We start from the raw sequence: 63,111 nt of genomic DNA, 5'->3' as shown, positions 1-63,111 counted from the left end.
AATCAACAAACGACTTTTTTGTTTGCCAATAACTGATATACTTTGACATGAAAATCCTTCCTGCATCCAGATCTTTACTTTTGAGGAAAACCTACAACAATGTCCTACTATAATCAACCGAATCAAACCAAATCAAGAACGATAACTCTGGCGAAGCGCAAATTTCATATAAAATCTGTATGATTTTTATCTCGAAAGTGGAAGAGTAATCAAGGGAACTAAGGCTATAGCAGTAATCAAAAGAATGTATTCCAGGGACAAAGACCAAACATGGAAAACAGACATACACAACAGAGAACATAAAGTAACTAAAATCATACATACAAAGTAACAAAAGTAAATGAGCAACTCGGACTCCACTAAAACTAGGAGCATGGACCAGGTACACCGGTAGGGTAAGTGTCCTCTGCTTTTCTAGAAATACCCGCCGAGTCGCTCATAAAAAGTCACGTCAACACGAATGACAAACTAACATTAATTATGTGATATGCTACTCTTTTAGAATACTGTGAAATTTCCGGAAAAATATCGTGATAACAATACAGAGAAGGCATGATAGATGAAAAGACTATTTTGACAGGTTTGAAAAGAAATTAATGTAAGGAAAAAAGGTGCAATACATGTTACCGCCATTTCGGTTACCATGCGACTTGCATGACTTTTACTTTGTGTTGTCCCGTAAATGACGTCTTCTCACATTATATAAAACAAAATTCACAAAAGTTTAAAAAATTTACTAATAAATTCTATAAACGTATTAATATTTACGCGTGCTAATTTTCGCGAGTTCTATCAAGTGAGTATATTTACAGGTATAATTTTTCGCGGATTCAAGAAAATGTTATGCGATATAGAGTGTTAAAATCAATTTCGCTTGTACTATTTTTCGCCGTTTTCTGTCCACCCCGAAAGTAGCGAAATTATTACGTTTACAGTACCTTAATTTTTTTAGGTATGTTCATCACAATTTACTGTTTGATTGATTGATTGTTGGGGTTTAACGGCCGAGCAGCAATATATCAGCTATATTCAGATGAACATGAAATGGACGATAAAATGAACATGAAATGATAATGATGCTGAAATTAAAAAAGAAATGAACAAGGATAATAGGGTCGACAAATGTTGATTGCCACTAAAAAAGGCAGGGATTGGTAGGGTCGGGCAATTTAGGCTCCTGTGGCGGAGCGGAAAGGTTCCTACTCCTGTCGAATACCACAGCAGGGTTCTTTAACGTGCGAGGAACGTGGCATCTTTCCACACACGGTGCACTACTATGGTTTGCGGACAGGTTTTCTGTATTATAGCCTGACAACCCCAGCATGTAACACGCCACGGGAACCCAATTCAACTACCTGGGGCACACAACCCAGTTGCTCTGTGGGCAGAGCGCCCTAGCCACCGGCCAGGGATCTGAGCACTATTTAGTCACCTTTTACGACAAGCTTAGCACTGCTGCGAGCCTATTCTTTTGACACCTGGACCCGCACGGGGCATAGTACGGTCCAATTTACACAATGTTGTTCTGCGAAATTTAAGAACCCAAGAACCAAACCGCTGACAAGGGGTTCTTTTAATACTGAAAAAAAAATCTAAAGGACTCAAAACACCAGATTTTACACGTTATCAAGCACTTAAAAATCTTAACAAGATAACCGGTAATAACGATATAAAAGGCATAACTTGTAGTATTCAAAACTTTGAATACTACTACCGATGACGTTTTTATGAGCAACTCGGTGGGTATTTCTATGCTATCAGTTTTTTATTGGAGTCCGAGTGTTTCTCATTTACTTTTGTATGTATTAATTTAATTACTTTATGTTCTTTGTTGTCTTTGTCTGTTTTCCATGTCTGGTCTTTGTCCCTTGATATAATTCTTTTGATTTCCTCTAGAATCTTGGTTCCCTTGATTACTCTTAGAGACAAAGTTTCGCGTTGACAAGAAAACAAATTTTGTATATGATAAATGTGTTACATTTGGCTTGTGTTTATGAGACGGACTGAGCAATGCAGAGGTGCGTTTCGATGCACATTTAATATATGTTTTGTTAATTAAAACAATCTGTAATTAAAAAAGGTTTATTTAAAAACCAGTATTTTCAAGATAGATTATCACCGATTAAGAAATATGTGACGAGAATAGATTTGCCATATTATTAATGTGTACAAAATACCAATATATACCCTTTACAGTATGTTTGGCATTAATTCAGTAATGTTCAGCCTTTCCATTGAATAAAATTGCCACCTAATTCCAATTTCTAGTGTTCCATTCTCTATTCAAATTCAACCTCGGCCGAATAACATTGGATTTTGCATGCAAAAAAAGTATTTATTTATGTTTATTCATATATCGTTACGATGTATGATGTATCCATCTGCGCTATGAAAACTGATTTGTTCAACATGTCATAATTTTTCTTTCGACGACCCCGGACTTGACTTTTTATAAGCAACTCTGCTGGTGTTTCTAGAAAAACCCTAATGGTGTACTTAGTTCATGCTCCCAGTTTTTAGTTGAGTCCGATTTGCTCATTTGCTTTTGTTACTTTGTATGTATGATTTTAGTTACTTTATGTTCTGTGTTGAGTATGTCTGTTTTCCTGTCTATTTTTTGTCCCTGGATTACATTCTTTTGATTACCGCTATAACCTTGGTTCCCATGATTACTCGTTAATACAACATTTTACATTTTTAGTTAGATTTATTTTTCATCACATTGTACCTTATAAACACCGATTCACCGTCTCTCGTGGTCCATTTCTATTCTCAACTGCCCCCATAAATCATTAAATGTGAACTTCATTCAATCTAGGTAAAAAGGCACATTTTCTGTAGGATACCGATCCCTTAAATATCATTTTCTTTTTGTACATGGTAAATCAATTGATATAAGAAATTCGGTTAAAAATTTTGTCAATGTACTAACATAACATGCAGGAAAATCAAAATACATTTATTGATGTAAACTATTTTAAAATCTAAGAAATTTAAAATTATAGTTCTATGCGTTTCTAAGCTACGAATTTGGATAATGAAATAAAATTATTGCTTCCGTAACATAACCCAGAAAATAATTTTCTTTCTTGAAGTTAGTAATATGTTTCATGATATTATATTACGTAAATACCAACATCAATACTATCTTTTGAACTCCTTTGATCTACAAACAAATATCTTTATAGCTACCCCTACTAAGTGCGCCCGTATCATGCAATTGTATAAATACGTTTTGGTGCATATTTAAGTATTATATAGGTGACATAGTGCTTAAAGGTGAATAATAAAGGATGAAACAACGTTGGCAAATGTGGTGTTACATTGTAAGTTAAAGAGAATAAAACATTGTATTATTTTGTTACTTTTATTCCAGAGTATTATTGTAATCTAAACAGCATGTATCATATATGTAATCTGATATTACATATCTGATGTCACACATATATATTATCTGATGGCACATATTCATGTTATCTTATGTATGCATGGTATCTGAGAATCATGCATATCATACATATCTTATCTGATGATATCTTTACATATCTTTACTTTTATTACTTTGTATGTATTATTTTAATTACTGTATGTTCTTTGTTCTGTTTCCCATATCTGAACTCTTTGATATGCCCTTTTCCGTAAATATTAGACGAATGTCTTTGCTTTTGATTAATATAACTTTATTGATATGAATTACATTTAATTTGTTGTGTTAACTCTTTGATATAATTTGACATTCTCAAAACATGCTAGTGATCAAAGGAGAGGGGGAGTGTAAAAAGTTAAAAAAAAAAAAAAACACTAAAAGCGTCTTAGTGATCAAAGGTTTAGTTGATGAATCTGCTATATGTTGCCTGAATTTATTCTTATGAAAGAGTAATGAATGGAAACAAGATTCAAAAGTACGTAATAAAGGGAAAATACCATACAAGGAAAACAGACACATACAACGAAGAACATAAAAAACCCTAAATAATACGTATGAAGCAACAAAAATAAAGGAGCAACTCGGACTCCAATAAAAAGTTGAAGCATAGACCAGGTGCGACGGTAGTGTACGCGTCCGCTGCTTCTTTTAGAAATACCCGATCACCTGCTAATAAAAAGTCAAGTCTGTGGTAGCTGAAAGAGAAAATGACAGGTAGGTGGAACAAATCGGTTCTCATGCTGCAGATGGATACACCATAACGAATTCATGATGACGACCATATGTAAATATGTGTTTAAAATTCCTTTAAATGTACATATGTCCCATTTTCATTCTTGATATAAACGTTTCATGAATGACTTGGTTTAACCAAACAAAACATAAGAACTACTTTATATAAAGAACAAAACAGTTTTAAATCTCCCCATTTCGACTTCTAACGCAAAGTTTCGCGTTATTACGCAAAAAAAAACATTCTTTAGTCTACGAAAATGTGCCCAATTAGCTTTCGTGAAGTATAAATCGAATACAATTAACGCCAAATAAATTTTAAAAAAGATGTTAGGCATCCCCCTTAAACAATCACTTCTTGTATGATATAAACATCCCATTTTTAACTCTCCGTTCCTGTCAATCTAGAAAGATTACACATGCTCCATACGTTATTTACCTTCCAATTTATCCAGTTTTTAATATATGATATCGACCAGTAAGAGCACATTTTATCAAACCCAATTTGTTACTGTGATGTTGTTAACGTCAAATAGTCCACTGTCCACAATTCTGTTACATGCACGTCTCTGCGAGAATAAGAGATAAATTTATTAAAAAAACAAATATTTTTTTCTTATTCATACAGGTTGTTCGTGGTTACATTAAAAGATCAATAACTATGTAAGGTTTTTGTTATCCATTAGTTGCATATTATGTTTATTTGAATTTTTCTGAGACATGTTCTGGAATAACGTGCTGCTCTTTCCTCAATTTCCGAAATTACACGCAATATTGGTTCAGCAATACTATCCTTTGAAATTTATATGCTTTACGTTAATGATCAGAAAAATACGATGATCGGGAAAATCCGCGAACATATTGCTTCATTACGTGACCTAAATACATAGGTAGCTCGGAGAAATTAATTTTTAAAGTAACTCATTTATTAATCAGGAAGCAAAAAGAAATAATAGATTGTTTCAGTGTGCAAGTTTAAAATTTACAAAAATCAATTTCAAATCAGGTGCAGCTTTAACTCAAATTAAGAGCTTTACAGTGCGAATAAAGATACGATAGCAGCTAGTGAAACTAGTAAAAAAAAAACATATAAAAAGAATTTCAGAAAAAAACGCATTGAGAATGTTGAAATTAAAATGATCAGAATCTATCAGTTCTCTTTATTTTTGCTGCTAATCATCAAGATTATGAGATGTGGAAAAAATCTCCAAAAACTATATGGCCCTCTGTTAAATTCCTAGAAACAATGTGTTAAAATATTAAAAAAAGATAAGTTATATGTTGTACTTAAGTTATCGTAAATTAATGAAGGAGACGTGGTACAAAAATTATCATATTGTAAACATTTATGCTTTTTAACCTATAATATATTTAATTCGAGAGTAGCAAGCGTTTTGTTGTCAGAAAAGCGGTAGATAAAGTTAAAATAATTTCCTTGTGTTTTCACCACGAACCTAATTAATATGCAAAAATGAAAATCAGAAGTAACGCTCAAATACCATATCAAGAAATGTTACAGCATTGGTTTTTAATTTCCTTTTTGGTACATTGAAAATGTATACACGTGCTCGAAAAAATTAATACATCTTTGAAAATAGCTTGTGTATATGATGAGTGTAGAGTGATCCACTAATTTGTTTATCGTGTTTATTTGAGTTAGATGACTAACGTTGTTTCTTGTTTTTTTTTTGGTCAGATTTTCGCTTTCGTTTGGTAAACCTTCCCGTGAGGAATCTATTTTCCTCACTATTTTTGGACTTGAATAGGATGGTACAATCAAATTTTGTATCTGAGTATCGTCATTGTTTTACCGCTGGGTTATTTAATAAGCATCTTTATGAAAATGAGCACGTTTGTATGTGTCATTACAGCTAGGGTTCTGAGCACTATTTAGTCGCCTTTTAGACAAGCTAAGCGCTGCTGCTGGCCAACCCTTTTGACACTCGGACGCGAACGGGGCCACTCGACGAAGGAGGTGTCGACCCTTTTTAATGAAATATACATTGTCCAACATTATATCTGATGTGACAAAATTCCGACTTAACCTGTTTAATCTGAGTCGGAATTTAAATCATTTTCCGTTTTCCAACAAGGGAATACTGTAAACGTATCAATTTTCGCGGTTGCCATTTTTCGCGGATTTCGTCAACTGAACATATTCGCGGGTATCAATTTTCAGGGTTTCAAAAAACTGATTAGCGCTATATGATGTTAAAAAACAATTTTGCGGGTACAATTTTTCGCGATTTTCTGTCAACAGCGAAGACAGCAAAAATTAGTACATTTACAGTAGATGCTATCAACACGAGCAATATTCTTTGTCGTAAAGAAGTAGCTCCAAAATTCCACCATATTTCGAAAATCAATCTGTACCTATTGTCTACTACAGCTACACTAAGACAATAAGTAATAAAATTTTCAACCCAAAAATACATTGCAGAATCTAAATATTGAGGAATACTTAAAGTCCCCTCTGACATATGGATGTGCTTTTTTCTTCAAATATGTCTTGGTCATGTTATCAAAGATTATTTTAATAACATTGAGAATGTAGCTTCCCGTGGTCCAAAATTCAGAAAACACAGCGCGTAAATTGGAAACTTAATTTCAAAACCATAATGGATGCTGTTGAAGATTATGCCAGATCATAATTAAGGAGAGAAAAGGACCAAGGACCAGAAATCGAGTCCTTGGAATTTGGCATTGATAGTTACCCAAAAGGTTTCCTCTGTGCAGCAAACGGGTGAAAGATTCCATATTAAGCAGGAAAACAGAAAACTTGGGATTCCACCAAATAAGATTGCATATGACTCCTGATAAAAAGGTGGTACTGCTTATATTCAGCAGCTTTATGCATTCTCTTATAAATCCTACGCTTAACAGCACGTTTACTCATATGATATCGCTTACGATATCTCCTGGCACGTCCAACCACCTTACGATATCTCTTGTACCGAAAATTAGTCCTACCTCGACGCCTGATCAATCTCCTGCCTCTCCTACGAAAAACACGTCTTCTCTTAAGAAAAGCCATATCGAAAGGGAAAATAGACGCTAATGACTTCATAAGTGACGTCACGTTCTAAAAATAGCTTATGATGCAATGAAAAAGGGAATTGCTACTATTAATAAATGAAAGTAAAAGTAAACATCTACTATTAATAATTATGGGAATTACTACTATTAATATTAACTTCCGTTACGGAGTGTGTAAACCGGAAGTAACAGCCACGCGCAAAGCATGATGGGATGAAAAACTAAACTATGGAGGTCAGTAAATCAATCAGGAAAGGGAAAGGGGCGTGTCCGTGTGTGAAGGTCAAAAGAAATAAGGGCCACAGCTATAAAATAGGCCCAAACCGCATATAGGGTAATACTATACCTATATGCGTTGAAGTGTTAATATGACAATGGGAAATCATGGAAGCAGGGCCCGTAACTGATGTTTTACGTTAAACAACTGTAATGAGGAGGAAAGAACCGCCATTTTGAAGGATGAAAGGTTCCAGTATGTGAAGGTTGGAAGGGAAGAAGGAGAGCAGGGAACCAGACACCTGCAGGGATTCTACCAAAATGAAGAGCAAGCGCTACTTAACAGGAATGAAGAAAATTATACCTAGGGCGCATTTCCAGATAATGCGTGGGACAGTAGAGCAAGCTGATAAGTATTGTGAGAAGGAAGGTGACTTTGCTCATAAATGGACCATCTCAAAGCAGGGAAAGAAGAAGATGAATATGGAAGATGCAGTACAAGAGTAGAAGGCATGACAACTGAAGATATGATAACACAGCATGGCAGTGGCTATATTGTAAACAAGAGAAAGATTGATAATGTTGCCAAGGAGATTAAAAAATAAGATAAAAAGGCAGAAGCTGGAAATGGAGAATAAAGAGCTAAGAGAGTGGCAAGTTATCTGCCTTAAAATGATTGAGGCTCAAGATGATCGCATGATCTTGTTTGTTGTGGATACTGAGGGAAATATTGGCAAGACTTTCTTGTCTAAGTATATGGTACGGATGCAGTGCTGTGAGGTTTGAAAATGGAAAGAGTGGTGATATCAAGCACGGATATAATGGTGAACAGATGGTGGTGTTTCATGTGCCCCAGGTGGTGGAATGGGGTACCCCTGGCGTTTTACATGCAGAGATTTTCAGGCTATAATTTGGAAAACCTGACCACAAACCATAGTGGTGCACCGAGTTTGGAAAGAAGCCTAAAGGTTGTATTAAACTAGACCAAAGGTGATTGTATCTGCTTGAAAGTGAATATGCTGAAATAGGATGGTGCATCTTTTTTCCCTATGTTTCTGTCGTGTTTAGCCATGGCTACGTTTATTTCTGGGATAGGTGTTAAACGTCATTACATTGATTTTACAGTTACCCAATACCTTATTGTTACGACCGCAAGGCATTGCAGTACTTTATTTTTTAATCCAAAACAACTCCCATTCGGTGCGGAACGGTCTATTGAGTTTATGGCTGCTAGTATGAAACTGAGATCAAAGGATCTGGCTAAACGATTATTATTGTTTTGGATAAGAACCACTATAAAGTCAGCCTCACAATAAAGAAGAAAAGGTCATGCAGTAGCGGCGAACAATATGTTCCTATTTGAAAGCGGACCCTTTGTTGAGATACTCGTCAATTACATTGGGAAATATATCTTTACATAACACTAACATTTTTCTAGCAAAGCATGTATAAATCGACAAGCAGTTATATTAAAAGTCTGTTCCGTCTGCAAACATGTTTCTTTCTAATTCCAAATACAAATTTGCAAATAAACAATTGCAGAGCCACGGTTATCCTTTCCTAAATTTGTTTTTGGGAAACTGCTTTTTTGAAAAATCTATTTCCGATTAGAACGTTTTTACTTCTTAACAAGTTGTTAGTTGATATATTGAATTTATCTTTCTGTCTATGAAGTAAATGTAATCAAGGAGGTTGCGTCCGTTCAAAAATACGAAAAAAACGAGTCATGTTGGAATTAACAAAAACCAAAATCATGAAAACCCCATTTAATCATTGTTTTACCACCGGCTGGTCATTTATATCTCTTGCTATTTAATACCTTCGTATGATAAAATGGAGTTTCCGTGATTTATTTCTTAACTATGACATTGATTGATCTGAGTAATATTTATTCTTATTCAGTATTGATCTCGTATTGGTAGATTTACATTTCATATCAGGCAAGTAATTTGTTTGCTTCTTTAAAGAAATCGCTTGATATACTTTACTCAAGTCATACCGAATTATAATTTCAACTTTAAGTACTTCTATGTCTAAGAATCAGGCAAAATGTGCACGAGGTGTGGCACATAAAGAAAAAAACCCAGATATTATATTGGATTAATCAAGTATTTATACCTGATTAGATATAGATAAGTTAAATTCAGTTAAAATACACTGTAGAGAAATGGCAGGGAAAAATTTTCCTGCATTTTTTCCTTATATAAGTAGTATAAATATTTACTTCAAAGATGCTTCAAGATAAATTCAAATAGCTTTTCAGTTGTTTTCTAGATGAATATATCTGGGGCAAAAAAGACCAAATTGAGAAATATGATGTACCACCCATTGCCTGATTCTTACACAGAATGGTACTTAAATTTGGACATTTTAACTTTTGTTCTACAGATTTCATAGTACATGCATCGCTAAAGTAAAGCTACATTTTACATGCAAGGTCTTTAACATGTGAGGTTGTGATTTGTTTGTTACTCTCATATAAGAATATGATTGAGTACTAATTCGTAAATCCTGTCCGCAACAAAACATTAGTGCATTGAGATCCATGGCTACATACACGCTGGCTGGTTAAGTTAATTCACTCAAAAACAAATAATATTGAATGAGCGGTGAGGTGAAGACTAAATGGCAGCGAGTTTACGCGCACTTGTATCATTATTAATGTAATCAATGTAAACATTGTTGTTTGAGAACGCTCATTTTGGCGTTTTACTTTTGTCAATACCGATAATTTTATTCAACAATTTTATTTAATATGTAATAAGCTTTGGGATTGGTTGGCTCTCTTTTTGAGCAAACCAAGTTATTTTTTGTATATTTGCTCAATTATTGTGATGTCATTGACGTCGATGGGTCCGCACTCCAAATATATATCAAAGTTTACGAGTTGAGATGACGACTGAGTAAAAAGGAGTTTACGTAGACGCCTCTCAAGCTTGCATTTGAAATTAGTCCAATTAACATTGATGCTTACAGGAGATTGGTGTAAAATGCTGAATAAAAACGTTCCAATTATTTGTCAGAGTTGTGTCCCTGACCTTACGTCTACCTCCTTAAAAATCCTGATGCACTTTTTGATTTTGAAATCTAACCAATTAAATACATAGATTGTTTCTCTTCTTGATGTTAACACTGAAGACAATTTTGTATTAAAACACCAAAAACACCTTAATATCGGAGAATTAAAGGCTTAAATGCGCTTCATATTTGAAGATATGGATATTTTGCAACACTCGGGCAAGTCATTTCTTTTATTTATTTTGTACGCTATAGGAATTTTAATTATTCTACTATCGTCCATTGCTCTTACACATTTTTCAATTCAGATATTCTTTCAGTCATGCAATTGTTGTTTTAATAGATTTGATTTTCTTATTTTTCATTATTTAAATAACCGCAGGGAACCAGATGAGGAACCAGATAAAATAACTGGCAATGAATATTCATAGATATCGGGCCCTGCTAATATATGTTCTTTACACTGTTTCGAAATTGAAGTGTGTGGAGTTGTCCTGCTTTGGCCATGTGCAATTTGAAAATCTGTAATTTCCATTCGTATAATAGGTCCAGTAACAAGTGGAAAAAACTTTTGGCCACATCCGGTATATATTATACTATAGTGTTTTTCGGTAAAATATCAGATTTCTTTCTCATTTTTAAATCCTAAAATCAAAAAGGTTAAGCAATAATGAATAAATGTTTAAGCATAGCCACTATTTTTTTCCTAAAATATAGCCCAATATCATAGTGGAAGCTGGAGGTTTTTGATTCGATCATAATCGGTCGAGTTTGAACTTTTAAAATAATTTTAGAATATGCGCCATGAAAACTGATTGGTTCAACGGGTCATAGTTTTCCTTTCCTCTTTCGTCTACCCTGGGCTTGAATTTTTATGAGCAACTCGGCGGTTTTTTAGAAAAGCAGAGGACACTTACCCTATCGGTTCACCTGGTCCATTCCCCATTGTTTAATGGAGTCCCAGTTGCTCATTTGTTTTTGTTACTTTGTATGTATTATTTTAGTTTCTGTATGTTTTTTGTTGTGAATGTCTGTTTTACATGTCTGGTCTATGTCTCTGGATTACATTCTTTTGATTACCGCTAGAATCTTGGTTCCCTTGATTACACTTAGAAACTTCTCTGCAGAGCTTGCAATAGAACAAAAGACAGACAACTGGTTGAGTGACTATAATGTACCTTGTTTCCCCTTGACTGATTGTGGGGGTGATATGCCATCCTGCAGGCATCTGCAAGATCGATCTCACCCTAAGTTGTATAAAACATCTGCCAAACGATGTAAAACCTCAATCTGTCAAGCAATCCTTCTCCAAAAATGTAATATAATATGACATTTAAATCTTTTAAATATCTCGCGGTTACACATGCATACTAAAATTACAGAAATCATTTACAGTTAAATCTGTCAAAACGGAACTCCTTTTGGTGTTTGCATTAGACAGGTTTTCGGTTTCAAAATGCTTTTAAGGAGGTAGACCTAGGGAAAGGGACACAATTCTTAAAAATCATTGGATCGCTTGTATTCAACATTTTACATTAATCTCATGTAAGCATCAAAGTAACTTGGACTGATTTCATTCTATTTCAAATGAAAGCTTGATGGGCTTTGGTGAAATTGAATATGATACAATCATATCACTAATTTCAAGAGTTCTGTCCCTTCCACTAGGTACCACTACCTCCTTAAACTGATATAAAAGGACGAAAAAAATTGTGATAAGACAGATAATCAGAATGTTCAGTTGAATTAGACAGGTTTCAATGGGCTTATCTGCTGGGCAGTTGATAATAACCGGAAGCTGATTCAGACGTTCGGTATATGAAGATAGATATGGCAAACTTTCTTAAGTAAATACAGCCTTTCTTTAAAATACAAGTAATGTTACACATATTATGATTACGTACGACTGTACTTCATAAGTCTTTTCGAAGTCTATATTTGTAAATACATGACAGAATGCTTTTAGAAGTAATAATGACTTAACCATGCCTTATTTTAAAGTATCAGACTAGATTTGCGATAAATCATTGTTTAAATTTAGACATGCAATCAACTGTATGTACAAAATTGTATATATGTGAGACCTCATTTATATCTTTATATTTAATCATTTTCACCTGTTTATAAATGTAACTTTCAGATATCAATTCTTTGGGAGTTTATGCGTCAAATCATGAAGTCAATTTAATTTGATTTATTTCTCTGTGATTTCACGTCCATGCAGAGAGATATTTATTTATGGGTTAACACAAGTCATGTAGATACGGCTTGAAGTAGGTGTTAACAATGAAAACCAAGATTTGTGTTAGACAAGGCAAACATTTTTTTTCAATCTTTACATAATTGTTTCGTTTATCTTTTATTTTAAAGTAGCATATATATCGATAAACAGAGGAAAATGACTTGTTTAATCTTAAAGAAAGAGATAACAAGGAAACCAGGATTCCAGCGGAAATCAACAGAATACCTGTAAAGACAAGACAGTGAAAACACACACACGCACGCACGCACACACCCACCCATACACACCCACACACACACACACGCACACACACACAACAAATAACATGAAATGACCAAAATAACAAGGACAAAGATACAAAAGTAAATTGACAACCTAAGATTGTACTAAAATAGTAATGAGGGAAACCAAGGTTACAGCGTTAATCAAAGAGTAATCAAGGGAACCAAGGTTATAGCGGTAATCAAAAGAATGTAATCCAGGGACAAAGACCAGATATGGAAAACAGACATACGCAACAAAGACCACAAAGTAACTAAAATCATACATACAAAGTAATAAAAGCAAATGAGCAACTCGTACTCCACTAAAAACTTGGAGCATGGACCAGGTGCACCGGTAGGGTAAGCATTCTCTGTTTTTCTAGAAACTCTCTCCTTGTAGGTCAAGATATGAGGTTGACTTTATCCTTTATCTCAAGTTATTTGGGGTAGATGCGATTTATCAAATCAAAAGAATGTAATCAAGGGACAAAGACCAGACATGGAAAACAGACATACACAACAAAGACCATCAAGTAACTAAAATCATACATACAAGCAAAAGCCGACTCCACTTAAAACTGGAAGCATGGACTAGGTGCACCGGTAAGGTAAGCGTCGTCTGCTTTTCTAAAAACACACTCCGAGTTGCTCATAAAATATCAAGTCCGGGGTAGACAAGCGAGGAAAGGAAAACTATGACCCGTTGAATAAATCAGTTTTCGTGAATCAGTAAAAACTAGGGGATGGACCTGAAGGATAGCGTACTCTGCTTTCCTAGAAATACCTGTATAGAAAATTTGATATTTAACATTTGTCTTTTATCAGACGTAAGTGGTACTACAGTGGCAGATACAGAAAGAAATTTAGGGGTGGTCCCAAGTGACGATCAACGTAAACGTCAATTTACCTGATTAATTTGAACCCCGTAAAACTAATGGTGTGCTTAGTGTCAATATGTTGAATGAGAGTCATATGTTTTTCCCAAACATATGATTGTCATATGTTTTCAAGCCAAAATTAGTATATGAGAATCATATGATAATCTTATGACTATCTTATGTTAAATATCGTATGATTATCATATGAATTGGTCACCATATGATTATCATATGTGGCTCATTTGGCTGTATACTAGGGAACATTATCCCATGTATACTGTATTTGTAAACTCGTGCAATATAAAATTCTACTCGTATAATATTCACCAAAATATTGCCCAATATTCATACAATAACCCTATATAACTCATTTTATATAACTACAAATTCATCGACAAATAAAAGCAATAAGTCCTAATTGCTGTTTGGGTTCACCAAAAGCAATACAACGAACCACAACTCTAATACGTTTGACAAACTTTGAATATCAGTGGAAACGTACGAACCACACCTAAAAAATCAGACAAATAAAATATTTACCACAGTTTGTAACATCAATAGGTTTTACGTTATACATAACAAGTTTCATGTTTTAAATGTTCAAATGTTTTTGAGCTGATTTACCGATCATGACAATAGCATGCAAATGCTTTTTAATCACCACTGGTATAGTCACGCCACAGTGGAATTGGGGGGGTGTGGCGCGCTGTAAAACTTAGATTTAACCCACCTTCCGAAGTGCCTGTACCAAGTCAGGACCATAGCGGTACCAACTGCTCGGATGGAGTAATATCTGTTTTGCCAGATTTATTTTGGACTTGATTATAAATCGGATTAGTGTTCGGTTATTTTGTTGTTACCCTTATTTAAGGAGGTAGACCTAAAGTAAGGGACAGAACTCATGAAATCAGTGATATGTTTTTATCATATTCAATTTCACCAAAGCCTACCAAGCTTTCATTTGAAACAGAATGAAATTAGTCCAAGTTACTATAATGCTTACATGAGATTGATGTAAAATGCTGAATGCAAACGTTCCAAATATTTGTAAGAGTTGTATCCCTGCTGTTACCCTTACCGGTATTTGCATATCAGATATTTACCTATGTCACAACATTTTAAAATGTTAGATTTGTTTCTATTTAAATTTTTGTTTTTAATTGTAAGAATCAGACAAAATGGGAAAAATCCAAAACATGCATGTCAAAATCCCACCGATCTAACGATAAAATATCAGTCAAGGATATCTTCTCTATTTGAATAGATCATTATGTAATCTCTGCATCACTGGATTTGGTAAAGATAAAAAAAAATCAATAGAATGTCAGACAAATGATGTTTTTGACAAAGTTATCTGCCGCTGAAATGTTCATTTTCAATGCATTTCAATGAAATTGTAAATCAATGGGCTAGCATAAAATGAAAACTTTTGTCTGTTTTCTTTGATTCTAATGGTGAAAATAGTCAAATTAAATTATCAAAATGGTGGGTTTTTATACTATGCTTCACCCACTGCCTGATTCTTACAGAAACTGACTTTTAAATTGTTTTAATGTATAAAAAAGCCTATTGCTTACTAAACAATTGTTAATAATATATATAAACATACAATGTCTTCAGTAATTAATTTATATAGATATATTTTAAGTAGACATGTTAGTTCAAAAGTTGGAATTTAAAATAATGTAGTTTAATGCAACTACATCAAACAAGCTACGCTTTGATAAAAAGAAAGTACATAAAACTCTATAATTTGGTGTTACGATTGTGCAAATAACTGTTAAGAATGTAACATTGTTTGTAAACTCTGTCCGTCCTCTTGTTGCGTCGTTGCACACATTTTGACCAATGAAGAAAGTCATGAACAATGGAAATCCTAGTATGCAATACTGTTTCTAAATCAGTCCATTCACTATGGAGATTGGCGGGGAAATATTCCAGCATTTTTCCGTATAAAAGCAGTCAACATACATCTCCGTCACAGATTCTTCAGCATAAATTCAAAATGATTTGTCGGTTGTTTTTCTAGATGCACGGCATTTATATACGGCAAAAAAAAAGACTAATTGAGAAAAAAATGAAGTTCAACCTATTGTCCGATTATTACACAGAGTGTTTTCATTATCTATTTTACTGAAAAAGGGAACAAAAAGAAAGAGCACAGTAATGTTTATTCAACAATATTCGTTATCCTCGTGCGATACAGGTGGTTTAGTGTACTAATTCATATCACATATCGTCATATGTTATATCCGGTAAATAAGTTTTATATGAACTTCCGTGGATCAATTGTTTTTTAATGTTTCATCTAAAATTTTATTCCAAACTATGCATCCATATTTGGTTTCATACATTTGGATCCTTTACTTGTGAATACTTTACCTGTTATTGTATCTTGTCTTTAAGGAAGTAGACCTAGGGTAAGTGACACAACTCTTACAAATCATTGCAACATGTGCATTCAACATACTACTTTAACCTTATGCAAACATCAAAGCAACTCGTCCTGATTTCATTCTGTTTCAAATGAAAGCTTGAAAGGCTTTGATGAAATTGAATATGATATGTTTTTTGACAAAAACATTTGAATGATAAGGAGCCTTCGATTTCACCAACATCATTTTCTCGTTAAACAACTTTTTTATATGTTTATCATATGGTTACTGTAATCGGAAAAGTAGATGTCCATTAGTGAGCTTTACTCACAGTGTTTCACTTAATTATTTTGTTAACACAAATTCATATAAATGGAGCTTAACGTTGTGTGGTTTTTAAGTGCAGTTCTCCTGAAATGAATCTCACATGATAATTTCAAATGAATTTTATGTAAAAGTATCAAAAATAAAAATATGTAGGCTTTCCAAGCATGAATCACATTTTGCATAATTCTTATCTGGAATGCTACTTAACATATTATTTCTCAAAAGCTTTGATTTAAATTACATTTATTCATTTCAGGTAAAACTCTTGGGGAAGTTGAGACTTTATATCGAAAACTATTCAGTAATACGGTGTTCAAACACTCTCGTATGTCACCAGGAATGATTTATATTTATACAATTACAAAATGTACTTTTTGACCACGATCCTGTTCTATACTGTATGTAGCTACGGGACATTCCCTTTTGATATTTTTATCGTCAATCAAAACCGGAAGTTTAAACTGGTTTACCCTTCCCCGTGTTGTTCCAGGCAAAATATCTCAATACAAAACTTGTTCAAAGACATCTTCGATTACGTTTCCAAATGATGTTTAAATATGTGCGCTTATAATTTACTATTTCGTGATTATAATTTGCAACCCTTTATAACCCTTTCAATTATATTATAAAATGTGTTTCCGAGATTTTTTTTCTTCATGGTTAATAACTTTTGTTTTTCTAAGAATATATTTTGGATGCAAACAGTTGAATAGTCGAATATAATAAAAGATTATCTAGTAGTCTTTCTACGAATCAGAAAGAAGGTGGTTCATGCACGTCAAAGCCCAACCGAATTCAGTTTTAATTCTTTTTCAGGAACAGTTATTGATAACACCACCAGTTTTCGTTTTTTATTTGTTTGTTGTGCTTTTGAGATGAATATCATATAGATTGCACATGAAGTTTTCAATTTACAAGATTTGTCGTTCTTGATTTTGCTTCATTTGAGTGACTTTGTGGGAGATAAATGCATGATTTTCTAAAACGTCTGAAAGCAGAAATGATTATCGTTATTTGAAAGCATAGCAGATGGAAACTGAAAACAAAAACATCTTTTAATTGGTAGGTTTTTCACCATGAATCACTTTACCATTGACAGTGTCTGAAGTTTATGTGGACTGATACTTAAACCAGAAGATGACGCCATTTTGACAAAAAGACTCGGACACAGCAGTATGGTTTAAATTGTACAACAGTTGCTTGTATTCATGGGATTATCACGATAAATTGACAGCCCAAGGGACATTGATATTGCTTGAAATGTTGATAATGCACTGAGCTGCATTAGCATTGCCCACGGGTAACTTTATCGAGTATACCTCTATATAAGCAAATATTAAGTTAAGAATATCACATGATCACGTTATAGCCAATAAGAATAACCGATTTCCCGGATATGACAAAAAGTCTCACAATGAAGCGAAATTTGTAGAAAGACACGTTTATTAGTAAATACGAAGTATTATTACGTAAATAGATTTTTTTTTGTTTTCTGATTCGTCTAATAACTGCTTTCAGGTTATGAAAATCTTGACAGTTGTTCAAATGTGCTCAATTCAAAATAAATATTTCCGCTTGCACAGTTTCGCAGAAAGCAGATCAACGGCGGTCATTGGAATGAATAGCGTATGGTTTTAACCTTAAAATGGAATACGAAAGTAGAGTCACACAAGCACATTGATTTACGTAAGTAAACAATTTTAGACTTAGATATCAATCACTATCAACCCCAAATAACCGATAGAGCTCATGGTTTCAATAAACCAGAAACACAAACACCAGTTATCAAAAGCAGATGCATAAAAAAAGACTTAGTGTAATTTATTATTTTTTTTAAGTTTTCATTCTTGAACAATAGGTATAGTGTTTTTGCACTTGTACTTTTAAATTTAGAACTTCTAAATGTAAGCAATGAGTTTTTAGTTATTTTGTATGTTTGAATATCGATTATTTATTTTTTTTTGCACAATACAGAATTCTTACTTAGTGACTTTTAGTGAAACACTTTTTAAGGAGAAAAAGCGTTAAAGGGTTTTATTGGCTAAAATACAACTGAACATAAATCATGAAGTGTTGCATGATTTAATTGGGAATTGAAAGACCTGAATACACCACGAATAAGAAAATATTTCTGATAATTCATACATTGATAGGACACCAAAATGACTAGTTTACCAATATTCAGAAATATTTTGTAATTTTTGTCATTTCTGGTCAAATTTTTGGCAAGAAAAACTTTATGTTAATCATCTTATTTTGCAATGAACTCAAATAATTTTGAATTAATATAAACATACATGTAAGTTAAAGATATGCCGGTTGTGTTTTAGCTCTTCATTAAAAGATCATTTATTGATTCGATTTCTTCTAAGAAACCCACCAATTTTTCCCAAAAATTTGAGTATTAATGTATCATAAAGTAAACAAAAAAAAGCTGTCTGTTACATATTTGTGTGATACACTCCAATACTTTATAGGTCTGTATGATGAAATGAATAATTATGTATTCCAATCTGTCTGCTTTTAGAAGATAATCCACTTCGAAAATCCAACAGTTTCTATTGTATTTTTGTGTCGTTTATAGAGTCGTCTCCCTTGATTTTGAATTCTACAGAAAATTCTATATATTTTTATCTCCTATGAACAAGGGTTATATGAAAAGCCATATGTTACTTTCTGTTTACTATAACATTTTAAACAAAATATCAAAAATAGGAATATGTAGGATTTCCAGTCACGTATCACATTTTGCATGATTTTTATGTGGATTGATACTCAATGCAAGTGGAAGTAACTGCGTGGTTTCTCCACAATACAGACCCATATGCAGGTATGCAACAGTTTCGAAAAAAAATTGTTATTTGCAGATAAGATAAAACATTGCTTGTTCGTGGTGTTAATCAGCTCCATAAATCCACTCTATCGTTGACAGTGTCTAAATTTTACGTTGACCTGTCCTTAAGTAGCTGTCTTGGTAAAAATCATACAAAATCTGAAAAAATTGATACGCCCACAAAAAGGCTACATATTTTTATTTTTGTAATTAAGTTGTTTTATGGGTCTATACTATGAAATGTGTACTTATTCATTCAAATCTGCCTGCTCTTGGGAGATAATCAACATCCAATAGATTCTAATGTTTTGAGTGTCATTTACAGAGTTATCTCCCTTAAATTTGAAATCTACAGTGCATTCTATATAATTTTTATCTCCTAAGAGCACAGGTTATATGAAAAACTGAATGTTCACTTCTGTTTATCATGGCAATTCAAACAAAATATCAAAAATAAAAATATGTAGGCTTTTTACCCATGAATCATATTTTGCATGATTTTTAGCTGGAGTACTACTTAAGTTACATGTAACGACTACCTATAACTGATTAAAACTACAATCACTCTGGAAAATCAAACGTTTGAGTTTACATGATCAACGGTTCATATTATTTCAACAGGTATATCAAATGTATTAAAAAAACAAGTTTCGTGAACTTCCTTTATTTGGCTGTACAGCGACCCAAAGCCAAAAACAAATTAAAAAAAAACACGACGGAATGCTAAACACCTGATAATTCCTTTTGGGCAAAAGGTTATTAATAAAACATACGTCCAAAACAGACTAATACGTGCCAATTTGTCAAAGTTCATTGATTAAAAACCTTACGAGATAAATTCATATACTGTTTAGTACATGATAATCCAGGAGTATTACGACAGTCTTGATTGAAACCCTGGCCAATTCATAACTCAATAAGGTAGGCTCTACAGTCTTTTATCATAATATCATTAAAAGTTAAAATCAAGATTCAAATCTGCTTACTTCTGCTCGAATGTTCAAATTCAAAACCTCATCACACCTGAATGTTTAAAAAAACGTATCAATACATCTGGATGTTAAACACTTAGATTTGGTTTTTTTTTTCACTAGAATATCGGTTCCCTTGATTACTGCATCCAGTATATATCCAGTAAGACAAGAAAAGTGAAAAAAAACACGAACAAAAACAAAAAAAACGATTATACAGTTATAAGTACAGATAAAAATTTTAAAAATGTAAACGGGACCTTATTGCTGTTTCATTACTATTCCAACCTTATATATAATTTTTATTTTTTTTTGTTTCATACAAGTTAAATTAAAGGTTTTGGGAAATCCTAATTTGAACATGATCAGTCGTTTGTCCTCGAAAGAACTACTTTTGATTCGGATCGCCATCATTAACCAGTTCTACTTTTAGTAACAGCGGGCAGAATTTTTTGTTTAAGGATGGCTCAACAGGTTTTGATTCAAACTCCTGCTAACGAAGATTTAACTGGTGATGATGTTAGTAACACAGGTTTTGGCGGTGGTTTTGGCACTGGTGGTTTTGGCGGTGGCATAGGTACTACTGGTTTTGACGGTGGTTTTGGAACTGGTGGTTTTGGCGGTGGCATAGGTACTACTGGTTTTGACGGTGGTTTTGGATTTGGTGGTTTTGGTGGCAATGTTGTCGGTCAGCCAATAGTTGTAAGTGACGTTGGTGGTATTGGTACTGTAGGGGCGGGGACTGGTATCGGAGCAGGATTCAGTCTACTCGGTAAGTCATTGTACAAATATTTTTTACATGTTCTGGATTAACAAATATATATAAAAAATTTTGAAATTTCGGTATGTTATACATGATTGTGTATTGAGTAATATGTCATCAGCACATTAGAATCAAATACATAGGAAGTTAAAGATTAAAACTATTTCAAAGTCATTTGAATTCCATATACGTACATTTAGAATGCATAGCATTGTTACCTGATATCTATTCATCTATTAAGTCATTACATGAAAGACAGCTGTTGTAAACAGTCCATTGATATGAGACTGACTTGTAAATATTGTAAACAGACCATTGGTACCTTACAGGAGGGTATCTGAGATTTTTCTTGTTTTGTATCAATAAGCGGAGTTTTATCCCTTTTTTTAAATTATTTTATGGATAAGTAGGCAGATTTATAAGTCTTTGTTTGAATTTTTTTTATAAGATCATTTTGACGTCATAAAGGTCATTTGTATTCCACATAATTTTTGTAAACATTGAACGATCACAGATTCCACCTTATATGTAAAATAACCATATGTACACGTTTTAAATACGTTTTGTAAGAATCAATCAAATTATGTTATATAAGATACAAATTATTTTGTATGTATATGATGACAATCCAATATAAATCTTCCTTAATTCTAAATTCTACAGTATATTCTATAGATTTTTTTTATCTCTTGAGATCAACGGTTATATGAGAAAGCCATATATTAACTTCTATATACTAACATAGCAAAATATCAAAAAATATGTAGCCACAATATATAGGCTTTCAAACCATGCATTATATTTTACATGATTCTTATCTGGAGTGCTACTTAATTCCCAAAAATATGTATGCAACGTTAACAACTACTTATTCTTTGAATTTTTAACGTTTTTATTCTCCATCGTTTAGCACCGTTGGCTCTCCTGCTAGTTGCAACCTCCGCCATATCATCTTCTGGAGGAATAACAGGAATAACAACGAGTACATGTCCAGTTTGTACGACTCCTGCGGCTTCCGTCTGCACAACCCCAGGTATTTTGTTAGTGTAAGTGTTCGTAAGAATCAGGCAAAGTGGGGGGAAATCAGAATAAAAAGTCAAAACCACACCGATCTGACAATACAATATCACTCAAGGATGCTTTCTATATTTGAAAAGACCATTGTTTGATCTCTGCATAATTGGACTCGCTCAGAATTTGTTCAGTAAAATCTTAGAAAAATGAGGCTTTTGACAGAGTTATCTGCCCTTGAAATATTCTGTTTCAATGCATTTCAATGAAATCAATGGTCCAGCATGATATGGAACGTCTTATCTGTTTTTCCTTGATTCTGATGGTGCAAATAGTCAAATTACACTATCAAAATGATGGGGTTTTATATACCATGTTTCACCTACTGTCTGATTCTTACATTTTGATTTAATTCTATTTATTCGTCCGGTCAAACGTTACAATATTTTTTTCTACTGAAAAGTGAAATATGAAAGGATCTTCTCCTTATTTATCATTGCCGAAGAGAAAAAAAAACATCTCAAATGCGCTTCTTGATCGAGGAAATACGAAAATGTGACCTAATTGTTGCTTTTTTTAAGAAACAAATCACACATAATGCCTTTATAGATTTTTTTTTTATTTTTTAAAATTGTTTGCACTATTTTTGTTTTGTGCCCAAAGAATCAAATGTTGCTCTTGGAGTTATTTCCCTTTAACATCGGTGTCACTTTGAAGCTTGCATATTTGGAGTCATTCAAACGCTATAGTGACTAAAATCTTTTCAATTTGGATTACCTCCCTTACCCCAGGTCTACTACCTTAAACGAACGCTTTTATCGTGGGTTTAAACGAACGCAAAACGATGTGTAAACGCATAATAAACGATGCACGAACGCTAAAATGGGAAACGTATATGTTGCCCTGGATATTTGTTATTCGTGTGTTTTCCTGTTTCTAAATATATCTTCAGTCTTTATAAATTGTTCTACATGTCCTATACAACAGGACCGTATAGTTCCTCTCAAGATAAACTTCCCACTCTACCATCCCAAATTTGCCATGTCTCATAGCATAACCCTATAATATAACGTCAAAACAACTGGTTCTTCAAGATGGATACTAAACGTTTTTCTCTTTAATAATATAGTAAAAAATGTTTGGTTTACCGAAGTTTAAAATACATTTAAGGAAGTCGACTTAGTGAAAGGGACATAACTATTGAAATCAGTGATATGTTTGTATTATATTCAATTTTATCAAAGCCTATCAACCTTTCATTTGAAACAGAATGAAATCAATCCAAGTTACTTTGATGCTTACATAAGATTGATGTAAAATGCTGAATACAAACGTTAAATTCCATTGATTTGAAAGAGTTGTGTCCTTTACCTTAGTTATACATCCTTAAAAGTTAAATTGTTACTTAATCGTAGTTTTAATCAAATTTTATGTTTGCGTAGTACCATGTTCTCCGACACCGACCTGTCCAGGTAACTTCATAAAGCTTTCTGGTGCTGGTTTGACAGTCCCAAACAAGTGCTATATAAAGACAACACAGTCACAAATATGGAGGAGAAATTTGGTAAGTGAGACGTTTTTGTTTTAATTTGACCTTGAACTAGTATTCATCTTAAAAAGCGTTGTCGAGTTACGATTAAGGTGTGAGCACATTGCATATTCAACAACTGGCTTGTGTGCCCCATGTGATAAAATTGGGCACCCTTGATATGCTACATGCTGGGATCGTCAGGCTGTAATACGAAAACCTGAATATATACCATAGTGGTACAACGTGTTGGGAAAGATGCCAAGTTCCTCGCAGGTTACAAAAGTCAACTGTGGTATTCGAAAGGAGAAGGAACCTTGGCGGTAAATTGGTCGATCTTACCCCCTCTCCCTTTTTCTAGTGGCAATCAAAACATTCGTCGGTCGTATTATTCTCGTGTCTTATCCATCCCATTTTTCATTTCATCATCATTTCATGTTCATTTTATAATTTATTTCTTGTCCATCACCCGGTTATAGCAGATATGGTTGATTGGCTGTAAGGAGGTACACCTAGGGTATGGAATACAACTCATAAAAATCATAGGAACGTTTGTATTCAGCATTTTACATCAATATCATGTAAGCATCAAAGTAAGCTGGACTGATTTCATTCGGTTTCAAATGAAAGCTTGACAGGCTATGGTGTAATTGTAAATGATACAAGCATATCGCTGACTCTATGAGTTATGTCCCTTACCCTAGGTCTACCTCCTTAAACACAAATCAATTAATCAATCAACACAACATACGCTACGTACTGCACTTGTATGGGATAAACTTTCCATTGTTAAATGACACCAATTTCACGACATATCAATAAACTAAAGCAACAAAAGATGTATTTGCCTAATGTTTTTATGAAGTAAAGGGTATGTAAATCTCGTGATTTCACGAGAACGGGTCCTTCCCTATCTTAGAAATGTTATGCTTCGATTTGAACAATACAGTCAAGAGCAAGCAACTTTTCCCGAACTTTTCCGTTTATGAATATATCATGAAGCAGGAAAAAAATAGAGGAATGCATTGAAAACGATTGTATATTTTCAATAATATAAATATATTCTTATCTATTTTTGTTTATTGATCTCGATGAGTATAAATTTCTGATTTTCTTGCTGCGGAATTTCCATTTTATGGCTGTTTCTGCTGACTATCGAATGCATTCCGATTAGGCTGATAATATCCCTGGGAACCATCTCAATAATGTTATTTTGATGTACACACACGTTGCTGTTGAGCTCACTTTGTGCTCGCTATCGATTTAAAAGCATTCCAAACCTTGGTAAACAGAACCAATAAAAGTGCAAAAGCGATTTTGTACAGACAGGTTTCACTAGTATTTGATATTGTATCCAACAATCATTGGAACGTTTGTATTTACCATTTTACATCAATCTCACGTAAGCATCAAAGTAACTTGGACTGATTTTTGTTGCCATAATCTTGGATTAAGGCATGTCCGCTGCTCAATTTTTAATTTGCAGGCCTCCAAACTTTTGATATAGATTTGTTGACAATTTTCTAGGGAACAAAAGGGAGTAGAAAATTAAAAACGGAGTCCTCTTGATTTTGATTTGACTTTACATGAGCACCTTCAAACCTTCCATAAAGTATGAAAAAAAACAACATGGATTAGAAAAGATTTTGTCACATGAATCAAAACGGTGTATATAATGATTATCAGAAAAGAAAACATAGGGTAAATGGACAAAAAATTGAGACATTCAGTTGGATAAAGCCCTATGATCCCGAAAATCTGAGACAAATTCCAAAATGAGACCAGCGGAATTCCTTAACGCCCCTGCACCTTTCACATTAAAAGATTGTTTTTTGTCAAGTGAAATAACGACATATCTTTTGTGAAAATGTGCGTACAAAGGACAGCTGTCGGAACCAAATACTTAATAATTCGAAATAAGGTAAAAACCAGACATCTTATCCTTTTATATCAATTAATACTTTAAAGTTCGATTAACCGAACACCTGTCTTTACCAAACATCATTTTAATTGATTCTTAAGGAGGTAGACCTAGGGTAAGGGACACAACTGTTACAAATCATCATTGGAACGTTTGTATTCATCATTTTTACATCAATCTCGTGTAAGCATCAAATAGCATGGACTGATTTCACTCTGTTTCAAAGGAAAGCTTGAAAGGCTTTTGTAAAATTAGATATGATACAAACATATCACTGATTCGTTTTAAAAAGGTTGCACTGAATGACTTATTGCTAGCTATTCTACTTTACGAAAGGATTCTAACGTGATACATGTACTACTATATTAATGTATAAAATTTTAGGTTGAATGCCACAAACTTGGAGGCTATCTAGTTAACGTTGAGACCACAACGGAAGGACTCGCTGTCAAAGATTATCTCAAATCTGGTTTGTTCATACTTTTAAATTTGTTTAGGCAGTCGTAGTTCTATTTTCTTTCCGATATAAACAGTAAACCTGTCATTACTGAACACTGAATAACATGAAACCATGTCTAAACCATTTCCAATTTTTCAATAGTAAGTCAAAATTGTATTTTAAACTATGCTACACTGAACTCTTGTCTAAAGCGAACATAATTTAAAGCCGAAAATATTTACGGTTTTCACAAGTTTTTGTTTTTGTTTATTTGGTTTTTTTTATTATATGTAAAATGTGCTTCCTTATAATACATACTATTGGCGTCAATTACACAAAACGTTGATCGTATGTAATGACGTCACAACAGAAAATTGCTTAATATTTTTATACACTTAAGACTTTGTTTGGGAAATCGCCAGCTTGATTTGAAAATGTTGATAAGGCATAACCTGAATGTAGCTGAAGTGTAATCCTCTGAAAAAGACCAACATCTACGCAGCGGCAGACGTTCTTTTCATTTCTAATTAACTGCTGCAGACAAGCATTTCGAAATTTTTGGACATTATTTAAATCAATTGTTGTTTGACAATCGGATAACGTCGCGTAAAATCATTCACTTTTCCTCGACTTTGCAAGATTCTTGCATTTTCTGAGAGAGCTGGCTGCAGCGCCTAGAGTGAATTATGAACGTCATACGCTGTTCGGAGCTTGGGTGAAGACATGAAATAAAATCGAACGCAGCACCAGACGTATTGATGAGAGAAAAAAATCACATTTATATATATCTTATTACAATTACTATACCATAGGGTATACAAGTCTCGTTCTAGTTTCATTTTCTTTACCGGAATTTACGACGTAGAACCTACTGAAAACCGAAGACCGATCTGCATTTTATTTTTTACATCCGGGTACTCAAAACGCTGTATAACAATGTAAAATCTTCTATTTTATGTTTTTCCTTAATACCTTTATCATGTAGAAATAGTTATTTGTCATTTTTATCTGTATTTTTTACACAGAAAGATATTTTGCCCTCAACACTGAACTCAACACTCTTTTAATGACAAATCTCAATGTTTTTGAATGGTTGACTAAGACCCATTCTCGTGAAATCAGAGGATCACATGACGAGACTTACATACCTTATTACTATACCATTGAAACTGATGACGTGAAAAGATGTCCATAAAAAAACTCAGTCTTCGGTGGCTCATGTTTAATTTGATTTCCATTAATCTATCTTATAGGGATAACAAAAATAACATTTACAGAAATGAATGTCATTTACAATGAAAGGATATGGCAAGATTGAATTTGATTTATACATTAAAACACTAAAAACATTGTGATTAAGAGAAATAACTCGTCTGTATATTTTAAAAAACTTTGTTGATTTGTTAGGGAACTTTAAAATACATTTTTGATAGAGAAAAATCTGTGACCTCTCTCACATAAAAATTAGTTATCAGAATAAAGAAAATGATGGGATTAAGTTTACTCTTTGCGGCCCATGCCATGTCACTCGATCTGCCTTGTTTTCTGCATTGGTAATTGTAAAGTACAGTTAGGAGTTCAGTGGACTTTTTTCTCTTGTGTGCGAAAATAAAAGATTATCAAATCTGTACGTTAAGTTATTAAATCATACTTTATCAGAGAGGCTATATGACCAGACATGGAAAACAGACACACACAACAAAGAACACAAAGTAACCAAAACCATACATACAAAGTAACAAAAGCAAATGAGCATCTCGAACGCCGATAAAAAAACTGGAAGCATGGCCCAGGTGCACCGGTAGGGTAAAGTTATTAACTCAGACTGCGATTTTATATGTTAGTTTTGCTAGTTTGAGAAACGTTTATGCATCAGTTAATTCAATTTTGAAGGACGAGTATAAATGATTGCAAGTCAGTCCTTTTTTTTCGGAAGAATTTCTGCATTTACAGAAATCCTTGCAATACGTGGGTATTGATACTGATTTTCTATTGGTCCAATTTGTTGTTTTACAGCACTGTGTAACGTGCTTAATAAGAATCAATTTATATTAATGTTTAGTTCTTCAATGCAATAAACAGAAAAAAATGATGATAATGTCAAAATCGAAAATGTAGACTGCCCATAGGTTGCAATTGGGTATGTAAGTCTCGTTCTACTTTCATTTTCTTTACCGGAATTTCCGATGTAGAACGTATTGTAAACCGAAGATCGACATGCATTTTACTGTTCACTTTCGGGTAAACTCGAAACGCTGTATAACAATGCAAAATCTTCTTTTTTATGTTTTTTTCTTCATACCTTTATCATGCAGAAAAGATATTTGTCATTTTTTATCGGTATTATTTATACAAAAAGATGTTTTCCTCTTAACATTGAACCCAGAGCTCACCAAATGACAAATCTTTACGTTTTTTACAAGGACTCATTCTCGCGAAATCACGAGGTCATATGACGAGGCTTAGATAAACAAGAAAGCTCATAGGGCGGTCTGTATTTTGCAGTATTGTCCTCACAATAAGTAAGTACTCCTCCGTCTAAGAGTCAGGCAAAATGTGTATAAGGTGTGGCACATGAAGGAAAAATACACAGACATTTTATTCCATAATCCAAGCATTTATACCTCATAATCTCAAGAAATTACTGTCAAATGTTTGTACAGTTTGCCTTTTTAAGATATTGATAGGACACATTTAGTTAAAATGCACTATGGAAAAATGGCGGGAAAATTTTCCCGAACTTTTTCCTTATATAAGTAGTCAAAAAATATCTACATCACCGATGCTTCAGGATAAACTTAAATAGCTGTTCCGCTGATGTCTAGATGTGTTGAATGTATTTGAGGCAACAAAGATCAAATTGAGAAATATGATGTGCCACCCATTGCCTGATTCTTACACAGAATGGTACTTAACCATTGTGTATTCGAAATACTTGTACTTTAGATCCAGATACACCATACCACGTTGGATACACGGATCTTCTAGATGGGGGTGGAAACAACGATATAATTTCTACTTCTGGAGGTCCTACCGATGTTCCTGTTTTTGGAGTTATTACCAAAGGTAAGTCATTTAAACCAGTTTCAAGAAGGATAACTCTTCCATGTACAATCTTTATTTTTTTTTATGATAAACCAGTTTCAAGAAGGATAACTCTTCCAAAGTGCTAGTTTCATGTACAATCTTTTTTTAATAAAATAAGATACTTAGTAACAACTAGAAACTCTTTAGATGTTTTTTTAAGTAGCAGTCTTTGTAAGAATCATGCAAAATCTGAAAAATGTGATACAACACCAAAAAGACTACATATTTTTATTTTTGTAATTTAGTTGTTTTATGGGTCTACATTATGAAATGTGTAATAATTCATTCCATTCTGTCTGCTCTAAGAAGATAATCAACATTGAAAATCCAATAGATTTGATTGTATTTGAGTGTCAATTACAGAGTTATCTCCCTTAATTTTGAAATCTACAGTACATTCAAACAAAATATCAAAAATAGAAATATGTAGGATTTTCACCCATCAATCACATTTTGCATTATTCTTAGCTGGTGTTCTACTTAAATACAATACTGTGTGCGAACCAGCAATTACAGGACCTCATTGTAGTTTAATTTTGTCTTTTTCGTCACAAATAAATTTAACATATCTAGAAAACAACAAAGAAGCTATTTAAATTTATCTTTAAAAAATCTTTGAATAGATTTTTCTTATTGCTTGTATAGGAATAAAGATGGGGAACGTTTCTTACCAAGTTTTATATTGCATTTCAATAAAGTTTGACCTATCAATATCTCACAAAGACAAACTTTACAAACACTTTGATGGTTGTTTCTAGGGGTTATGATGTACATGTATAAATACTGGATTTAATCATAGATACAGATCACAGATCACAAGCTGAGTGAAGCCCGAACTATTTCATCAAACCCTTGACTTTGAGAAGGAAGGTCTATTAATCCTGAAATTATGTTGTACACAAGTTAAATTCAGTGGTCCTTTTCACAAAAAAATCGTAAGTGTAAAATTAGTCATAAGTTATGACGTCATAGGAAATCGAAGCATTGTGACGTCATAACTTATGACTAATTTTACTCTTACGATTTTTTTTTGTGTGAAAAGGGCCACTGAATAGTAAAGTAACTCATGCCGTACAAAAAGTACAACTAAACAGATAATTCTCTATTTTGGCATACATACGTATTATCTCTGCGCAAATATTGTTCTTGATGCAGACATACGTAATATCTCTGCGTTAATATTGTCCTTGTTGCATACAGGTCTGAATTGTTTGGGGAAAACATTCACTTATCTTTAATATACACCAACCAAATCAAGGAAGATAATCCTTGCAAAATGCAAATTTTCATGAACAAACTATTTGATATTTTTATCTGAAAAAATCAACATGACAAAGATAACAAATTAAAATTGTTTTGAGGACGATATTGTTTCTGAGTAAAAAATTAAAAGATTGTGGTTGGTTTTTGGCATATATGATGTACCCCCTGTCTTAAGACTTATACTTCAACTTGCACTGGTGACAATATATGTTATCTATACATTCAATGTTTTTAATCATATGTATTTAAGCGGTCACTACCCAATGTGTCACTTTCAAAGTGTCCAATGCTGGAACGACAACTGTCGGAGACGACGACTGCACTGTAGCACAAAAAGCTCTGTGTGAAGTTGATATTGTGAGTATTAGGCTTAGTTCTAATAATATATAAGAGTAATCAATAGAACCTAGGTTAAAGCGGTTATCAAACGAATGTAATCCAGGGGCAAAGGACCAGACGTTCCTCCCATTTTAAGAGCCCTGCTGTGATATTCGATAGGAGTAGGAACCTTTGGAGGGAGGCTAAATTGATCAATCAATATAAAGTTTATAACAGGAGACTGATATTGTGAACTACAAAAATGATGAGAGTTTTTGATATCTATTTGTCGCTTACTGCGTAATTTTCATATGGAATGATTCTTAAAATTCCCTTTCTTGCGTTAATGAATAGATTAAAGAAGTTATCAGGAACAATAGCACTTCATGTCAAAAACTTTGTATTACATTTTTTGTGTATTTTTAGAAAAAAACATAGAAAATAGGCAATACGTCAATTATAGGGTAGTTTTAGGAATACAACTCTTACAAATCATTGGAACGTTTGTATTTACCATTTTACATCAATCTCACGTAAGCACCAAAGTAACTTGGACTGATTTCATTCTGTTTCAAAGGAATGCTTGACAGGCTTTGTTGAAATTGATTGTTTGTTTGTTTGTTTGTTTGTTGGGGTTTAACGTCCGAGCAGCAATATTTCAGCTATATTCAGACAATGAACATGAAATGGATGATAAAATGAACATGAAATGAAAAAAAAAGGATGGGGCACAAGGATAATAGGGTCGACAAATTTTGATTGCCACTGGAAAAAGGGGGATGGGTATGGTCGGGCAATTCAGCCTCCTGTGGCGAAGCGCAAAGGTTCCTACTCCTATCGAATACCACAGCAGGGTTCTTTAACGTGCGAGGAACGTGGCATCTTTACCAACACGGTGCACCACTATGGTTTGCGGTCAGGTTTTCCGTATTATAGCCTGACAACCCCAGCATGTAACACGCCATGGGTACCCCATTCCACCACCTGGGGCACACATCCCAGTTGCTCTGTGGGCAAAGCGCCGGTTCAGAAACAGTTATTTATCACATAACCAGTCTTAGTTTTCCATCTTGGTGTTGCACTAAAGAGAAAAAAAATAAAGATTGTACATGAAACTAGCACTTTGGAAGAGTTATCTTTCTTGATTTGGTATGATTTGGTTGATTTAAGTGGTTTTCTCCAAAGTACAGATCTAAATACAGGAAGGACTATTGTCACAGTAAATATGGCTTGTGTAGATCAAAACGCATTATTTGTTCCGTGGGTTTTTCTACACCATGAATCACTTTACCATAAGCAGTGTCTGAATTTTTTATGGACTGGTACTAAATTAATCAGTACATGTATTAAAACACAACGCTATTAATTTGACAAAACAAAACATCACAGAGCACTAAAAAATTGAGATCAACAAAAATTAACAGAACGCAGTATATCGGAATATGGACCAAACTGCGCTCCACTGGAAACAATTAAAGTCTGGAAATGATTGGTTAAACACGAGAGAACAGGGGCACACTTATCAAATACGTCATCACATATTCGCGTCACCCATTGAATACTCAAATTTCAAGGGAATGAGGAAAACCAAATTCGATATCATATTTAAGTAATATGCAGAAGAAGTGTATGTACTTTTAACCTTGCGAGAGTTCGAACCCGCCCCCATTTATTTAATTAAGTGTCTGTCCTTGTTAGAATCAGGCAGTGGTTGAAACATGATAGAAATGTATGAGAAAACCCATCATTTTGATAGTGTAATTTGACTATCTGTGCCACCAGAATCAAGGAAAACGGACAAGATTTTCCATATCTTGCTTGACCATTGAGTTACAATTTCATTGAAATGCACTGAAAATGAACATTTCTAGGGCAGATAACTCTGTCACTTTTTAAACATTCTATTGAAAAATTTCTGAGCAAAGCCAGTGATGCAGAAATCAAATAATGTTTTTTTTTCAAATAGCCAAAGCATACTTGAGAGAAATTATATTGTCAGATCGGTGGGGTTTTGACATGCATGTTTCTAATTTACCCCATGTTTTTGTCTGATTCTTACAAATACTGACACGTTGGAAGTGTAAATACTTTGCAAATACTGATATTTTTTCCGGTTTAATGGAGAAATAACCTCAATCATGTGATGCACACAAACTTGTGTTAATAAAGTACCAAAGTTTAACGAGAAAATTATTATAAAAAGTCTAATGACGTCACAGTTACATTTTGTAAATAATAATGATTTACAAAACCCTGAAAAATTAAGCTGGAGCAGTGAAAAATGTATAGTGACTGAAAGGTCTGTCTACATTTGAGACAGTAACGCCGGTTTTCAATTCGTCAACGACAGTGGTGTCATTCACAATTCCAAATGCTATCTTCTATACTTTCTCGTTAAACTGGTCGTCGAAACAACATTTTGTTTAACTAATACAAAGTAAAGTTTTGTTTTCATGTTGAAAGTAATAACTGGGTTACCTCGCAATAATTTATTTGGTCAATCATTTGCCTAAATGTAAATGAAAGCTAACCTTTTCCTTTATTGACAAAGATTATAGCTCTTCTCGGTTTTGATAATCCCCAAATGCAAGAAATGTTTAGTGTAACGAATTTAGATTTTCATTCAATCGAAGGTATGGTTATCGAATTCCATGATACTAGGATAATTTATTGAAAAACCACTTTTATCTACATAATACTTTTTTTCTTGCATTTCAGACGAAACAGAGTTGTACTTGTTCATAATGCGTCGATCAGAATTCAAGATTTTGACAGCCACCTTATTTTTCGGTAGTAAAATTATGCAGTTAAAAAAACGCATTTATATTTTACTTGAACAAAAAAAAAAATGAATAAATAAAACGAATCAAATTTGTGAAATGAAGACAAATTTACCTACAACATGTCATTAAAAGTGAAAATGCATACGATGAAAACGTATCCATGAAAAATCGAGTTATAGTCAAACTTTTTTAACCGAACTTATTTTGATTACTGAAGTTGTTGGGTTAACAAAAATTCAGAACGTATTGAAACCAATATGAATAGACGCAATCAGATGTCCGGTTCACACAAATTTCCTGCTTTTAGACTGGTTTAACTGTAATACAGCCAGTTGAAGTTGTCATACAAGGTCTTCCATATTTTCACATTCTGCGGCCACAGTATATAATTTAGCCATTAAGCGAGAGTATTCTCCCTTGTGGGTAGGTATTTTAACATAGGATCAATGGGGGAATTTCATTAATTTGTGTTTTCTTCAAAACATGTTTCTAAATCGGAGGAGATAAAAAAAATATAACATGAAGGATATGTTTCAAATTCAGCTAAAAAACACAACCTATGGTGTAAAAATTAGGTCAGGAATTACTTTAGAAAAAATAAAAACTTGATTTTCACTATTTTCATTATATATTCTACGTATCCAGTTAACTATTCAATTATATAAGACATATCCTTAATTCAATGTACATCTGGACATAAACATCCCATGTGTCCAGTTAACCTGCCTTGCGTATGATTATTTGTGTATAATTAATTATTGTCCCCCGGATGTCAATACATTTCTTTATTACTTGTTATTCACCGAGGTATTTTGTATGTGCCTTTGCTGACACTTTAATTGTTTAGCCTTAGGTATTTTTGCTATTGTATAGCTTTTTGGTTGTTCCATACCCCCAAGCATATATAATTCAATTTATAATTAACAATACTAATTGTTAAAGTCACCAACACATTCCTCCCTTTCTCAAAATAACAATTTAATCATTAGTGTTAATGTCTAGGTACTGTTCTATCACAAATTATTGATAATGTCATTCAGTCAGAAACGAAGTCATTTAATCACAAATTAAGGTTTTCAGTCACAAAAGCAGTCATTCAGTCACTTTTAGAGTCATTCAGTCAAACCGAAGTTATTTATTCAAAAACTAAGTATTTCAGTCACAACAGTAGTCGTTCAATCAAAGCTATTCAGTCACAAAAAGAGTCATTCAAAATTTGGCGGAGTCACTGACAGTGTCATTTTTTGTACTACCGTGGCAAAGTTCCAAAACTTTACATTCAGTGCCAAGACTTGTTTTGGACGTCAACGTAAATGTAAGTGAGGTATTATGATGTCAACAGTAGAATAATAGAAGATAGTTCGATTTAAATAGCTGTCTGTGTAAGAATTATGCAAAATCAAAGAAAGGTGATACACCCAAATAAAGGCTATATATTTTTATTTTTGTAATTAAGTTGTTTTATGGGTATATATTATGAAATGTGTATTTATTCATTCCGATCTGTCTGTTCAACATTGAAATTCAGTAGATTCTATTGTATTTGAGTATCATTTACATAGTTATCACCCTTAATGTTGAAATCTACAATGCATTCTATATATTTTTTATCTCCTATGAGTACGGGTATATGAAAAACCAAATGTTAATTTCTGCTTACTAAAGCATTTTAAACAAAATATCACCAATAAAAATATGTAGGCTTTCCAAACATGTATCACATTTTGCCTGATTCTTAGCTGGAGTGCTACTTAACTAGCGGTCTGTATAAAAATCAGACAGAAAGTGATTCATGCATGTCCAAAACCCACTCAATTCAGTTTTATTTCTTGTTAAGAATCATTTACTGATCACATAACCATTCATAGTTTTTTTTTTCATTTAGTTTTTGAGATAAAATTTATGTAGATTGTACACGACTTCAGCACAGTTATTGTTCTTGATTTTGTTATTGAAAAGGCAATGTTTGTTCGGTGGGTTTTTTTTTCACCATGAATCACTTCAGACTGGACAGTGTCAGGATTTTATAAGGAATGGTACTTAACTAAAAGTGGATACAGAAGAACGAGAGTCATCGCGCCTCCTTAGTGATCATCTATCCGGCGCACCGGTCTTTGACCGAATAACAAGCGAATGGTACAGAATTTAAGACTAAGTTATGTTATCTTTGAAATAAAAAAAAATCAAACGTTTTCCAAAATATAATTTTATGGGAGCTTAGTTCCTGTATTTGAATTAGTCCGTCAAAATACCAAAATGTGCACCAGAACAAAAATGTAATGATTAAATATCATGAAGACTTTTTTCTGGAAACAACCTTTTTTTGCGAACTCAGATATTAGTACATGTATGTGGTCTAGTTTTACTCCAGGGGACCGGATATTTTTAGATTTTACCTCAAGTAACTGGGTCAATTAAATGATTTGTTTTAGTATAGGAGATAGCGGCATTTTGGTCAAAGCAAAAAGTTTGTAGATCATACAACATGCATGTTACAAAGTCAATTTTACAAAATTTAAAATAATACCGCAAAATATAGACTGGAATTACAAAAAATTGGATATTTTGTTAATGTTATATATTTGTTGATAACTTAATATTTATATTTAACAGTAATGATTTTTACATTTAGAATTGCCCACTTATCATGAAATTTTCTGGAATTTAGTTTCCAGTCGGTATACTCAGCCATGCGTCGTTTTCATACATTATTTTCTCAACAAACATTTCTCAATCCAACTTAATCCAATCTACAATGAATCGCCGCTTTTCATTGAAAGAAAAAAAGATGTGGTTTACTCGCGGAATAACGCCTTCCTAGTCATGATAAAAAATTGCAATTTCTAAGCTGTAGAATAATACATTTAAAAGATATCGATCGTTTTTTTTTTTGTATCCGCCATGCTGTTATGTTGGTAACTGCAGTTGGCTTGATTTTTGCCTCTAAAAATTACCCTTTTTCCCAAATATTTACAGACTTTCGATTGCAAACTTTTTGTTTTCACCCCGGATATTCCCTCCATATTCTTACTCTGATTTCAGTCATTGAATTTTAACATGTTTTAAGGTGGTGGACCTAGGGTAAGGGACACAAATCTTAAAAAAATCAATGGAACGTTTGTATTCAGCATTTCACATCAATCTTATGTAAGCATCTAGTAAACTTGGATTCATTTTATTCTGATTCAAACGAAAGCTTGAGAGGCTTTGGTGAAATTGAATATAATACAGACATATCACTGATTTCATGAGTTATGTCCCTTACCCCAGGTCTACCTCTTTAATGTCAATGTATGGTGAAAACCCATTCAAGAATAATATGCCAGGTGAGATATGATATTAATATTGAAAGTTCCATAATTATAGCCCCACTCAACGAGTTAGTGGTACACTACAGCTAACGACTATATTTGACGATTTCACTCCCCCACCGTGGACAAATCAAGTTGTCCACGCTATGCCCACAGTAGACAGACGTCCACGTGCCCACCGTTTCTGGTGGACAGTGGACAGTATAGTGTTAACGGATGCGTGATAACCTGTTGATTGGATTTAATCCATGTTCGGCAATTTTATTTCAGAGTTCAAACGGAATAACCTTGTCCGTCTGTTCATCGAAAATTTCGTCGCAATTATGTGATAGTTTTCCTTTGATCTTTCGTCTACCCTCGACTTGACTTTTTATGAGCAATTTGGAGGGTGTTTTAAGAAAACAGAGGACGCTCACCCTATCGGTACACCTGGTTCATGTTACCAGTTTTAGTGGAGTCCGAGTTGCTCATTTTCTTTTGTTTCTTTGTATGTATTATTTTAGTTATTTTTTGTTCTTTGTTGTGTCTGTGTGTTTTTCCTGTCTCGTCTGTAGTCGCTGCACTGCATTCTTTTGATTTCCGCCAAAACACTGGATCCCTTGATTACTCTCTTAGATCCCAAATTATGGATTGATTTCAAATCTTGTGTGTGCGATTTCATATAGATGAGGCATATGTTATGAGTTCAAAGGTCAAGGAAAACGATAAAAGCACGGTAAGTCCTCAGACTCCTCTGTTGAAAGAATATTCAAAGAAGTCATAAACATGCGTTTATGCTAGAATTAACCAGACTTTTAGTAGTATCATTGATTCCAAAATATTTTATTAAGCATTCGTACATGTAGTAATGCAGTTTACAAAAAACAAAAACATAAAACAAAAAAACAAAAACAAAAAAAAAAACAATGTTGTTAGTAGCTTTGTCGGCATGGTAAACAACATATTTCTCACATGTTGCAGCTTCTTCGTCTGTAAATACTGATTCAATTCATTTAATCATTGAGTGTTTAAATGTCAGTCCCTAGCCCTTTAAGAATCAGACAGTCGTGAATCATGGTATTAAAAAGAAACCATCATTTTGAATTTGACTATTTGAATCAAGGTTAACAGACAAGAATTTCCTTATCATGCTGGACCATTGGGTTACAATTTCATTGAAATGCACTGAAAAGGAACTCGACAATTTCCACTACACAAAAGATATCCCCGGATGCTGAAAGGAGAATTTCTTCTTGAAAAAATGGCTGGATTTTAGTGAAACACGTATCGAAATAGTTACATCCACCAGATAATGTAAAGTCACTATAGGAATTTTTAAAGAAAGTATCTCATCCAAGAATTTAAGAGCTACATGTAAGAGGAACGATAATTATAAAAAGTTCAACCAAATTAACTATGTTTTTCAGAATCGAATCAGACACATTCCTGCACTTAGTGCAATCTCTGTGAATCTGGGGTCTTTCTTATGTGTTACGACAATGGGGATTAGGTCCGATTGTTCAGCAGAATTAAAATTTGTAATTTGCTGGACCTGATACAATTTTGACCGCGTTGCATGTTTGGCCTTTTCATATTATTATATCCCCCGCAATTGGGGTATATGGTTGGTGGTATGGTGGTATGGAAAGTATCTTGCTCAGTTTAATTCTCTCAGAATCGTTTGTGATCATAAACTTTGTGATTTAAACCTATCATTTTTATAAAGAAATAAAGAAGAATTCACGGAAGTTAGATAAGACATCAATCAATGAAAAACATAACTGCCAGATTTTTTTTCCTAATTAGTGAATACTCGGAGGTAGAATAGAGTAACTAATTAATATTTTCAGTTGCATGTCAAAATTTTCCGTGCGATAAGTCTCAAATATCCGATTTTATCCACAAAATAATAATGTACATAATGCATCGGTGATTTGTTTTATGTTTATATAAGCCTAATATTTGATTGATTGATTGATTGATTATTGGGGTTTAACGCCAGAGCAGCAGAATTTCAGCTATATTTAGGCGATGAACATGAAAGGGATGATAAAATGAACATGAAATGATGAAATGAAAAAAAGGGATGGGACACAAGGATAATAGGGTCGACAATTTTTCTGATTGCCACTAGAAAAAGGGAGGGATGGGAAATTGATTGATTGATTGTTGGGGTTTAACGTCCGAGCAGCAATATTTCAGCTATATTCAGACGATGAACACGAAATGGATGATAAAATGGACATGAAATGATGAAATAAAAAAAGGGATGGGACACAAGGATAATAGGGTCGACAATTTTTTTTATTGCCACTAGAAAAAGGGAGGGATGGGAAATTGATTGATTGATTGTTGGGGTTTAACGTCCCTGCAGCAATATTTCAGCTATTTTCAGAATTGTTTTGTTCATACTTTTGTTGTTCTATGTTAACGTTTGTTTGTTTGTTGTTTTTTTTTTTGTCACTAGTAATCCTCTGTTTACAGCATAAAAGGGGAACAACTTCTTCTGCACAGAAGGAAAAGAAATGAACAAAATAAAACGTCAACATTACATCAAAACTGGCAAGAAATTATTTAAGCGTAGTTTTTTTTTCGACCCTATAAAACACACATGCATTTTTTACGTACACACTAAATTGTGACGTCAATTGCATTTTAAAAATATTGCAGAACAGTCGACGTTTTGAATGTGCTTTCAACATTTCCTATGTCTCTATAAGAACGGGAGTACGAAGAACTTGTTAATAGGCGTTTTGGCATAATGAGGGATAAACAGAACCCCCAATAAACTTAGGTTTCCTGCCATGTCTTTTCATATCATATTCTATGCACGTACATAAACCAAATAAAGTAAAATTACCTAAACCGAATTCCTCTTTGGAAGATATTTGTTTTATACAGGTGCACAATGTATCAAGTAGCACTCCATCTAAGAATTATGCAAATTGAAATTTATGGTTGGAAAGCCTGCATATTTTTATTTTTGACGTTTTGTTTAAAATGAAATTAACATATTTTTTTTTCAAATTACCGCTGTTCCTAGGGAAAAATTATAAAATATAGAATGCACTGTAGAATTCAAAATTAAGGGAGATAACTCTTAAAATTACCCGAATTTACAATAGAAACTGTTGGATTTTCAATGTGGATTATCTCCTCAGAGCAGCCAGGATTGGAATGAATAATTATACATTTCATCATATAAACCTATAAAGCAACTTAATAACAAAAATAAAAATGTGTAACCTTTTTGGGGGGTGTATCATATGTACAGAATTTACATGACTCTTACAATGACTGTTACTTAAAATTGATAACGCGGGAATTTGCAGGGAATTTAGTTTGGACAGGTTTCCCGTTTCTTCAAGGTTTGTCTATGACAGTACCTTCCTATACCAAATATTTCATTTAGGTAAAAAAAATGCCATTTGTTAACTGCTTTATTGTGACAAAGTATAGAAGCAAATATCATTCATTGGTCAATATCACCTTCTGCTATAGAAGGTTATATGACAGAATAGAAAAAATGAGGTGTTAATTGACTTACTGATAACTCTATTATGAGACTGAAGAGACATCACTATTATTCAGTGTGATATTGATTTAAAGAAATATACCCCCAGGGTTCTCAATAAGTTTTAAAGTAGGTGGAAGAAAATTAAAAGGAGGTGGCCCCATTGTGGGCCTTCAGGCCCGAAATGAGCGATGAATTTGTTTTAAAACTTCCCACATAAGGAATCCGTGATACGGAATCAGTACTGCGTTTAAAAAAAAAGGATCACATCCATTACAAAAGCGTCGAATTAACCACGAATGAAGTTTTTTTATTCGTACTACCAATCACGACAAAAAAAATGAAGTTATCAAGGAAATAATCTGCATTAAAATAAATACCACAATCGAAAGTTTCTGACGCAATTTTTTATGTATAAAACGTGAAATGACCAAACATTTTTATTTTCAATTTAATTTTTTATCAACAAAATAGCCGGTGCCAGTGTCAAAATAGACGGCAAAATCGCCAGTCGCTGGCACTTATTGAGAACCCTGAGACCTAGAGTAAGGGACACAACTCAAGAAATCAGTGATATTGTTGTATCATCATCATCAATCTCATCAAACCTTTGAAGTCAGTGATATGTTTGTATCATTTTCTATTTCTTCAAAGCCTTTCAAGCATTCATTTGAAATAGAATAAAATTCAATCCAAATTGCATTGATGCTTACACGAGAGTGATGTGGGATGCTTTACATAAAGTACCAAATTGTGCAGGTCTGGGTGTCAAAAGAATAGGCCTGTACCAGCGCTACACTTGGCGTAAAAGGCGACTAAATAGTGCTCAGAACCTTAGCCGGGGGCTATGCGCTCTGCCCATAGAGCAACTGGGATGTGTGCCTCAAGTGGTGGAATGGGGTACCCCTAGCGTGTTACATGCGGGTGTTGTCAGGTTATAATACGGAAAACCTGACCGCAAGCCATGGTGGTGCACCGTGTTGGGAAAGATGTCACGTTCCTCGCACATTAAAGAACCCTGCTGTGGTATTCGATAAGAGTAGGAACCTTTGCACTCCGCCACAGGAGGCTAATTTGCCCGACCCTACCCATCCTAACCTTTTTCTAGTGGCAATCAAAATTTGTCGACCCTATCATCTTTGTGTCCCATCCCTTCTTTCATTTCATCATCAACATTTCATGTTCATTTTTATCATCCATTTTTTGTGCATCGCCTGAATATAGCTGAACGTTTGCTGCGCGGGCGTTAAACCCCAACAACCAATTAATCATGGAAATGAAAGTGGGAGGTTTCGCGCAATTTTCATTTTGAAATTCATGTACCATTGTGTTGATTTCCAACTTTTCGGGTTTTACCCCGATATTGCCATTTGTTGTACGGACTTTCCTTTTGACTACTGCCTCGATTTTATCAGTTCGGTAATTTTGTTACTGCCCTGGATTTTAAACGTTTTGCACCTTAGCCTACGTCTACCTCCTTCACATCTCTTTAAGTATCAGTCTTTCTAAAAATCAGACAGAAGGTAAATAATGCATGTCAAAAACCCATCGAATTCAGTTTAATGTTTTTGTTCAGAAACAGTTACTGACTATATAACCAGTGTTTGTTTTTTTTTTTTTTTTTCATTTTGAGGTTGCGTTTTTGAGATAAAAATTATATAGATTGTACATGAAATTGGCAATTTGCAAGAGTTATCGTTCTTGATTGGTTCCACTTGGTTGATTATAGTGGGAAATGATTTTCTCAAATGTGCAGATCTGAATATAGAAATGATTATTATAAACATATACCATGTGTAGACTGAAAAACTATTATTTGTTTTGTTTTTCTACACCATGAATCAGTTATATCGGTGTCTGAATTTTATGTGGACTGGTACTTAAAACTTCTCATATATATCATAATAATTGGAATATTTTATACAGAACTCGAATTCTCCTGTTTTTGAATTAATTTTTAATTACTTGTGAGTTCCTTTCAAACAGTAATCAAGGGAATCAAGGTTCTAGCAGAAATCAAAAGAATGTAATCCAGGGACAAAGACCAGACATGGAAAACAGACATACACAACAAAGAACATAAAGTAACTAAAATAATAGATATAAAGTAACAAAAGCAAAGAGCAACTCGGACGCCACTAAAAACTGAAAAAACTCGCCATTTTATTCATCTTGTTTAGTCATACATCTCTCACACAATTAGTTTTAAATCTTACCTCCGAGATCTAAATATTACCATATTTATTTTTTAAATATTCTAGCCCTTCAATTTTGAGGTTATAAAGAACAACTCAAAATAATACGTACAGTGCAAAATCAGAAAAATAAATATGGAAATATTTCGGTCCCGAAGGTAAGAATGAGAAGCAATTGTATGAGAATTGTAGTACGGAACGACATGAATACAATTGCAAGTTTTTGAATGAGGTTATGAGTAATTAAAAAAAAATTTAAAAAAAAACTGTAAACAGGCTGAAGTAAATTCGAGTATGAAAATCATCCAGTTTCTCTTTAAGCAGCAGTTGATCTAAAGACTACCAGACTGAAAAACTTCTCTTAAAACAACGCTGACCAAATTATACCAGAAAATGGAGTTTTCAAAAACATAACAGAAAAGCTTTACTAGTCCTGGGGATTTCAATGCGTTGTTTGAAAATCTTTATATACAGTTAAAAATGTATAAAGTTAATCTTGATAAATCCGAAAGCCTGTGTAAACAAGGCTCTTTTAAAATTACCAGTATATCAATTTCAATGTATTTGAACCTTGGCAATGTGAACACCAGTATTAAGGGGGTAGACCTAGGGTAAGGGACATAACTATTGAAGTCAGTGATATGCTTGTATCATATTCAATTCAACAAAGCCTAACAGGCTTTCATTGGAAACAGAATGAAATCAGTCCAAGTTACTTTGATGCTTACATGACATTCTGTAAAATTCTGAACACAAACGTTCCACTGATTTGTAAGAATTGTGTCCTTTACCCTAGGTCTACCTCCTTAAACGAGTTCATTTTAAGTCCAAAACAGGTTTCCCAGTATTATATGTGTTTGTGTTGTCTAAGGAAACATTACGTGGAATATATTGCTTTAGTATTGGATCATTTTATTCGTTCCATATTCTTTGAGGTGCATGTAACATTGCTGCCATGTTGTAAGTTTCACAAAATATCGTAAGTGTAAAGTTGATTGTAAGTAATGAAGTCAAAACAAAAAAAATACGAAAAGAAATATTACAGCATATATCTGACGGGATAAGTATTTGTGATTACACAATATGTCTCATTCAAACATATTTCGGGTTTGGTTCAGGTTTGGTCTATTAATTTAAGGAGGTAGACCTAGTAAGGGACATAACTCATAAAATCAGTGATATGTTTGTATCACATTCAATTTCACTAAAGGCTTTCAAGCCTTCATTTGAAACAGAATGAAATCAGTCCAATGATGCTTACATGAGATTGTTGTATAATGCTGATAACGAACGTTCCAGTTAGAGTTGTGTCCCTTACCCCAAGTCTACCCCCTTGAGTTTTCGTTTAGACAGGTTTCATTTCACTAGAAATTATTTCACAAAATGTCTAGGTTAATCAAGCTTCCAGTTTTCTCAAGGTGTCACGTGGCTAGTATGTAACTCCCAATATCGTACTGACACTGTCAGTATGCCTGCAAATCATTTAACTTGTAATATAACGGCAATGTACATATTACTTTTTTTTAGAAACGCTATGTACTTATAGCAGCGTTGTTAAACCACTGACTTATCAAACATGAACGTTAAAATAATTGGAGATTTCTAAAATGAAATGAGTAATATCTAACGAGGTAGACCTTGGGTAAGGGATGCCACTCTTGAAATCATTGATATGTTTGTATCATATTCAATTTCACTTAAGCCTTTGAAGCTTTCACTTGAAACTGAATGAAATCAATCTTAGCTACTTTGATGCTTACATCATATTGATATAAAGAGCCTGATTACAAACATTCCAATGATTTTAAAGGGTTGCGTCCCTTACCTGAGGTCTGTCTTATTAAGCTAGTAAACAAACAAACAACAACAGTATTAAACGAGTAATCAGCTGGCACACATAGGTTCAGTATAGAGGGATATTCTGTTGAATCAGTGTAACGATTTTCACAAAAATTCTGTTTCCCGATTTAGTTCACATATATTCTGTCGATCCATGTTTAGTGTTGACAGATATTCTGTTGATTCAAAGTTTAGACAAATATTCTGTTGATTTATGGTTTAGTTTAGACAGATATTCTGTTGATTTATGTTTAGAATAGACAGATATTGTGTTGATTTATGTTTAGAAAAGACAGACCTTCTGTTGATTTATGTTTCGTTTAGAAAGATAGTTTGTTGATCAAAGGTTTACTATAGACGGATATTCTATTAATTCAAGGTTTATTATAAACACATATTCTGTTGAGTCAAGATTTAGTTTAGACAGATATTCTTTTGAGTCAAGGTTTAGTTTAGACAGATATTCTGTTGAGTCAAGGTTTAGTTTAGACAGATATTACATTTATTCATGTTTAATTTAGACATATATTATGTTTGTTAAAGAAATGGTTTAGACAGGTTTCAAAAAGATATATCAGGACTTTTAATTAATACAAACAAAACTAGAAAAGTAATACGATTATTTTATTCAGCACAGAACGTCATCATGACTGGCAACCAACCGCTTGCTTCATCTGAGACATCAAGGACAGATGCACCTTTGCGCGGACTGAAAATAAAAATAAAATGTACTGAATGTTGAAAAAATGCAAAATAAGACTCAAATTTGACCGACAGGAAATGATTAGTTTTGTTTAATAAACCATATCTCTGTAAAGACTATTGAATCCTTAATAGAAACAGGTAGATGACCTTTGACCTACAAATTCACCTTTAAGGACGGATCCGCAGGATTGTTTTGTTTAAATGGGTAAATAAGTAAGGCGTGGTATAGATGTTTCCTGCCATGTTCATCTAGGTGGGGCTGGTGTCTCTTTGACATTTTCTCAATACCTGTTCTCGTTGATGAATGGTAAATTGAAATGGATCGTAGACGTGCAATTTTAGAGATCTAAAATTAAATTTCTGAACATTCATCATTGTATCTGAAGACCAATTCAAATGTGCATACGTGGAGTTTTATCCAATCTCATTTATGTAAATTTTTAGAAATTGAAATTGGTTCACGCCATCGAAGTCAAATACGCATGTCATTTGTGACGCTGTACATCAATATAACACGATAATAACTAAACTGTTATTTTTCTTTGAATTCACATAAAAAAAATTATTTCCTGCATATGATGTATAATTAGATATTTTCACTTATTTTTAATTTCATAAAATCCCTGGGTTTATCACGGGAATATAATTTGTCAAGCTAACCAATCAAGTTTCAGGATCACTTGGCGTTTTTCACTCCATTAATATCAAATATTATTTACTGAAAACTATAATCTCCATTTCAAATACTACAAAACAAAACTTAACCGGTATTATGGATTTCAAAATTGATTCGGTTTTGTGAGGTGTTAGTTAAACCTTTAAACAACTACTAAAAGATCTAAGGAGCCTAAATCGCTCGATTGGCTTGACAAGCAACATTTCATTTATTTTTTTTTTATTTTTTTTTGTATAAACAGCCATGTTTTGTTTTAGGTAAAGATTTCTCACGCTCATATCTAAGGAATAATCACATCAATTTTCATTGAATTTTGTCTAGTTGTTTCAAAAAAAAATGTGAAAGTAAAAACATTTAAAAAGCACAAAAAACGTGATAAAAGGGCAACAACTCCAACATTCTAATCTGTCCACTCTGAAGAGATAATCAACATTGTAAATCCAATAGATTCTATTGTATTTGAGTGCCATTTACAGAGTTATCTCCCTTAATTTTGAAATCGACAGTGCATTTTATATATTTTTTTCTTCTAAGAACACAGGTTATATTAAAAACGGAATATTAAACTGTGGCAATTTAAACAAAATATCAAAAATGATTCACCCATGAATCAAATTGCGCATAACTCTTATCTGGAGTGCTACTTAAATCGTTAATTTATCATGATTTGATTGCACATCCTATTTGCCACTGTTTTTGGGTCCGTATGTTTGCTTTAAAAAAATAACATTTCGTGTGAAGGTAAGTCAGAAATAACATAAAAAATAAATAAATAAATAAATAATAAACAACTACCAGTCCATATCAAATTCAAACACTGTGCTGTGCATGTTTAGGGGATTAATGGAGTAGAAAAACGCACTGAACAAATTATGCTATTTCACTCTACATGTGCAATGTTTTACGTAACGATGGTCGTTTCTGCATTTAGATCTGTATTTTTTTTATGAATTTTACACTCAAAGCCCACTACAAAGTTCCAATTTCATACATAATCTATATTTTTTTATCTAATTTATTTTTTTTAATTTTTTTTTACCTCGAAAGATCAACAACAAAATGAAAACAGTGTGACTATTTATGTGTTCTGTAATTGTTTTAAGTACTTCTCCGTCTAAGAATCAGGCAAAATGTGTATAAGGTGTGGCACATGAAGGAAAAAAACGCAGAGATTTTATTACATTAGCCAATTAATTATACCACCAGAAAAAAAGCATCAAAGTGTTTGTAAAATTTGCTTTTTAAGATATGTATAGGTCAAATTTAGTTGAAATGCGCTATGGAAACATGGCCGGAAAACAGTAAAAAAATGTCTATAAATCTCAGAAGCTTCACGATAAATTTAAATAGCTTTTCAGCTGTTTTCTAGATATATTGAATATATTTGAAACACCACATTTAGAATTATGATGTGCCACCCATTTCTGATTCTTATACAGAATGGCACTAAAAGAAGAAACAAACATAAATTCCGTGGGTTTGACATGAGAAAATTAACTCCTATTCAATTTTTATACAGACTACTGCTTGAAAAACTATCAGTTTATTAAGAAAACGTCGAAAACGTGAAATCGGACGCAAGTCAAATATTGTTTCCCCGTGTTAATGAATTTCTAGGATAATACCTCTTTATACCTGTAGTCGAGTAATTGTCTGTGTTTTTTTTTTTAAATGTCTTATGTTGTTTTTTTTTTTGGCTTTTTCTAAATATCTTTTTTTTTAGATTTCATGATCTTTATGAATAGCTTCACTTCATTTTAGGGCCTGACCCCACAATGACCTTTATCTAAGCCTTTTGATTGGTTGAACTCCATTGAAGACCTGTAGAGGGTTAATTGTTCGTTGTTTAGCTTTTTGTGGATGACTGTCTCATTGGCAACCTAAAACTCCTAGCATTTCTAACATAGTTGTCTCCCCTTTCACTCTTTCCATCTGTTACAGACCATGACCATGTAAATTGACTTTCAGTGAAGAATATACAGTGAAGCCTATCAGCATCATAAGAAATTCTATTTTTATATTTACTTATTCCTGATACCAAGGTACTTATCGGCCATATACATGTGTGTAACTAACCAATATCCAGCAAAAAATCACGGAAAATCACGCGCTTAAGCCACTAACACGACTTTCATTTCAAATCAGGAGATTTAAATACGTTTCTTATTGATCTTTGGAAATAATTTAATTTCTGAAGTAACACGGTTTCTGATTGAATGAAAAATTTTCTTTACCATCTCCTATGATCAGTTTTGTAATAAATGTGACGTCATCAAACTTTTTTAATGATTTACTCGTTGAATTTTGGTACTTAAATTAAATTATGAGGAATAATTGTTATATTTGTTGGTCTATTTGATATGAACTCAATGCCTGTGGTGCACAGTTTAAGATAAACTGGTTATTTTATGTGCACCACGTGATTGAGGTTATTTCTTCATAGACCGTAAAAATATAACATTCCTGAAATACCTTTAATTTTATGTTAAGCAACATGAGAATTTACTTATGCCCTTTACTTGAATACAAGGTAACAGAGGAATGAATTGTTATGTTTTTGTCTGCGAAATATATGTATATTTATATTTTAGCTTATTAACGTTATGTATATTGCAAGTGATTTTCTTACTAATATGTAAGATTTTTTTTAATTGATATGCATTTGTTTACATCAGATTTTACATTAGGAAGCAAGATTTTGCCATTAATGTGCAATATTTTATCAATGAGCAAGATTATTTATTGAAATGCGAGATTTTTGGAATCAAAATGCAAGAATTTTCATTAATATGCAAGATTTTTTTTTTCGAAATGTAAAAATCTTTTATTAGTATTGAAGAGCCCTGTAAAGGTCCGAATGTCAAAAGAATAGGCATACAGCAGCGCTAAGCTTGTCGAAAATGGCGACTAGATAAAGTTAAGAAAACTAGCCGGGGGCTATGACGCTCAGACCTCAGAGCAACTGGGTTGTGGGCCCCAGGTGGTGTAATAGTGTACCTCTGGCGTGTTACATGCTGGGGTTTTCAGGCTATAATACAGAAAACCTGACCGCAAACCATAGTGGTGCACCGTGTTGGGAAAGATGCCACGTTTCTCACACGTTAACAAACCCTGCTGTGGTATTCGATAGGAATAGTAGCCTTCGCGCTCCGCCACAGGAGGCTAAAATGCTTGAGCCTTCTCATCCCTCCCTGTTTCTAGTGGTAAGCAAAATTTCTCGATCCTACTATCCTTGTGTCCCATCCTATTTTTCATTTCATTATCATAATTTCATGTTCATGAGATCATCCATTTCATGTTCATCGTCTGAATACAGCTGAAAAACGCTCTGATGTAACGCCTATATTCTTTGGTTGATAGCGGCATCACAAATTCGCGAAATGAGGCGACAAGAATGCGCTCCGATGTAACGCCTATATTCATTGGTTGATAGCGGCATCACCAATTTGCGATATAAAGCGATAAAAAGCTTCAGATCCGAATAAAAAAAAACAGACGCTTCAGACACAGCACAGGATGATACTTAATTGCCTGAATTCTAGGTGTTTCTAGAAAAGCAGGGGACGCTTACCCTACCGGTGCACCTGGTCCATGCTCCCAGTTTTTATTGGAGTCCGAGTTGCTCATTTACTTTTGTTACTTTGTATGTATGATTTTAGTTACTTTATGTTCTTTGTTGTGTATGTCTGTTTTCCATGTCTGGTCCGTGTCCTTGGATTACATTCTTTTGATTATCGCTATAACCTTGATTCCCTTGATTACTCTTTCCTAATCTTTCAAGCCAAGTATGGTCACAGTGCTGTGCGTAATAACCGTAAAACACCATTCTGATGTACAATCACTACACGTTTTATTTTATCGATATTTTAATTTGGTAACGGACTGTATTTTAGTTGCTGAACTTTAAATAAGAGGGAAGCTTTTAGCCGTTTCAGTCGTAGCATATGATCTGATGATATCTACATGTGAACCAAGTATGATCATGATATCTTTAAAAATATAGAGGGACCATATTTAAAGAACGTAAATAAAGGGGAAATAACTATTATAACGAATGAGGAAAGACATAAAATAAAAAGGCTTTTTCCATGTAGGGAAAGACCTTAAAAACAACTCATTAATAACTGAATAAATATTCCGAGACATTTGACATCAAACAAACTATTTAAATTAAAGCGTAAGGGACATAACTCTTGAAATCAGTGATATGTTTGTATCAGATTCAATTTTACTAAATCCTATCACACTTTCATTTGAAACAGAATGAAATCAGTCCAAATTACTTTGATGCTTACATAAGATTGATGTAAAATGCTGAATGCGCACGTTCCAATGATATGCATGAGCTGCACGGAGATAACAACATGCCTGTGTTCATTTTCTTCATTTAACACAATATCACAGGTTAAAACTTCGATATAACAAAAACTCAGAGACAAAACAGAGACAATAACCACACCGGAATGAATACATCAACTCAAGTTTTCAATGAACGATGAGTTAACACTCACACCCCAAGGTAGGCTGCAGTTGGTCCCCAAAACAATATCTTACACAGGTACACCGAAATAGTAGCCCTTATATACTCCAGCAAAAATAAGTAAACTGAAAATGAATACGGAGGTAAGAAATTCCTGACTTGGGAGAGGCACAAAATATGCGACAGGTTAAAGTACTTTAAAGTTGGTGTATTCCCAATCCTATCTCTTTTAAATCTGGCAAATGTTGAAAATATACTACACAATTCAACACAGCTAAATTTAAGTTCCAAAAAGGAAAGAGCCCCTTGTGAAAGCAGAAATAAAGAAACTGATTATAGGTTACAGAAATGCAAAAACAAAGGATAACTACCACTTAACTTTCATGTCAGCTATAACTTTAAACCTACAAAAAGTTCTCAACGTATGTAAAATAAATCCCGATTCTTCCAATGCGGGTTTGAGAACTACAGTTCATCATAAGTCATAAAATAAATTAGATAGATTTAGGCTGTAAAAGATTAATTCCGGAATATTCTGTGGCAGTAAATTGATTCATTAATGGTAACATGGAAGCCCGGATAATATTTTCGTTCCACAAGTTTCTCTCAAATATAACCCCGGGTCACCAGTGACGTCTTCTTTCGTTTGATTGGATGAGCGAATATGACGTTGTTTTATTTACTTTTATACCTTCCAATATTTAAATTTGAAGAAAAATACGTTAAAATATTTTTTTTTCAAATTACCTTTATAATCTTTCGATATAAATGCACAATTATACAGTTAATTAAGATAATCTCATCTTTGTTTTTTATTTATTTCATAAGCGGCAATTTACTCACATTGTGCATATCCGTCATTGGTGACCTGAGTCTATATTTTAACGATACTAGGGTCGCTTACGATATTGACCAGGGAACCAGATAAAATTAATGGGAGCTAGCACTAAGGTACATTGATATCGTAAGTGGGGGTGCACGGTGGTCCTCCTGGCCACTGACTACTATACATTATTTCGGATTATAAAACTGTTAATAGCTTAACCTTTTTAAAGTTAAGCAACATATAGTACATTACCAAATTAACGTGTAGTTATTGTACATCAGGATGATGTAGTACGGTTAATATGCACAGCACAGTAACCATGTTTGACAGGATCGATGAAGGAGTACATATTATGCACAGCACGGTAACCATATTTGACAAGATCGATGAAGGAGTACAGATTATGCACAGCACAGTACCCATATTTGACAAGATCGATGAAGGAGTACATATTATGCACAGCACGGTAACCATATTTGACAGGATCGATGAAGGAGTACAGATTATGCACAGCACGCTAACCATATTTGACAAGATCGATGAAGGAGTACATATTATGCACAGCACGTAACCATATTTGACATTTGTAGTGACGCCAAGATAACATCTAGTACTTTTTGTACAAATGGTGACAACTAGCCACTAATTGACTAAATATTAACTTACAAGGTTAACTTCACAAATGGCCTTGGCGGTAACGGTGCATGCAGGGGAGTCGCTACTTCCCGTTCCGGCTGCAGTGGCTTGAATATTGACACATTCGATGGTGTTGCCAGTGTCTAAAATATAATGTTCAAATTGTTTAACATGATATTTTGTTTCGAAAGATTTTCTTTTCAAAAAGTGTTCATGCATGCTTTCATATTTTTTTTTTGTGATAGAACTCACATAAAATTCTTTTGAATCGAACCTTCACACGAATTTCAAGTGTTACTCTCTTGTAATAATTATGCAAAGGAACCAGAATTCGAACTTACACACAAAAGAACATAATCTATGGATAACAACTAGACGTGGAAGATAGACACATACAACAAAGAACAGGAAATAAACAAAATAACATTCACATAGCAACAAATGTTACTTAGCAACCAGAACTCCATTAAAAACTGTGAGTTTTGGTCAGGTGCATTGGTATGGTAGTTGTCATACGAATTACATGTTAAAGACACAAGTGTCATGTGAGGCTTTTCTCAATCTGTTGCTCTAAAAAGTACATGTAAATACAAATACAACGCACAAAATCATAGAAAGTGAGGCCCAACTTTTCGATCTTAAGGCTTTCGCCAGGGACAGAAAGTTATAAAGATGAAGACTGTTGACCCAGACTTTTAAGACAAGTCGTCGATTTAACAAAAAGTCGTAAGTGAGAAATTGATCGTAAATTATGATGTCACAATGCTATTTTAGGTTGTGACGTCATTACTTAAGATCTACTTTACACTTACGACTTTTTGTGAAATCGACGCAAGGTGCGCTTCATTTTTTCATATAGCGCGTGACAGATTTTTAAGTAGTACTCCAGCTAAGAATCATGGGTAAAAAGCCTACATATTTTTACTTTTGATATTTTGTTTTAATTGCCAAAGTAAACAGAAATTTTCATTCAGTTTTTCATATAACCCGTGTATAGAATACAATGTACATTTCAAAATTAAGGGAGATAACTCTGTAAATGACGTCCAAATATAATAGAATCTACTGGATTTTCAATGTTGTTTATGTCCTAAGAGCAGGCAGATTTGAAAAAATAATTACACATTTCATAGTATAGACCCATAAACAATTTAATTACAAAAATAAAAATATGTAACCTTTTTTGAGGTGTATCACATTTTTCATATTTTGCATGATTCTTATTATGACAGCTACTTAACATGATGATAATTATTCTTTAGAAAAAAATATTAACTACCGCTATTAAAACGACACAAAACAAGTAAGAATAATCTAACTTCAGAGGGTATAATGCGTATTTTAAAGTTACATTTTATCAAGAAATTTAAGGATGAAGACATCGAGAAAAAAATCTGCTTCATTAAAGCAAAAATAAATGCCGAAAAGTTGAAGTTGTTTAAATTAATCCAAATTTAAACAAGTTCAACTTTTCTATTTTTTTTCACAATAATAATTAAGACATTGCAATAGACCAATTCAGAAACTGTATGGAACTCTGGGATTGTTATTGTTTATGACGTTCCTGATCGGTCAATGGGAATTTTACGTGTACACGACTACGCAACTTTTTTTACGAGAACAGAAGTTGAATTTCGGAATTGGTCCATTACTCCTGAGTCTAACAAATACATTACTTTGAATAGTCCCAAATTCCGGTAACGGATTAAGCCCTCCTGCTAAACCAACAATGTTATCTGCGTTTCCCAAGTCTGTGTATCCAACATAATAAGGGACTGTTGGGTTATCTACCAAGAAAAGATGCATTGAATATATTTGAGGCAAAATAAATAGAAATGATGTTCAACCTATTGACTAAGTCGCACATAGAGTGATACTTAAAACTCAAATGCCCAATTAAGTGTAAATGGATGTTAATTGTAGGTGTTTGTAAGATCAGGCAAATGGGAAAAAATCAGAAACATGCATGTGAAAACCTCACCAATCTGACAATGCAATATCAGTCAAGGATACTTTCTCCATTTGAAAATAACACTATTTAATATTTGCATCATTTGATTTGCTCAGATATATTTCAACAGAATGATAGAAAAATGAAGTTTTTGAAAGAGTTATCTGCCTTTAAAAGGTTCATTTTCAGTGCATTTCAATGAAATTGTAACTTAACTGCCAAGGATGATATGGAAAATCTTGTCTGTTGTCCTTGATTCTGATGGTGCAAATAGTCAATTACACTATCAAAATGATGGATTTTTCCATGCCATGTTTCACCCACTGTCTGATTCTTATAGGCACTGACACTTAAGCGTTCAACCTTGTTAATTTAGGACCATTGCGGTACCAGCTGCTCCGGTGGTGTAAAATCTATTTTGCCACATTTATTTTGGACTTGATTATGAATCGGATTATTGTTCGGTTAGTTTGTTGTTACCCTTATTAAAGGGGGTAGACCTAAGGTAAGGGACATAACTCTTGAAATCAGTAACATGTTAGTATCATATTCAATGTTACCATAGCCTATCAAGCTCTCTTTTGAAACAGAATGAAATCAAGCCATGTTATTTTGATGCTTACATGTTATTGATGTAAAATTCTGAATACAAACGTGCCAATGATATGTTTAGAGTTGTGTCCCTTACCCTAGCTCGGGGGTTTTCTCTATTACTACTTATATCCAGACAGAAAATTATAATTAGTGATCCATGCATTATCTTTTTATAAGATATCCATCAACAGGACTCAAAGAACTTGTATTAAAAATGAGAGTAAAAATTCACTGGAGATTTTAAGACTTACATTTTGGGTTATGTTTTACTACGGAAAAGTAAGGAAAGATTTCGTTGGGATTTTTACACTATATCAAATCATAAGGTATTTTACTGTAAATAGCAGATCTAAATAAAATAACAGATGAAGAACTGTTATAGGGCATAACAATGTACTTGAACAATTCCATTGAATATCTTGAGATATCAACAATTACTTCCTGTCCGGTTTTAGACAAGACCATACTCAAGTGGCACTCCACATAATAATCATGCAAAACGTGATTCATGGGTGAAACGCCAACGTATTTTTGTTTTTGATTTTGTTTTGGTTTTTGTTTTTGTTTTTGTTTTTGTTTTTGTTTTGTTTTTGTTTTTGTTTTAATTTTTTTTTTTTTTTTTGTTTGTTTGTTGTTTAAAATGTAACGGTAAACAGAAATTAACATTTCATGTAATCCTTGTTCTTATGAGATAAAAGTTATATATAATGTACTGTAGAAATCTAAATTATGAGAGATAACTCAAATGACACTAAAATACAATAAAAACTGTTGGATTTCCAATGTGAATTATCTCCAAAGAGCAGACAGAATAATGAATAATTATACATTTCATCATATAGACCTATAAAGCAAGTTAATAACAAAAATAAAAATGTTTAGCCTTGTTTTGGAGTGTATCACATATTACAGAATTTGCGTGATTCTTACCCAAAAAGTGAAACGTATAATTGGAATAAATCTGACATATTCAACATATGTTTCAAATTACAACTGATTATCCCTATTTTGTTTAAAATGCCTATACGATAATTTTCAATCTCACGCCAGTCGAAAAATAGTTCCGAAAGGAAACTTTGCAACGCCTATAAAGCTTGCATATTTAGGTTATGAAAACTTAAAATGAAAACAAAACTAATACCTTACACTTCAGCAAAACAGATAAACAGATTATTTAATATTTGTTCAACTCGCAGGAGTTTCTCATTCTCATCTCGTTGAAAAAATATTTAATAATCTAATATTACAAGCACATGATTTATCATACGTTAGTGAGCCAGTGTGTATATATGAAAATCATGTCATTTCATATACTATATGTTTTATTTTTCTATGCAATAATCATATGAACCGAGTAACATATGATTAACATATTGCTTAAGGAGGTAGACCTAGGGTAATGGACATAACCCATGTTTGCATCAAATTCAATTTCACCAAAGCCTATTAGCTTTTATTTCAAATAGAATGAAATCAATCCAAGGAACTTTAGAAGAAATTACTGTAAAATGCTTAACACAAACGTTCCAATGATTTGTAAGAGTTGTGTCCCTTACCCTAGGTCTACCTCCTTAAATGGCTGTGTACAACGGATGCTTTGAGAAAGTAAGACAATATGTTGTTAATCAGGATTAAGTTAAGACTGAGATGGAGATGGAAATAAATAAAAAAAAAACTTTTTTATATCTACGTAATTCATTATATATATACTTACTAGCCGCGAGATACAGGCGCAAAGCTTGTCCCTCAGTTGTCGAAGCTACGTTGGCCAATTGGCCTCCTCCGGCGGCGCAGGCTCTCTGTAAACGAATTATTATTATGTAGTAGTGTTTGTAAGAATTATGTAAATTCTGTAAAATATGATACACATATAAAAAAGCTACATATTTTTGTTTTTGATGTTGTGTTGATTTAGGGGTCTATGTAATGAAATGTGTACTTATTCATTCAAATCTGCCTGCTCTTAGGAGATAACGAACATTAAAAATTTAATAGATTCTATTGTATTTGAATGTCATTTACAGAGTTATCTCTCTTAATTTTTGAAATGTACAGCGCATTCTATGTAATTTTTATCTCCTAAGAGCATTTCTAACAAAATATAAAAAAAATAAATATATGTAGGCTTTTAACCCATGAATCACATTTTGCATGATTCTTACCTGAAGTACTACTAAAATTACAATAGGATGCAAGTAAAAACATCATGAAAGTGTCAAAGCCGTTAAACAATATAAAAAAAGCCCACCCAATATCCGTATTGGCAAGGTTCTGACCAATCCAATATTATGACACGATTGATTAACTCATGATAACCTGATCTGCCTTTACAATATAAAATCGATAGCCCGGCCAATATATCGGGGGGGGGGGGATCTAAGCCAAAATCGATTTCTCAAGACGAAATTGAGATGAGATCAGTTCTAACCTCTCAGGGGAACTGTCAGAAGACCCGGCTCTAAAACAATTCTAAAAGTGTCATGGAACAGTTCTAGAGCCAGCTCTTCTGACAGTTCTAGCAGTACCGGCTCTACGAGAACAGTTTTACTAGTAGAGCAGGATCTACTGCTAGAAATGGCTCTAGAACTGTTCCACATCGGGCACAGAACAATTCTTCTTACAGTTCTAGGATAGGTTTATAAGAAGGTTAGAACTGATCTTATCTGTAAGTGTAGGTTTATTCTCGTCGAGGTTTTCCCATCAATACGAAGAAAATGGTTATGGTACAAATGTCAAGAAGACAACAACCCTAGCGGAATGAAAATTATCAGCTAAAGGCCACCTATTGGTCTTCAATGAACCAAGATGAAACCCTTATACCAAAGGACTGGCTGCAGCTGTCCCCAAGACAACACTATACATAGATACAGCAAAATATCACGTGACAGCTTAACCATGGCAACCTAACCGATGTAACTTACAACCTAGCATTTAATTGGACAACTGTGGTAGCAACCGTGAAATTTAAGGCTCAACTGGGGACATTGGTGTCAGGAATATTTTCGATTACTTTTCTATATTGAATAATGATCTTTTATAAATTGAATAATTGGAAATAGTTTACTTGTTGGATCAATAAAATAATTGAAATACGAAACATAGTGAAGTGACCACACAATTCTTAATAGGTTTAGGTATAAACAAAGCGAGGATATTCATCGGTTATATTTTTTTATAGATAGCAGTTGATTGAGCTGTAGATTGTCGCAGCTCGTTATATTGGCCAATATATGTAGAAATCATTAATTAACTGCTATAACATTATCTAAGGATAACCGATTTTGGAAAATGCAGAATACCTGGTCCAATATCGATATTTGGCCTGTTTTGGATCAGTTCAATACAAACGTTCGAAACATAGGTCTTAGCTTACATTGCGCGTTGATCCTAAGAGCTTATATACATGTCCTCTGAAAATCATAATCGGAGGGAAAAATAAAAGAAAACAAAAAACATAGAAATAAGAAATTCATCACATACTTTAGGGGAGACAAGAGGTGATTCATGTATGTCAAAAATTTACAGCATTTACAAATATAGAGATTGTACATAGAATTGGTACTTTGCAAGAGTTATTGTTCTTTATATGGTTTATATAGAAGATAAATGTAGGTTTTTTTTCCAAAATTTTGATTTTTATACAAAAAAAAATTGTTTATAATAAGGCGTATCATAACCAACACAAATTCTCTTTGGTGAAGTTTTTTTTTACTATGACTGTCCTCTAGCATTGATAAATTATGCATTTGCAGTTAAGGAGGTAGATCTAGGGTAAGAGACCAACTCTTAAAAATTATTGGAACGTTTGTATTCAGCATTTTACATCAATCTTATGTAAGCACCTATTTAACTTGGATTCTTTTATTCTGCTTCAAACGAAAGCCTGAGAGGCATTGGTGAAATTGAATATAGTACAAACATATCAATGAATTCGTGAGTTATGTCCCTTACCCTAAAGAAAACATAAAAAATCGGAAAATATGATAACATGATTATGTGTTTACATTGTATCAAAAAATGTTTGCATGCTCAAAAGAAACTAAATATTGTTTTGCAAAGAACAAGACACACCACTAAGGGTTATTTATGACCTCTAATCGTTAGAATTTCTAAATATGATACATGAATAGTACATGTATGGGGACAATTTTCCATTCTATGGTATTTGGGGAATGTGGAATTGGAAATAATGGTGTGGAATGGTGATGGGGACAATGGAGAATGGGGGACGGTAAAAGTGGGAGGTTTATACCACCCAAGTGCTGTAATACAATGTTACCAATTGACGAATTTGGTGGGGACTTGAAATAATGCGACGTAAGTATGATTTTAGTTACTTTATGTTCTTTGTTGTGTATCTGTTTCCCTGGATTATATTCTTTTGACTACCGCTATAACCTAGGTTCCCTTGATTACTCTTTATTATTTTACTGTTCTTAGGATATGAGAAAGGTGAAACCTTAAACGCTTCCGAAAAAAAAACATATGAATTCAAATACCTAAATCCTACCATTTTTTTAATTGGTAAAATGTGTAAAGATATATTTTTACTGTCCTTATGCATTCACCTATTGTCAAAGTCTGAAATATGTATGGGCCGAAATGTTCAGCCATGGTAAGAAACTGTGGGTTGTTATGGTCCGATATGTCTTTGGGTCGAAATGTCTGGTATTTATAACGCAATTAACGCAATTTTCGTAAATATTTCGGTGCCTTGTTTTGACCATCCCTATCTTCGAAAAAGCTCAGATTCGATTTGAATTTAATCATCGAAGCTAGTTTATGTTTCTTAGACTGCTGTGGTCCTCAATTGCATTAACCAAGTATACGAAAATGAAGCTGCCATTACACTGTTTTTAAGCTCCCAATTTTACATGAACAAACCTGATATTGATGCTTTTTCTGCCCATAGGTATGCAGGACCCAGTTGAGCGTAATATTTAAATCTGTTCTTAAAGAAATGAAATGTTTGGTGGATTTTATGGGTAAGTCTGTAAGAATCAGACCAAGTGGGAAAACTCTGAAACATGCATTTAAAAAACCCACCGATATGACAATATAATTCCATTCAAAGATGCTTCTATATAAAAAGACCATTATCTGGTCTCTCTATCCCTGGATTTGCTCGGGTTTTTTCCAAATGTTAGAATAATGAAATTTTGACAGAGTTATTTGCTCTCTTAATGTTCATTTTATTGAAGTTATAACTCAATTTATCAAAATATGGAACACCTTGTCTTTTTTTCTTGATTGCGATGGTGCAAATAGTGCAATTGACATTTCAATATATTTTGTTTCATATCATGTTTCACACACTGCCTGATTCTTACAGAGACTTACACTTAAAAGAATGATACTTACACTACTAGCAACGAAGTTTTGCGTTGAAGTCAAGAAAGCATAGCATTTATTCGGTACAACTGCTCCGCCGACTCCCGAAAGCTTTATATAGTTAGCAGGGCAGGTTGCAACTGGGGAGCATGGAGCTAAAACAATAGTATAAGAGTAAAACTAACGTGTCCATTTGCCGTTAAATATAACATAAAGCAGACCGTTGCTGTTGGACTCTTCTTCTACTGACAATGACGTCAAAGTTATAAAGCATGGATGACGTGACTAGGCAATTAAAATGGCATGCTGGGAACGCCGGGAACAAGGAAAGTGTGTTTTACATTATTTTAGAGCGATTGTCTCTAAAACGCAGCACACTTTTATGTAAAAAAAACACTTTGTTTACTGTCCTGGTACATATCAATATGAATTAGGATGGGACTTCTTGTGGCCTTATGTCCTGCACAGGTCGGGCGAGGTTAAATTTGCCTTTAGATTAATTTGTAAAATTATAATTAAATTCAAATTGCACGTTTCTATAATTAATTTGGAAAATTTTCCGTCGTTTTACATACTCCAAGTATATTACAGGTGGGAGAAACAAATTATCCTTCACCTTTATTAGCTTAAGCTTGCAGGTTTGAAATTTTAAGTAAAAGTGTTTGTAAGAATTAGGCAAAATGGGAAAAATCAGAAATATGTATGTGAAAACCCCACCAAACTGACAATGTAATATCACTCATGGATGCTTTATCCAATTTAAAAGACCATTATTTGAACTCTGCATCATTGGATTTGCTAAGAAATTTTTCAATAGAATGTTAGAAAAATGAGGTTTTTGACAGACTTATCTGCCATTGAAATGTTCAGTTTCAGTGCATTGCAATGAAATTGTACATTTTACTCAATGCTCCAGCATCATATGGAAAATCATGCCTGTTTTCCGTGATTCTGATGGAACAGATAGTCAAAATTATACTACTTAGATGATGTTTTTAATACCATGTTTCACCTACAGCCTGATTCTTATGAGGACTGATAGAAGAATTGATTTAAACGCATTCAACACTGAGGAAGAACCCTTCTGTTTTAATTTCTTCAATTAAAAGGTTCTGGAATTTGGATTTTTTCAGTTTTTGTTTTTTTTTACACACCGGAATCCGGTAGAATAGAAACGACGTTTGATCACCTACACAAATTCAGTGAACGTACCTGGAGTTGTGCATACAGTGGGCGATGGCGTTGTACAAACAGGGCATCCAAGTATATTTCCAAAAGACCTAGTTCTTGCCGTTGTCACTCTTCCAAACAGAGGAAGGACACTCGCAAGCAGTAACAACGGTAAAAACACTGCAAAAAAAGTTTAATAATTATGCAATTAAATAAATAATAAAAAAGAAACATCGACTAAACTTAATAATCTAAGAAGGTACACCTAGGGAAAGGAAAATAACTCTTGAAATCAGTGATATATTTGTATTATATTCAGTTTCACCAAATCCTACCAAGCTTTCATTTGAAACAGAATGAAATCAGTCCAAGTTACTTTGATGCTTACATAAGAATGATGTAAAATGCTTAATACAAACGTTCAAATGATTTGTAAGAGTTGTGTCATTTATCCTAGGTCTACCTCTTAAAACCACTTACTTTCATATCGTGTAGAAACTCAGACTCATCTATTCAGGATAGGACCATTTTTACAACAAGTGGGTACTAATCCTCCTTCAGATTGTCTGATTAATCGTGATTAATCGTGATTGCACGTCCTTTGGCAGAAATTAATGCATATCAAGACGGTAACATATGCTTAATGTCTTTTACCAATCCCAATCGCTATGTCCGCTTTTTATTTTAGTTCAAACAATATTTTAATCAATATAAGGTTGAATAGGATCGGGCAGTAGGCAATGCCTATATGAGCCCTCTCCAAAGATACAAAATACAATATTTACATTCGATAAGCAATGTAATATAAACTGTGTATAGCGTTTGTACATTAAAACCTCTCTAAACCAAACCCCTTTCAGACTGTATAATTCGGTCGGTTTGGACAGGCTTGCGATTTATCAAGGTTAAAAAAACATTTAAACATACACGATGGGACTTCAAAACTTGTCTGATGTAGGCAGATTTTTGGTTAATTCAGGGTTCGGTTTAGACAGGTTTCACTGTATATGCAAATAATTAGCATGGCTACTCTTGAAAAATGTGTAAGACACATTGGTTGACATACATTTTGTTTTGATATGTTTACATATTCATATATTGGTTAAGTGTAAATGTTTGTAAGAATCGGGCAAAATGGACAAAAATCGAAACCATGCATGTCAAAGCTCCACCAATCTGACAATAAAATATCACTCAAGGATGTTTTCTCTATTTGAAAAGACCATTATTTTACGCCTGCATCAATGGAGTTTTTCAGAAATATTTCAACAGAATGCAAGAAAAATTAATTTTTGACAGAGTAATCTGCCCTTGAAATGTTTATTTTAAGTGCATTTCAATGATATTATAACTCGATGCACCAACATTATATGGAAAATATCGTCTTGATTCCTTGATTCTGATGGTGCAAATTACACTATCAAAATGGTGTTTTGATACAGTGGTTCGCTCACTGCCTGATTCTGACAGAGACTGACACTTAAGTAAGGATTAATACAACTTTATCAATTAATATGACTGTATGTTATGATTTGGCTTTAAACCATGAACTCAAATTTATTGATGATTATTGAAACTAGTTTTATCATTTATTACCCAATGCTTTATTGTGTTAACTGTCAGAAACAGCAGCCTATTACTCATTTCGGGCAAACTATTCAAGTTAGGAACCAAATGGTCGTCTTTCCTCTCTCCTAAACGTCTTTCGTTTTGACTAGGTGCTCGGGGATCGAACCCAATACCTATAACACTATAAGCGAGAACCAGGGGTGGGTCAAGGTTAGGTTGTAATTGACGTAAGCTCCTCCCCCCTTTTCAAAGAAAAAAAACTTTCGTGATCTGCTAAATATTGTATTCAATATGGCAATTTATCATATTTATTCATTGAACATTTTATCAACTGATTTCCTTCAATACTAATTCGGCCAAATGTGTCACATATGATAAACTTATGGTGCTCGATTCATATGAAAATCATATGACAATCATATGACAATCATATGATATTTACATGTGAGTCATATGATTATCATATGATAATATGGGCTAGAAAACATATGATTATCACATGTTTGTGAAAAAGCATGTGATTATCATATTATAATGATGCGATTATCATATGTTACCTGAAACATATGATTATCATATGGTGCATAATTCATTTGTCTCTGTAATCATAGTATTTTACTTTAATTAACGAATTGGCAATTAATTCGCGCAATAAACAATATCCACATGGAAAATTTATGTTATTTTTCTATAGACAAAATTTCGATCATAGTCAATTCTTATAAATTAATTTTAAAACATATTTTTATCTTTAAACATGAGAAAAGTAGCTCTGAATTTAACTGAATAGGGGCGTGTCAATATTGTTTTATCCATTGAGATATAACAAAATTATTTTAACCAATCAGATTACAGTATTTATCTCAAATTAATTTATATAGTAATATATTGTTAGCAGGCAGTA

At 33.4% G+C, this 63,111-nt stretch overlaps 1 protein-coding gene and 1 long non-coding RNA gene across 2 annotated transcripts; both read left to right on the top strand.

The window, feature by feature from the left end:
- The first annotated feature begins 20,211 nt into the window (after positions 1–20,211).
- Positions 20,212–27,298, top strand: LOC148596855 (uncharacterized). The gene is made up of 5 exons (XM_088564325.1): positions 20,212–21,090; positions 21,992–22,114; positions 23,535–23,656; positions 25,926–26,010; positions 27,234–27,298. The coding sequence occupies exons 1-5, from the start codon at positions 20,781–20,783 to the stop codon at positions 27,296–27,298; spliced, it is 705 nt and encodes a 234-aa protein (XP_088420451.1). The 5' UTR covers positions 20,212–20,780.
- Positions 27,299–28,686: 1,388 nt separating this feature from the next.
- Positions 28,687–33,427, top strand: LOC148596854 (uncharacterized). The gene is made up of 3 exons (XR_015919188.1): positions 28,687–29,046; positions 30,581–30,687; positions 33,367–33,427. It is a non-coding gene; the product is annotated as an uncharacterized LOC148596854 (long non-coding RNA).
- Positions 33,428–63,111: the final 29,684 nt, after the last annotated feature.

Source organism: Perna viridis, chromosome 15 (genome assembly GCF_037379345.1).
Source record: "Perna viridis isolate PV_CMFRI_1.1 ecotype Kerala chromosome 15, ASM3737934v1, whole genome shotgun sequence".
In the NCBI taxonomy this organism is placed as follows: Eukaryota; Metazoa; Mollusca; class Bivalvia; order Mytilida; family Mytilidae; genus Perna; species Perna viridis.
Note: the sequence above shows the minus strand (reverse complement) of the source record. Positions and strands in the feature narration are given on the sequence as shown.

What these genes read in the sequence shown, in the direction of transcription:
- LOC148596855 (XM_088564325.1), top strand. Translation starts at nt 20,781, where the DNA reads ATGGCTCAACAGGTTTTGATTCAAACTCCTGCTAACGAAGATTTAACT. An exon ending in TTCCGTCTGCACAACCCCAG is followed by an intron (nt 22,115 to 23,534) that starts GTATTTTGTTAG and finishes ATGTTTGCGTAG; the next exon opens with TACCATGTTCTCCGACACCG. An exon ending in CAAAGATTATCTCAAATCTG is followed by an intron (nt 26,011 to 27,233) that starts GTTTGTTCATAC and finishes TCTATCTTATAG; the next exon opens with GGATAACAAAAATAACATTT.